Raw genomic sequence first — 72089 nt, 5'->3', positions numbered from 1 at the left:
AATAATGGCCTTGTCAATCAAGGACTGGTAGGTGGGGGTATAAGCAACAGCAAGCTGAACCGACAGTTCGTCGTTCAGTCCGTCCAAGAACTTCTCTCTGCGCTTGGCATCGGTGTTCACATCATCCGGGGCATAGCGGGACAGCTGATTGAAGACTTCAATATATTCTGACACAGAGCGGCCTCCCTGTCGCAGCCTGTGAAATTCCTTCTTCTTCAGGCTGAGCACCCCCACAGAGATGTGGGCGGTGCGGAAGGCTTCCTGGAACATGTCCCAGGTGACGTTCTCGATGGGGGTGGTGATCTGAAAGTTCTCCCACCACGACGCTGCAGGTCCTTCAAGCAAGTGAGCTGCAAACCTCACTTTCTCCTCGTCATTGTAGTTGATGGTGACCAGATTCTTGTTAACTGAAGGAAGCCAGTCATCGGCCATGATGGGTTCTGTGGAGCTGGAGAAGGTGGGTGGTCGTAACCGCAGAAATCTGGTCAGCATGTCCACTTGAGGTGGGTGGTGTTGCTGGTTGTTGTTGTTGTTCTGTTGGTTGTTATTGTTGGCCATTTGCTGAGTGATCAGCTGCAGGAATTGAGTTTGTGCTGCCAACAATTGCTGCATGGCGGCAGCATTTCCGTCCGCTTCGGCATTGTTGGCCTCAACGTTATTGGTGGGGTTCTGGTGTCTTGGAGGCATCTGTTTAGGGTAGCATAGATGAGGAAAGAAGATAAAATAGAGCTAAGGATATCTAGGCCCCCTCAAGCAAACATTAACTCAAACATGTTTCAATCACACAATCATTCATTCATAAAAAAAACTTTTGAAAAACCAAATCACAACTTGTTCACGATGGGACTCCGCCCATAAATGGAAGAGTACGGGAATAAAGCAATCGATCTACATTGCCATACACATAGTTTGTATGGTCAATGACTAACTCGTTGAATGGATAACAAAATAAACTGTAAAGTCTGGTAGGCACCCACTAAGGCTAGGGAGGTGTGGCTGAAGGTGCGGCCCCGTTCGCCTTCTTCTTGGAGCGGGTGTTGGAGGCAGGGGTCTCCATCTCATGAACTTCCTGGGGTTCCTCCTCCTCAGTCGGTACTCCCTCCTGAGGCTCCATCTCCTGATCCTATGGCGGAGGTGGGGTCTGAACAGGCGCCTGAGTAGGGGCTGGCGCGGGAGCGGGTGCGGCTGCGGCGGCGGCGGTCAAGAACGCCTGGAACTGCTCGCAGTAGTAGCGGGCCTGGTCCCTCTCATACTGCAGCTGTTCTATTGCGTCACCCATGTTGAGGACAGTATTTTGTAGCACTGTCTTGTCCTCCTGCAGTTGGGCATTCTCCCCAGTAGTTTACCGGCCTGCTCCTCGGCTATGTCGGCCCTGGTCATCTCGTGTTCGAGGCAAGACTCTAAGTCCACTATGTTTGCCTCCATGTTCTCGAAGTGGGTCGTCACCTCGGTCGCATCCTCGTCATTGGTTATTGCCACGGCCGAGCATGCATGGTTCCGCCTTCCAAAGCGGAGGAAGGGGGAGTCCTCAGGAAACTCATTCCGGTAGTCCCGGCACACCTGCGCAAAGGCGCACTGCATGGCAAACTGGAGGCCCTTCTCATAGGTGGGGTAGCGGGCGATGAAGGTGATATCCGGCGTCGTTGGGGCGATCTCACGCCCGCGGACCTTCGCTTCAATCTCCCACCGTGGCTGCCATCCTTGGGGCACGGCGGGCTCGACGCAGCCTCTGAACCTGGGAGGTGGCAGGTCGAGGAACGCACACAGTGCCGCCAAAGGGGCACTGAACAACTGCTCGTCGTCGGTGGAGGGGTAGTAGACGTGGGTGAACGGCGGCATGTTGCCAAAGGGTGGTGGTGGGCTTTCCATCTAGAGAAAACAAAGAAGGAAAGGTAAATAAGTATCAGTGACATGATCAAAAGGTCGAATGCATGTAAAAATAAAAGATAAAGATATTAGGGTGGATAAAATGGCAAAATTTTCAATTAAAGTTGGAATTGCAAAAATAGAATAGGATGCATGATAATATGAGTATAATCATGACAACATGATTATGGTGGTGGATGGCAAAATAAAACAAAATGTAAATATGTTCTGTGGTACAATGGCATAGTATGTAGTGTAAGGGTAAAATAAATTAACAATCATGACATGCATGAGTAAGATGTAAATGCAATGATTTAGACGAGTAGTGATAAGGAATAACATATATATAGATCAGATAAGGAATAAAGGTCAAAGTACTTTATTACAACGCATTTATCCAGAATTTAATAGTACTTACAACCTTGCATAACCCCTTGGGTCAGCATAACAAATAGAGTTTCAAGATAACAAAATATTGTTTCACAAACGGCAGCAGAAAGGTAGAATACAAGGGCCACAACTACTCCAAGGTGAGAGCTTGTTGGAATGTAAGCACATGACCTAAACAACAACGACAAACCTCACTCTTCGTCAAATTCACCTGCATTGTTAATTGCAGCCACTACGTGGTCAATACATTGGATGTATTGGCAAGTTCACCAGAGGATATAAAAGAACCTACCAAGTACATGCATAATTTGGCTAGGTGGGGTTTGGCTATTTGCATAAAAGCATCAATGTTTCATCCTATCATTTTTAACCAAATAGTTTTATCTCTATTGAACACGGGGTAGACACACCCATGCTCCTATTAACCTAGAGCACATTGAGTAGACACATCAATGCTCCTACCTAGTTCAAACCATTCATTTTATTAGGAAATTGGAATGAGTGAGACCTTCCTTACAGCTCCCTAGTCGCTCATAATTGTCCGTAACCGAGGACATGGCTAAGTAATTAGTTTGACACTCTCGAGAGGTGGTACACTTTACCCACAAGAAATCGACGTGTTAATCCCTTACTGTCCTCAGGGTAGAGTAGTAACGGCATCGACTATAGGAATTTTCAGAACATAATTCCCCAGACCACCTGAGGGACGCGCCCCCACCTACACTGCTACATACCGATGTCACCCGGATCCGGGTTCATATTTCTTACATCCATCCTGGCAGAGCCCATATTACCATGTGGTTGTACTGGAAGCTACTAAATAGGAAACTAGTCCAGTCTCTGGTTACCCCGGATGGCATCCCACATTTGCGACGCAGGCGCTCCCATAGACATGGCGAGACGATTCATAGAAATGGACCCATAGAAATGGACCTGACGTCGCATACATGTCAAATACTCAAAGCAGCCCACCCAGGACGGTTCATTGAATTACTTATTTTGCCATACACTAGGAAAATCATACTTTACTCCATAATGACAATAATATCACATTGTAATAATACCACCCTCGTATACTATCATTGCATAGCATTGGACTACCTACGATGGTAATTAGTGGTAAGGACATGGCAAGGGTATCCTATACTACTAGGAGAATTATAGCTAGCTTAGGTACAATAATAATCCTAACAATGCAAGTAATAAAAACTAGTGCATAATAAAATAATAGGATAATGGTCAAAGTGAACTTGCCTTGATAGCAGTTGGTATTCAAGCACTCTTCGCAATCACACAGTTCGCTCTCCGAGTAAACTAAACGAAACAAACAATGCATACATAAACATACAATACAAGCAAAAGAATATATGCCATGATGTAATGTAGAACATGTGGCATGATTTGGTTCATTTTATTTGATAAATAACCAAGTTATATTTCTGGACCAAAGTATTAGCAATTAAGATTTATTATACTAGGTTAATTGCAAGATACAAAAACAAACGATTAAAACCCTAAAACAAGGTTTTATTGGCATCAGCCAATTAATTTAAAACAAAAAAATTTGTTTCTCTGTCCCAATGAACAGATAACAATAAAACAAATTTTTGGGCACTGGTTTCACATAAAAAGGATTTTCAAACAAAAGATATGAATTATATGGCATTAAAAGCCTTTCTGTAAATTGACTGTGTTTAAGTTATCAAAATTTAAATTTAAACTATGCCAAAAGATTCCACAGGTCGAGAGCTTTCCAGAAAGGTAAAATTTATCAAATTTGGCCCAGTGGTTTAAAAGATATGAGCATTTGAAGTTTTAGGGGCTTTTCTGCAAAACTGCCATTTAATCAAATCGGGGTTTAAGTTTTAATTTAAAATCGTGACACGTGGCGTGATCTGATTCGCACGTACCGGTTCGGGATTAAAATAAAAGAGAACCGTCGGATCTAACTTAAGTTAGATCGGACGGCCAGATCTGCGTCCGGTTCGGTTTTAACAGGTTCTAATCGTGACTGTTGATTAAGATCCAACGGTTGAGATGCTTCGGGCATACCTCCGGCGGCGTCTAGGGTTCCGGCGAGCGGCGCAGCTTCGGGTGGCGGCGGCGCGGGGCGTTCCGGTGAGCTTCAGGCGTCGGGGAGAAGTGGGGGAGATGCGGCTCATCTCGGCGAAGAGAGCGGCGGCGCCGGCTTAGCTCGGGGGCGACGATGGCGTTGCCTAGGACGACGGAGACACGGCGGCGGCGGTGGAGCTTCGATCTCTGGTGAATTGCACGACGAAGAGTTCCAAAACGAAAACTCGCGCGTCAAAAGATGCGCAGACACGAGAGGAAAGAAAGGGCGCTGGGCGCGGAGTCGATGGCTCACTTGCTCGTCGGCGGTGACCAAAATTTGGCGGCGGCAGAGGCAACTCCAGGGAGCGAATTCGACGGTCTGGGGGTGCAAGCGAGAGAGAGAGCAGAGGGGAAAGAGAGAGGGGGTCCCTTTTTTAAAAATAAAATAGTTTTCAACTCCAAATTAAATACTAAAAATTATGGGGTAGCTCATTTATGCAATAAACCCCTTTTTTTATAGATAAATCCTATTGGTTTAAAATTCAAAGCTCAAATGGGTGAAAGTCTAAGGTTTAAAATGAAATACAACCTTTTCAAAGCCTTTTGAAATTCAAAATTTTGATTCAAATATGCAATTGTGGCATGATGCTCATGAATGCAATGCATATGGAAGAGTTTGAAATTTTGGGATGTTACACTAACTTTTGTACTTGTTTGTTATTAGATGCTATAAAATTTTTGATCTCTGCTAGGATGATATACTTCAAGCTCTTTATGTCTGGTACTGAACGAATTGACATGTTGATGAAGCTTAGTACATTGGTTTGAGAGGGCATGCAAACATTTGATAATCAAAGGTTGGAATTCGATCTCGATTCTCTTTTGGCTAGAACTGCTGAATCTGTGGTTGCAATCTCCTACTCTGTTTTTACCTTTTGATACCATGGTACTGAACTACTGTTGTGTGCTTTTTAAACAGAAATATTTAAGTTTGGTACTCACATTGAACAAGAATTGCTAGAAGCATTTTTGTTTTTATGTAGTAATACATATGAATCAAGTTCCCACATTTCGCTTCTCATCATTCTTAGATATTTTATTACTCCCATTTTTGTTTTCCTGACAATTTTTATGATCACAACACATGGGCAAGCATTCAGAGATGAGCTTGATGTCCTGCTATTAATACAGCTTCCAAATTCTTTTTCAATATGATGTATGTCCTGTCTGCCTGATGCACAGTCATGTTCAAGTGTTCTGAATAGTGACCATCCTCTCACTTCTTTAAAGGTTGCTCCTATGCATGTTGACAGTGATCACGATGTTCCTGGACATGAGATTGACCGACGAGCTTGACTTCACTAATGGCAAAGATTTATCTAAGGTATGCATAAACTATCAATCACATATTTACCTTAATCACTGCTCAGGATACCTCCACTCTGCTGTGCATAGTTGGTTCACTATATTGATTGTATTCTACTGAAATCTTAATATTAAATCCAACTTTCCGTACCAAAAATTACATACATTGAGTTTCTTCGTCAGATGCTATTAACAATTAAAATTTGATTTGTGTTGCCATTCAGGATACATTTCGGAAAGCAACATGGAGGGTCATTCTTGTTGTTGTTGTTAAGAAGCTGGATGATGATGTCCTTAATGACGAGAACAAAGTGTGGGTTGATTTCACCTGATAGTTACATTTGTTCTTCATCTATGATAGCTTTCTTTCACTTGGATGTTACTCTAATCCTCAAGTTGTATTTCCTTACAGTTTGGGTGGATATCTTTGCATACAGGCAAGCATTCAGACATGAGCTTGATGTCCTGCAATTAATACAGCATCCAAATGTTGTGCAATTTCTGGCTGCGTTAACACAAACCAACCCAATGATGATTGTCATGGAATGAGTTACTTACATGAGCATAAACTCCAATCTATCATCCACCTTGATCTTGAGCCTTCGATAGTACCTTATTTCAATACAATCTATGATAAATTTTACTCCGTATGTCATTTACATATCCCCATCAGTTGCTTCAAATAACTGTTTTGTTAAAAGACTTTTCTGTCTAATTGCTTCAGATGCTTTGTGTTACCATTGGCTGACCAACAAACAAAGAAAGCAAGGGTCGATCAATTTTGTCCAGTGAGGGAGAGAGTGCAGGTGAAACTTTGAGAATTTAAGGTTCAGAGAAAAAGTGTTAGAGATAGAGGTAAAGAAAGCTTATGTTTCTTCCTCCGATTCTAAATTCTTGTCATTGTTTTAGTTCAAATTTAGGATCGGAGGAAATAACCTGTAAAGTAAGGATTCTTTCTAATGGATGTAAGTAACCACTTGGATGGCTTGGTAAAGTAATTAAGACCAGCACATGCGTGCACACACGGCATTGATAAATGAGTTTCAGACCTTGTGTATAATAGCAGGTTGTGTCAAATGTGTAGCATTATGCAGTCGATGTTACAAGGGCTTTCAAGAAATTGACTTTACCGACGCTGACATGTTAATGAGTACATTGTGATAGTTAGACTTTACGAGTTACTCCCGCCGATAAGAAAAAAAAAGAATTTGAATTTGTTGAATTCATAAGCTGAATTTGGCATTGCTTTTATGATAATCTATCTTTTTTAATAGTTTTTTCCTATTGTTTTTTTTGTTCCGTAGCAAAGCACGGGCACTCTGCTAATACTTGTTATTAATTCCATGCTTGTGCTAGTTGGATTGTTGTATGTTGCATGCATTTCTCGATGCGTATGTGTTCCATCAGCATGTGGTGCATGATATATATTTGAGTTGTGTGGTTCCTATATAGCTGAGACGCATTTATTAATTAAGTGTCAGATATCATATGCTTTCTTTACTTGTATAGAATCATCTGTGGCATGCTTTACTAGCTTATAATTTATCTGCTGTGATTGTTTAATTAATTACCTCTGAAATCATGCTTTGTATTTAAACTTAACTTGAATTAGAACTAGTACTGTTTTTATATTTTTATCATGTGTAGAGATCACTATTAGCTTTACCTTCTCTGTAATGGTCTCATTCCTGCTGCAGCATGCTAGCTTGTATATTATACACATTTCTTGTTCAACTAGTATGATAGGAGTTGATTGATGATTGCAAACTAGAATGATAGGTGCATTGATTTTGTCGTAGAGTGTCTACATATATAGGTTGAGTTATTTGGTTAATAGTGGCAGCATAGATTTATACTTTAGTATTTATTATTATACTAAAGGGTATGACCAATCAAACTATATTCCTTCTTTTCGGGTATATAGTTATCTTTGTTAGAATCTGTCCCGCCACCCAATCCTATCAAAGTTATTCCTAGCCTTTCCAAACCAATTCTTGGCCCTCGTTGTCTATTCGCTGATCTCTTATTTCTATTTCCTTGGCTTTATTGCTTTTGTATTTATTTTGTTTGTTCTTGTTATCATTACAATGAATAGAGAGTGACGAAGTGCAACAAGGACAAAAGGTTGAAGAAGATTCATCAACGGAGGCCCCCCCCCCTCTCTTTGAACATATTTCACCTATGTTTTCAAATGGGCATTAGCTAGTTATTTAATTGTTTTATAAACATGCATGTTATTTTATTCCCATAGCTAGTTGTGTCGATTGACACTACTATGATGACATAATCTACTTGTCGCCTTTCTCCTGATACCTGGAATAGTTTTATTTAGTATTCTTGCACATAGTAGAATTGCTTAGCCTTGCTTAATAATTTAGTTCACATTGTTCCGAGTGTATCCATCAAGTGTGAGTTATTCTTTTAAAACTGAATTATTGTGAGCATGTTGGATGCCGAGTGTGGTCGGACTTGTGCGACAAGTGCCGATGGTGTGTTTTAAAACTATTCTGGTGAACTTACCAAGGGAATGGCGGCATAGGATTGTTGGTGGAGTGGGTTGGAGTCCCTCGAGTTTGTGGTTTGCTGTTGTACCCTATAAGGGAAAATGCCTCATTTCTGCTTACTTCACCATACAAGTGCAACCACATGCCTATATGGGTATGGCGTACCAACTAGGTCAGCGTGAATTGGTGGCCTCTCCGCCAAGTGGTGGATTGGGTCTCGTGGAGACTTGAGGGACTTGCTATCCCTGGCGGCTGCGGCCGTTGTTTGGCGCAAGAGGGGCCTTTAGCGGGTGGACGTACACACCTTCGACTGGAAAACCTTAGCGGTCTGAGACAATACCAAGGATCGTTGATTGAAAGGTCACGTAATCGACGCCATTGCTACTCCGACGGGAGGACAGCAGCAGGGTAACACGTCGATTTCATGTGGGTACAGTATACAAACTCTGCAGAGTCAAAACTATTCGAATAGCCGTGTCCGCGGTTAATGGACGAGTGAAGTGGCACTTCTGGTCATCTACCTGTCATCTCTCTATTTCTCGGTGTTGGTGTGTGAGTGTGTTGGATCGACATAGGTCGATTGTGCCGCCGGGTCATGAGGATCCCACCGCTTACCCGGTGTCGTTGTTGAACGTCATTGGATTGATACCATATAAAACTTGTTTTGGTGTAAAACCACTTTCATAAAGAATATGGTTGGATTTCAAATAAAATCGCTTTTATGCAAAAGAACCATATAGCCTTCCTTTGAAGCCATACATTTAGTTATTCAGGTTTCCTGAGGGGGCATGCTGAGTACGTATTGTACTCATGGCAATTGCATTTTGTTGATATACAGAGTTCTATGAAGATGAGGATGCCGATTACAACTACTAGGAGGATCCGGATGTGAGGTCACATGGACTACCTCGACTGCCTGTGGCTGAGATGGAGTCTCTACGCATTTTATTTCCGCTGATTTCTGATTGTATAATGTCATGAGTCATTGCACTTTGTATGTCTTTTCGCATATTAATAATAAAGTTTATTTATCTTACTTTGTTGTGCAATGGTACTCATTTTGCAGTGTTCATCAGCTTGATCCTGGACTGATAAGTGAAACACATGGAGGGTCTGGAAGTGAATTCCGGGTTCTCACAATAAATAGGGGTCTTCTTCCCCATCAGGTCTAGGGTTCCAAGAGCCGAAAATCCCCATTGTTTGAGAGTTTTCTCCACCTCCCCCAAGCCCCAAATCTTCTATCCATTTGAAGGGAGTTTGTAGATCTATTTGGAGGGATCATTTGTTGATCTCCTCCTTTGTTCCTCCTCTCCAATTTCTTCATTCCATTTGTTGTTTTGGGTGAGATTTGGGAGAGAGGGATTTGAGCATTTCTTCTGTTCTTGCTTTGCATTTGGTGCATTGGTTTGAGCTCTCCACCTTGATTAGTTCGAGTGAGAGCCCGTGAGCTTGTTACTCTTGGAGGTTCTCCTCCTAGACGGCTTAGTGGTTGTTTCCCCGGTGACCTCTTCATGGAGATTCTGAAGAGGCCCGAGGTTCTCCTTTGTGGTGCTTTCTGAAGTGGTTGTGGAGCTTGCCATCTCCGGAGTGGAGGAAGAAGCTAGTCATCTTAGTGATTGAGCTCCTACTTTGGTGTGGGAGGCTCAAGGAGATTGGGTGTGCCCTTTCACGGCTATTAGGATACCTCTCGTGGTTCCCTCACCCCTCCAACGGTGATTAGCTTCCTAGGAAGTGAACACCGGGATAAATCATCGTCTCCGCGTGCCTCGGGTATTCCTAAACTGAGTTCATCACTTGTCCTTTAATTTGTGATAGCCATCGTGCTTGAAGTCATATATTATGTTATATGTGCTTTGTGCTATCTTATATATCTTGTGCTAGCTTGTTGCTTATTAAGTGCTCATCTTGTTTAGCTGGTGCACTATAGTTGAGCCTAGCATATTTAGGATTTGTGCTTGAAAATATCCGACTAATTTAATTCTGCATTTAGGATATATAGAGCCAAATCCATTAAAGTTTTAAAACGCTTATTCACCCCCCCCCCTCTAGGCGACATCGAGGTCTTTTCAATTATCCATGTTACAAACTGATTAGAGTACTCATTATATAATCAAAGTCTATAATGGTTAATCAACTAAAATGATCTAGCGCCCATACATGCATACTATATGTATACATCACATACTACCAATACTAGTACAAATGATATATAATAGAATATGTGTCGGAGCACGGGTCTCCGGCACTCGAGATGCTGGACACCCCCTTGTTGTTCGGTGGAGGGCGAGGAGATTGCTCCAGCGATCGTCGGCGTGACAAAAGACACGTAGTGTGGACAGCTAGATTTACCAGGTTCGGGCCATCCGGAGGTGTAACACCCTACGTCCTGCTCTTGGTTGTATTCACGAATGAGTATGCTTTACAGATTGCCCGGAGGGTTCCCGGGTTGGCTATTTGTCCCTCTAAGGAGCTCTGCTATGGGTGGACACAATGTTGCTTGTTACTGACTAGGGTTGAACCCTTTGACCGATGGTATTGGTCCTCCTTTTATAGACAAAGGGATACCACAGGTGCCAATGCATGCAGCGCGACATGTTAGCTATCCACGTGTCATTGCCACAAAACTTACACTACTGTTGATCCATGCTGGGTGCCATGCAGCGCCCAGGCCACTATACACGGTAAATAAAATGGATTATAGGGTAGCCGCTCTAGCCTTGCTGAGCAAGACTAGCCTTGCCGATGTGACTCCTGTCGGTGCATTAAATGCACTGCATCCGCTGTCTCGTCCTGTCTTCACTGTTCTGCGAGCCCCATCCGCATGCTCGAGCACGGGTTGCGGGGAGCCCCTTCCCGGCAAGCGCACCCAGCCCGTTGCCGGGGCAGCGTGCCTTCTACTTCCCGGGTACCTACCAAAGCGTGTGCTTCTCCTGTTCTGGTTCATGGCTTTGTCTTTGCCAATGACCGTCTCTTTGGGGCGGGCTTCCCAGGTCTATCCTTCCCGGGAGGCCAACCTGGCGGGGCTTCATTAGTTGCGACCCACGAGTCCCGTATCAGTGGGACCCCGTGGGCCACTGGTGCGACAGCAGCCCCCGTGCGTGGGCCGGCAATCATGAGGCCCCGTGTAGCACTATCCTTGGTCGGTTGCCGGGCATGCCTTATCCGACACGTGGGTCCCAAGAGAGCATCTCGGTCCCCGGCCCCGTGGGCCAAATTCCTGGTTCCACTCTTCCGAGCGAAACGGTCGGGCGCACGATCTCTTACCTTATTCCCCATAATAACCAGTTATAAGGCCACGTCGCGCACCCCCATCTTAATCCCCGATACTTTAGGGCACTTTATTGTTGATCGTGGGGGTGTCCGTTGCAGCCCGCCAACCTCGATAAATACCCAAGGCTGGCGGCGGGCACCCCCCACTGTTCTTTGCTTCCGTCATTGCCTCCCAAGCTCTCCGCGCCCCAACTCTAACCAAACTCACTCCCCACTCCCGCCAATGTCTTCCAAGGGCCAAAGCCGACTCAAGGGGAGCACAAGCAAAGGAGAGAAGCGTGAGAAGGCCAGCAAGAAGGAGCTGTCGGAGCCAGCATGGAAGGATGAAGAGATGCGGGCCAAGTTCGCCTTCTTCTCCCCCGGGTACAACGGCGAGGGGGTGGAGAAGCTGGTCTTGGCGCTCGCCACCCAGCACAACGAGTACAAGCCGACGCGAGTTCTTCCCGTCGGCATGGAGCGTGACCAGCAGTACTTCCGGATATTCGGGAGGCTCATCCTAGCCGGGTTCGTGCCGCCGCATTCTTTCTTTCTTTCTGCCATCTTGGAGTCGTATGGGCTCATCATGGCTCAGATTCACCCCACGTCATTCTTCACATTGGCTGTCTTCCAACACCTCTGTGAAGCATTCGTGGGGGTGATGCCGTCGCTGGCTCTGTTTCGCCACTACTACTACCCGAGGGTGGAGGCGAAGGCTCCCCTGTCCTCGGGAGTGGTGTTCCGATTCCGCGACAAGCTCAAGTCGGAGTTCATCCAGCTGGGGAAGAAAAAGATTGAGAACGAATGGCGCCGTGACTGGTGCTGGATGCGCATCGACGAGCTCCAGGACTTCCACGAGGAGCCCCTCGAGCCCCCAAAGGGCTCCCGGGACTGGACGCTTCACGACCCGAAGGACGAGGAGCTGGCGATCTGTGCCAAGATCAAGGCGCTCCGTGATGTCGGGCTCACCGACACTGACGTGGCGCGCCACTTCATTGGGAGGCGCGTGGCTCCCCAGTAGTGGCGTTCACATCCGGCGTGGATGTACACCGGACCGAGCGACCGGACCCGGCTGCAGTGCAAAGAACTCGCGCCAGACGAAATTCAGTTCTGGGTGAGGGGGAGCACCGGTGAGGACGAAGCCTTCCGGCTACCGCCACTTGGAGCGAACCCGCTCCATGCCGGGGTCCTGAACCCGGGAGCCCAGGATCTCCCACTCTACGACGAGTGGGGGATCGTGGAAGACCGCTCGTCGCAGCCTTCCCCCCCCCGCAAGCCAGGTCTCGTACTGGCAAGGAGCCGGTTGCTGAGTCGGGGGAGGGGGGCCAGGACCGGGACTCCGCCAGGCCGGAGGACTCAGACTCCCACGACTCCTCTCTAGGTGTCGGAGGAGACTCCGACAAGGACAATGATGCTCCCCTGGAGGCCGGCGGGGTCATGCCAGAGGGGGACGATGACGTAGACGACGCCCCACTAGTGAGGCGGTCGGCAGCAGAGCGGGCGAGCAGGCGGGAGGCCAGCCTGCAGCCTTAGGCGCCTCACGTTGACGTGGGGACGGTGGCCTCCGCCAGCAGTGGGGCGGCTGCAGCAGCCGTCCCGCTACCCCGGCAGCTCAGCCAGTTCCCCCCGCACGAAGCGGCTCCCCGGTGAGGAGCATCTTGGCGGACAGGGTGCTCAAGCTCAACCTACCGGGGTGAGTTTGATGTTACTTTAACCATTTCAATTCTCATGAATTTTACATAAGCTGCTAGCTTACTTCTGCATTTTCCAGATCTTCGAGGAAGAGGGGGCAGCCCAGCACTTCGCTGGCGGCCCCGGCCAAGAAACCCGGCATCGGGCGGTGGTGACAAGGACGCCACTGATGCGGCTGACACATCGGCGGCGGCTGCCGTTGGGGACACATGGGTCCCCGACCCAAGCTGGCAGGGCACCGGCCCGGCTGCAGGTATGCCCGAGCTCGAGTACTGTCTATTCTAACTGATTTTCTCCACTGCCTTCTGACATAGAGTTCCCCGCAGGATCCATGACATCCAGCGGGAGCGTCCCGGTAACGGGCGGGCATGCGGTCTAGCGGGGCCGCACACCAGGCCGATGATGAGACGTGGCAAGGTACAGCTTCGTTTTCCGTAGCGTTTCTTTCACCCATCTGTGCCATGTTCTAGACTGACGCAGGTGTTCACGTGCAGTAGCTGGGGATGTCCCAGCTGCACCTGCGCCCACCGAGGTGCGGGTAATCTATCTCACCGGCGAGGCCGACGACAATGCTCCGGAGGAGGTTGCCTCCGCTGGAGCCCTTCAACAAACTGCCCTGGAGCTTGCCGGGGATGCAACGGCAACCGCAGGTGACGCCACGCAGGCGGCGTCACCTGCGGTGGATGACATGGAGCAGCCTCTGCTAGCCGAGGTAAGCAGTGGCGCCCTAGAGAAGCCCCCGAGCCCCCAGCCCGCCCCTTTAGGCGGGCAAGGAGGAGCGGGACTCGGCCAAGCCGGAGGCGCGTCACCAAACCTTGACGCGGCCTCGGGGTCGCAGACGGTCGCAGCGGGTCCCTCCTCCTCCGCCGGAGCTGCCTTTAGCCCGGGAGGAGGGGAGCTCGCCGGGAGATCATGGGGTCGGATCACCTTCGACCCCAGCGTGTTCCGGCAGGGGCTCTAGGTAATCGACAACGCGCAACAGCACCATACTCGTGTGGTGGTGGAGCTGGGCACCGCGCGCCGGGAGGCAGAGGAGCAGCGCACCGAGCTGCAGCGGCTCTTGGGGGAGCTCTGTACCAGCCCGAGAGCAACTTTTACATTTAAGCCCTTGTTTGGACCTGTTTGTAATTTATTTAAATGCTGCATGACAATTACATTTGCATCCATGCCATGCCATGTCTATTATTTGTGTCACATGAGTTTTAAATTTGCATCTCAAATTGTGGTTTGAATTCTTGTTGTGTTTTTTTTTGTTAGAAGATTCAAATATGAATCACTCTCCTTTGAGTTTGAATTATTTTCCCTCTATTTTTCAAATGAGATTCAAATGGGTTTTGTCTTAAACCTTAAACCCCATTTGAATATTTCCAAATACTAGTACCATATTTGAATTCTACTACTTCTCAGCTTTTCAAAATGGTATTTGAAATCTGAATCCAAAAGCATTTGCAAAAACAGAAAATAGAAAAGGGAAAAACAAAAACAAAAACCTTACCTGCTCACTTGGCCCGAGCCGGCCTAGCCGCCTCGGCCCGCCTTCCTCCCGCGCGCGCGAGCAAGCCGGCCAGCAGCGCAGGCCTCGCGGCCCCCTTCCCCCGCGCAGCCCCGCAGCCCAGTCGGCCCAGCCGCCCAGCATTCTTCTGCGCGCGCCCGCTTCCCGTCTCCCCGCAGCGAAAGCGTAAAATCCCGGAATGCGCTTTGTCTCACAGCTCTCTCTTCTACCTCTGCTTTTCTTCCTTCCGACCGGTGAGCCTCCCGGCCACGTCCTATTCGACAGCGACAACCACGCCTCCCCCTCGCCTACATAAGCCGCGCCGCACCTCCTCCTGCCCGCACCGCCTATAGGAAACCCTAGTCAGGGTTTTCTCCTTCCCCTTCTGCGTAGCGCCGTCGCCCCGCTCCTTCGGCCATGGACGCCGCCGCGTCGCACCACCGTCTCCGGCTGAACGGCGGCAAGCCGCCCGCGTCACCTGAACCGCGTCGTCGCCTGCTTCGTCTACGTGCGAGGACTTGGACGGAGGGCACCTACCTCCACGACTAGGTCGTCTTCCCCATCTTCGGCCGCCGCCTCTTCTCCGACAAATTCCGGCAAGGTCGTCGACTCTTTCCTCGTCCGCTTCCTCCTGAAGATCCGGGGTGAGATGCTCTTCCTCTTGCCTCTTTCCGCGCCGCTTTTCATGCACTGTAGCACCGTAGCCGCCAGCGCGCGCTCCGCCATTCGCCGGCGAGCTTCGGCTCGTCGCCGCGCCGTCGCCTCCTTGAGCATGTTGAGGTGGCCTTCGTGCCACTTAGGGTAGATCCGCGCGCCGCTCTCGTTTCCGCCGCTAGTTGGTGCACCGCCGTGCCGTGTGGTCGTCGCTGGTGACGGGGCCCGCAGTGGTCGCCGTGCGTGGCCAAGCAGCCGTCTTGGCTTTGTTCAAAAGGGCTTGCGCCCGGTACCTTCTAAGTTCCGAACCGCAGCCCGCCTGGTTACCTTGCTCGTCCGTTCGCTTCACACCGACCCGACCCGGGTTCGATCCCCCGCGCCGTGCGGAATGAAACCCCCCCCCCCCCCCCCCCGCCCCCCCCGTTTTAGCCTCTGTCCGAGACTGACAGGTGGGCCCGGTCAGTCAGCGAACGCGGGATCCCATCCATGTCAGCGCCACATCAGCTAGGTTCCGGACCCGCTTGTCAGTGACCGTGGCTAGCTCCCCTTCGGTGTAAATTGTTTTGACTGTTTGTTTTCTTTTATAAAATCCCAGAAAATGCTTTGATCTTGTTTTATTTGTAGAATATTCATTCTAGGTTCAAATAATACAAAGTCTATATGTTTTGGAATTAGAAAAATGCAAGGAATTTAACTGTGCAACTAGATTTACATTTTTAGGTTTCAAATTTCAAATCTGTCCCAGATTTGAAATTCAAATGTATGAACTTGTTTAGTCTCTAGTTTAAAATTGGTAACTGTTCTGTGGATAGTGTAAACATCAAAGTTGATCACTGTAACTTGTAGAACACAGTAGCATACCTGGTTAGGCCATTTGTGTATTTTAAAGCTGCTGTTTACCATGTTCTAGTTACCTAATGGTTAACTTTGATGCTGAATGGAATCCTTTCACTTGCTTATGGTCGCATCATGTTGTCACATGCCATCTCATGTTGTATTGTGCATTGCACCTATGAATTGTTACTTATTCGCGCATTGTGTGATTTGAATCTTTACGATAGCGACTCCGACTTACTCCGTCGATGATCCGGGTTTCCACACTTCTTCGGATCCCCTCTCTCGGTGCCCAGTGACCGAGAATCCAGGCAAGCAGCCATTCCTTGAACATGTTGATTACACCCAATGCCTCTCTCTAATTCTTTCATTGAGTTACGTTCTTGGTTCTTGTCTCGATGCCTCAAGGACTGCATAGCTTTAGTCAGCTCTACTCCAATGCCTGTTGTCTTGTTCCTTAACCTATTACCATGTCACGTGTTTGTTGTTATCCTAGTTGGTCATTAGAAGTCTGCTTAGATTGCTAGTCTAGTGTCCTTACTTGGGGTTACACAATTGCTACATCCACATGCTACTTTTCTGTATTTAATTGCAATTGTTAAACTGTGACCTGTTATTACCTGCACAAGGCAATGATGGGAGGCCGTGCTAACGCATTGGTGTTTTGTTCCATTGGAGCCGACCTAAGGACTGAGTTCCCGTTTTCGCCGACCCAAGAAACTTCGCGCTAACCGCTCGTGGGAGAATATATGGGTTCCCCCTCGGCTTAGTACTCGTTTCATAGCTCTTCCAGGGGCCACATAGTTCGGGCGTTCCATTTGGAATATCGCATATACACTGGTGTTGTGTTTGGAGACTTGTTGTCACTTTGCATTCATATAGCACTGCGGCACACATTTGGAGTGGTTATTCTGCGGACAATGAACCACTACCAGTTGTTCCCGCAACTCTTGAGTCCGTACGACGCTTCGGCCGGGCTCTCGTTTCGGATTAGACTCAGTTGGGTGGTCCCCTGGATTAGTTGTGGGGCTTGGAAACGTCGTGTCGCTCAATCCTGCCGGCACATGCTTTTGCGTGTGTTCCATGCTAGTGGCGTCAAGGGTTGGACGAACGTGTACGGGTAAATTGCACACCCTGCAGGGATAAATCTTTCGGGAAGCCGTGTCCGCGGTCATGGACGACTTGGTTGGTCATTACTTGATCATAGAGAACTCATACCAATTAATTAACTTGCTCTCCTAAATCTGAGTAGTAATTACCCTTAATCACGGATATGCCTAAAACTGCTTAAGTGTGAGTGCCTTTGGATCATTTCCTCACAAGGGGTTGAGGAGGTGATAAGAGGTTGTGTTTGTTTGGTGTTAGTTGTTAGGTCATCACCTCACTTGGTAGACGCTCCTTATCCTCTATCTAGACGATGTCATTTGCGTGTCTCTCCAGATATATCGCTGCTGCATAACCCACCTTTTATCCATCCTTTGAGACTTGTTGCATATCTAGTTTAGATCTCCCGTAAGTCTTGCGAGTACTTTGTACTCAGTTGCTTTGCAACGTTGTTTTCTCCAGAGTTTTCGGAGGAACAGGTGAGTGGTTACTTCGTGGAGTTTGACGACGACAGCTTCGACGTTTAGCTAGAAGATTCCAGAGCAGGGTTCTGAGAACTTGTGGTGGCTCTCCTTTGCAGTTTCCGCCTCTTAGGCAATAATTGTAACTTGTCCGTACTCGGGCCTATTTTGCTTCCGCTGGTGTAATGATGATTGTGGACATGTGTCCGTGAGTTGTAATAACTTGGTATTTTGCTCTATGTATGAGCTTGACTTAATTCTTGTGTCTTAGCGTGGTGTAATGATATCATTGTTGTTCCAACCTGCGGTGAAGACATTGCGTGTATGTTGTGAAGTGTTCATCGTAGGGAGGCACTGGGGCTTCATTTATGCGCGAGTTAGCATTTGGGGCTAAATTGCATAAATCCAGTCCCGGGGTCTCACAATTTGGTATCAGAGCCTCGCTGCCCTTAGGTTTCTCCCTGGTTAGAAATGGTCGAAGTTGAGTCTAGTAACTATTTTCATCTATAAACTATTTGAAAAATGGAAAAAGTAGACTCTGATTTTTCTTCTTTTCCCACCCACCCACCCTTCTTGTTTTGGAAAATTCCCTCTTTCCTAAGTTATAAACTAGGTATCTCAGGGTTGTTTCCGTAGTTCCCTTTAGTTGGTGGCAGTCAAGTTCTTTTGTTGTTTTCATTGTTAGAGAAAAGACCTTTCCTTCTTGTTTAGCTCATATCTATAGTGCATAGATAAAGCTAGTTCTTCTAAAGTTCTAATCCTGTAATCACTTTCTTTCAGATGTCGCTCTACACTCCTCGTCGACAAGTGGTCTTAATGTCCAACTGTGAGACAACCCAAGGTTTTCCTGAGGTGTTCCGTGAGATCATGAGGCAAATCGGTTTCCGATACCAGCCGGAGTACATGGTATTCGAGGATTACCGTGACTTCAACCAGGAGTACTACCGTGCCGTTGTCTGCCTCCACCAAGACGTGCCTTCAGAAAAGTTTCCGGTGCACACAACAGTGGGAACTGGGCATACCATCGAGTTGGCAATCCAACAGGTGGCGTACATGTGCGTGACCCTACTCCACAGGAAGTACGAAAGGCTGGACAAAGGACCGTTCAAGCACATCCCAAGAGGCTTCATCACGTGCGAAAACAAGTTCTTCACACTTCCAGGCTTGCCCGATGAGAAGGTTGCGAATGACAGCTATGATCTCTGCAACTTCGTGTCAAGCCAGGAGCACATGATGGCAAACATGCGCGCCGAGATCGTCCACTACCGCAAGCAGCTGTGGATAGCACTTAGTCACCTCTCCGCCGTGGTTGATGCAGGAATGTACTAGAATGAAGTTCGCTATCCTCCAAGACCTCCTGCTCCTGAGGGACTCCATGCGTTTCCAGTGGATGGGTTTACTCCAGCACGTGGTCCACCAAGAGTGATCGAGAGTACGTACCTTCCCCGTCAGTTCCTGTACGGGGAACAGAAGGCAGATGCGTACGTGTTCCCGTACTCTCCGCAGCTACTGTCGAGGTTTTGACAGCTTTGTCAGGATAGGTCTCTTGTATCCGTAGTTCCATCTATGGCCACACTTCCGGTGCGTTGTGAATGGCAAGATGAGTAGTGTAATCTTTCTTTGCTTTGGATGATTGTAATCACTAAATCTTTGGATGGCACTATGTGGTATTTCAGACTTCATGTTGTCCTTTAATCCTGTCTTTGAGGTTTTACGTCATGCATTATGTTTCAACTGTTGTGTAAACCATTGTGCAAACAGGATGGCACCTGTTCGTCGTGATCCTCCTCCTCCACCTAAGTTGGGAAACATACTGCTTCAGATGGGACAAATCCTTGAGCGTATGAACAACCAGCAAGTCAATCAGGGAAACAATGCAAACAGTGGAGCTAATGACAGGGTTTCCATCAAGGAGTTCCTTGCTCTCAATCCAAGGACTTTCTCTCTACCTTCAGAACCACTTGATGCTGATGACTGGCTTCGTGAGATGGTTCGCGCTCTTTGCACGGCTCGTGTGGCAAATGAGGACAAGGTTCCTTTTGCGACCTACCTCCTCCGAGGTGAAGTAGCCGCATGGTGGGAGAATTTCCAAGCCTCCAAGCACCCTGATGAAGTCATCACTTGGTTCGACTTCCAGGATGCTTTCCTAAGGCACCACATTCCAGCTGGTCTGATGGACAGAAAGCGTGAGGAATTCTGTAGTCTGACTCAGGGCAAGAGTTCTGTTCTGGAATACTGCAAGGATTTCAACCGTCTTGCTCGCTATGCTGGCGATGAGATCTCTACTGACTTGAAGAAACAAGAAAGGTTTCGTAAGGGTCTGAGTCCATCGGTGAAGTATGCTCTCAATCTCATCAGGTGCAATTCTTTTGAAGACTTGGTCAATACTGCTCTGCAAGCTGAACATGGCCGTGCATAGTTTGAGGATTCTCGCAAACACTCTCGTGATACTGGGTCTTCTTCCTCAGGCAACAACAATGCTGGTTCTCAAAAACGGAGGTTGTGGGTTCCTAACAACGCAACTGTCCGTCCAGCATATGGTCAGAGGAATGGTGGTCAAGGTTCCCGCCCACCCTCCCAAGCTGTCTCTCTCAAGAGCTACAATGGGCCGCAAAGACCTCAGAATCAGAACAGTGACACCAGAGTCTGTTACAAGTGCAAACAGCCAGGCCACATTGCTACACACTGACCTATGAATCAGATTCAGGCAGCACCTCGCCCTCCTCCAAGCCAGGCGATGGTTCCAGCTCAGGGTAATCAGCAAAGGCCTTATGACAACAACAAGCCCAATGCCAACCGTGCCTGTGTCAATCATGTCAATGCTGAGCAAGCTGAGGAAGCTACCGACGTTGTCATCGGTAATTTGCATGTTAATTATGTTCTTGCTAAAGTATTATTTGACACTGGAGCGTCGCATTCTTTCGTTTCGTGCTCCTTTGCACAAGCAGTTGACTTGCAACAAGACACCTTGCTTAACCCTGTTATCATCCAAACCCCTGGGTTCCAGGCTAGGTCATTTAAGATAAGTTGTGGCACCCGAATCCAAATCGGCAATCTTGTCTTGTTCGCCGACCTCATAACCCTCGGACCCTCTGACATTGATGTCATTCTAGGGATGGATTGGCTCAAACCTCATCAAGTTTTGATAGACTGTGCTGCTAAGTCTGTCATTCTAACACATCCCACTGGCCAAATAGTCACTTTCCACTCTTCTAAGGCCACAAACACCCAGCTCTACTCCCTTGAAGCAAAGCCACTTCCAACTTTGGAATCTGTTAAGGTGGTTTGCGAATTCCCGGATGTTTTTCCTGAAGACTTACCAGGCGTGCCTCCCGACAGAGCGGTTGAGTTTGTGATCGAACTCGAACCAGGAACTACTCCTGTTCATAGGCGTCCATACAAGATGTCTCCACCAAAGTTGGCGGAACTGAAAAGACAACTTGAAGACTTGGAGAAGAAAGGATACATCCGTCCAAGCTCCTCTCCTTGGGGTTCTCCCACTCTGTTTGTGCAGAAGAAGGACAAAACCGAACGTCTGTGTGTTGATTACCGTCCTCTTAATCAACATACAATCAAGAACCCACTTCCTAGAATCAACGATCTGTTTGACCAACTTGCCGGAGCCGCAGTTTTCTCAAAACTTGATCTACGTTTAGGGTATCATCAAATCAAAATCCGGAAGGAGGAAATTCCAAAGACCGCTTTCACAACTCGTTATGGTCTTTACGAGTAGACTATCATGTCTTTTGGCCTCACCAATGCTCCAGCTACCTTCTCTCGTCTGATGAATTCTATTTTCATGGAATATCTGGACAAGTTCGTTGTGGTCTACTTGGATGACATTCTTGTCTATTCTAAATCCGAGGAAGAACATGAAGGACATCTTCGTCTCATCCTTTCCAAACTTCATGAAAATCGACTCTATGCTAAGTTCTCCAAGTGCGAGTTCTGGCTTCCACAAGTCAATTATCTTGGTCACGTCATCTCAGCAAAGGGAATTGCTATCAATCCGGAGCGAATTCAGGACATTGTTGGGTGGTCTCAACCCAAAAGTGCAAAGCAAATCCGTAGTTTCCTTGGTTTGGCAAGTTATTGCCGACGTTTCATCCCCAATTTCTCCAAAATTGCCAAGCCTTTGACCGACCTTCTTAAGAAAGACAATAAGTTTGTTTGGACCTCTCAGTGCGAAGAGGGCTTTAAACTTTTGAAGGAGAAACTCACTACACCTCCTATTTTGGCTCCTCCAGATACTACACAACCTTTCCAAATCTATTGCGACGCATCTCGCCAAAGTCTAGGCACTGTCCTTTTCCAAGAGGGGAAAGTTGTGGCATATGCGTCTCGCCAACTTCGTCCAAATGAACTCAACTATCCCACGCATGATCTTGAACTCGCTGCAGTTGTTTTTTCAATCAAACAATGGCGGCATTATCTTGCGGGTGTACCTTGTGAGATCTTTACAGATCATAAGAGCCTCAAGTACATCTTCACCCAGCCTGATCTCAATCTTAGATAGCGACGATGGATGGAGTTGATCTCAGAATACAATCTGTCGATTAATTACACTCCAGGCAAAGCTAATGTGATGGCCGATGCCCTTAGTTGCAAATCTGATTGCAACTCTCTCACAGTCACGGAATTATCTCGTGATCTTTGTGAGGACTTCAAGAATCTTAACCTTGAGCTTGTTCCAAAAGGTTATCTTGCAAATCTGGTCGTTACTTCTGTTTCATCTTTGGAAGACAGAATTCAAAAAGCTCAGCTCCTTGATGATTTGCTCAAAAAGGTTTCTGATTAGATAAAAGCTAAAAATCCCAAACCTAAGAGATTCTCACTTGATGACAAAGGAACTGTGTTCTTTGATGATCGCATGGTTGTTCCTAATAATCAAGACATAAGAGAGTCTATTCTCAAAGAAGCCCATGACACACCTCTTGCTATCCATCCCGGTTCTACCAAGATGTATCAAGACATCAGAAAGAGCTATTGGTGGACTGGAATGAAAGAGCACATTGCTAGATATGTGTCTGAATGTGATGTATGTCGCCGTGTTAAGGCAGAGCACCAGAAGCCTGCTGGTCTTCTTCAACCTCTGAGTGTTCCAACATGGAAGTGGGAGAAGATAGAAATGGACTTCATCACTGGGTTTCCAAAATCTCGCAAGAGCAATGATGCAATCTTTGTGGTGATTGATCGACTGTCTAAGGTCGCTCACTTCTTGCCTGTCAAAGAAACAATCTCAGCTAGTCAATTGGCCGAATTGTACACTTCCAGAATTGTCTCTCTCCATGGTGTCCCAGTTGAAATAAGCTCTGATCATGGAAATATCTTTACATCCAGATTTTGGGAAAGCTTTCAGAAGGCAATGGGCACTAATCTCCTTTTCAGCACCGCTTATCATCCTCAGACTAGCGGTCAAGTTGAAAGGGTAAATCAGGTCCTTGAAGACATGCTTCGAGCTTGTGTCATATCTTTTGGTATGAAATGGGAGGAATCTCTGCCGTTTGCGGAGTTCTCTTACAACAACAGCTATCAAGCAAGTCTGGGCATGGCGCCATTCACTTTCCTCTATGGTCGCAAATGTCGCACTCCCTTGAACTGGACCGAGGCAGGTGAACGTCAACTCTTCGGGCCAGATTTGATTCAAGAAGCTGAGGATCAATGCCGTATCATTCGGGAAAATCTATTAGCAGCTCAATCACGTCAGAAGAGCTACTATGATAACAAACACCAAGAGATGGTGTATGCTCCCGGTGATCAGGCGTATCTTCGTGTCACTCTGATGCGAGGTACACATCGTTTCAATGTGAAAGGCAAGCTTGCGCCTCGTTACATTGGCCCCTTCAAGGTGATCGCAAAGCAAGGCAAGGTAGCTTATCGCCTCGAGCTTCCACCGAATCTCACCAAGGTCCATCCTGTGTTCCATGTTTCCCAACTCAAACGTTGTTTCAAGGATCCTGGTTGTGCAATCGACCATGAGACCATCGAGCTATGCGAAGATCTCACTTACAACGAGTGTCCAGTTCGCGTTCTCAATGTGAAGGAACGTCACACTCGCAACAAAACTCACAAATTCTACAAGATCCTTTGGTCTCATCACTCTGACAAAGAAGCAACGTGGGAACGTGAAGATCAGTTGCGCAAGGACTATCCTACCTTTCTTGCGGATCCCTGAGAATCTCGGGACGCGATTCCTTTTAGTGGGGGAGAATTGTAACAGCCCGAGAGCAACTTTTACATTTAAGCCCTTGTTTAGACCTGTTTGTAATTTATTTAAATGCTGCATGACAATTACATTTGCATCCATGCCATGCCATGTCTATTATTTGTGTCACATGAGTTTTAAATTTGCATCTCTAATTGCGGTTTGAATTCTTGTTGTGTATTTTTTTTGTTAGAAGATTCAAATATGAATCACCCTCCTTTGAGTTTGAATTCTTTTCCCTCTATTTTTCAAATGAGATTCAAATGGGTTTTGTCTTAAACCTTAAACCCCATTTGAATATTTCCAAATACTAGTACCATATTTGAATTCTACTACTTCTCAGCTTTTCAAAATGGTATTTGAAATTTGAATCCAAAAACATTTGCAAAAACAGAAAATAGAAAAGGGAAAAACAAAAACAAAAACCTTACCTGCTCACTTGGGCCGAGCCGGCCCAGCCGCCTCGGCCCGCCTTCCTCCCGCGCGGGCGAGCAAGCCAGCCAGCCGCATCGGCATCACGGCCCCCTTCCCCCGCGCAGCCCCGCAGCCCAGTCGGCCCAGCCGCCCAGCATTCTTCTGCGCGCGCCCGCTTCCCGTCTCCCCGCAACGAAAGCGTAAAATCCCGGAATGCGCTTTGTCTCACAGCTCTCTCTTCTACCTCTGCTTTTCTTCCTTCCGACCGGTGAGCCCCCCGGCCACGTCCTCTTCGACAGCGACAGCCACGCCTCCCCCTCACCTACATAAGCCACGCCGAACCTCCTCCTGCCCGCGCCGCCTCTAGGAAACCCTAGTTACGGTTTTCTCCTTCCCCTTCTGCACAGCGCCGTCGCCCCGCTCCTTCGGCCGTGGACGCCTATGATGGGATCCACATGCTACTTTTCTGTATTTAATTGCAATTGTTAAACTGTGACCTGTTATTACCTGCACAAGGCAATGATGGGAGACCGTGCTAACGCATCGGTGTTTTGTTCCATTGGAGCCGACCTAAGGACTGAGTTCCCGTTTTCGCCGACCCAAGAAACTTCGCGCTAACCGCTCGTTGGAGAATATATGGGTTCCCCCTCGGCTTAGTACTCGTTTCATAGCTCTTCCAGGGGCCACATAGTTCGGGCGTTCCATTTGGAATATCGCATATACACTGGTGTTGTGTTTGGAGACTTGTTGTCACTTTGCATTCATATAGCACTGCGGCACACATGTGGAGTGGTTATTCTGCGGACAATGAACCACTACCAGTTGTTCCCGCAACTCTTGAGTCCGTACGACGCTTCGGCCGGGCTCTCGTTTCGGATTAGACTCAGTTGGGTGGTCCCCTGGATTAGTTGTGGGGCTTGGAAACGTCGTGTCGCTCAATCCTGCCGGCACATGCTTTTGCGTGTGTTCCATGCTAGTGGCGTCAAGGGTTGGACGAACGTGTACGGGTAAATTGCACACCCTGCAGGGATAAATCTTTCGGGAAGCCGTGTCCGCGGTCATGGACGACTTGGTTGGTCATTACTTGATCATAGAGAACTCATACCAATTAATTAACTTGCTCTCCTAAATCTGAGTAGTAATTACCCTTAATCACGGATATGCCTAAAACTGCTTAAGTGTGAGTGCCTTTGGATCATTTCCTCACAAGGGGTTGAGGGGGTGATAAGAGGTTGTGTTTGTTTGGTGTTAGTTGTTAGGTCATCACCTCACTTGGTAGACGCTCCTTATCCTCTATCTAGACGATGTCATTTGCGTGTCTCTCCAGATATATCGCTGCTGCATAACCCACCTTTTATCCATCCTTTGAGACTTGTTGCATATCTAGTTTAGATCTCCCGTAAGTCTTGCGAGTACTTTGTACTCAGTTGCTTTGCAACGTTGTTTTCTCCAGAGTTTTCGGAGGAACAGGTGAGTGGTTACTTCGTGGAGTTTGACGATGACAGCTTCGACGTTTAGCCAGAAGATTCCAGAGCAGGGTTCTGAGAACTTATGGTGGCTCTCCTTTACAGTTTCCGCCTCTTAGGCAATAATTGTAGCTTGTCCGTACTCGGGCCTATTTTGCTTGCGCTGGTGTAATGATGATTGTGGACATGTGTGTTGTAATAACTTGGTATTTTGTTGTATGTATGAGCTTGACTTAATTCTTGTGTCTTAGCGTGGTGTAATGATATCATTGTTGTTCCAACCTGCGGTGAACACATTCCGTGTATGTTGTGAAGTGTTCATTGTAGGGAGGCACTGGGCTTGATTTATGCGCGAGTTAGCATTTGGGGCTAAATTGCATAAATCCAGTCCCAGGGTCTCACAAGCTCCAGCAGGCGCAACAAGCAAGGGCGGCGCCCGCCGTGCAAGGAGTTCCGGAGGCCGAACTCCTCTGGCAACTGTGGGACCTGCAGCAGGAGCACCAATGGGAGCTCGAGCTGGTGAAGGCCACGCACGCCAAGGGTGAGGAGGAGCACCAAGCGGCCCTGAATTCGTTCCAGGAGCGTCTCCGGGAGAAGATGGACTTGCTGTTCAACTACTCCCTGGAGATCCAGTTCCTCCGGCGCGAGGTCGGAGAGCTGGAGACGGCGGCCGGAACGGCAGCCGAAGCCTCGGCACACCGGGAGAAGGGGCTGCAAGACCAGGCCCCCTCTCGGGAGCGTGAGCTTGCGGGGCTGTTCAAGGCTGCCCAGGATGCGGGCTCATTCCTTCAGGGCGAGCTCGACATGGCGCGGCAACAGCTTCGGCTTATCAATGAGGACAACACCAAGAAGACGTTTGAGATCGGTAAGCTGAAGGCCGAATGCCGCGAGCACAAGCTGCAGGCCCAGGAAGCTCGTGGTGCATGCACCGAGCTGCGGGCCCGCAGGACGGAGGAGGTAGCCAGGCTGAAGAAGCGGGCAGACTCAGTGTGGGAGGCGCTGTGGGGGTTAGACATCCCGGTGACTTCCTTCGACGGGGCTAACATCGGCAGCTTCACCTCCTTCTTTGCAGATTTCGTTGGCCAGCTGCATGGCCTGGAGAACTGTGTAACGGCTTTCGGGGATCGACAGGTCGGCTTCGCAGCCGAACAAGTCTCCGGGCAAATCCTTACCCGGGTCCACTCTGCCCACCCCGACTTCCCGTTCGAGTCGGTCTTCGATGCCTGGTTGACGAAGAAGAGGCCAAGACCCATCGGGAAGCGGTACAAGGCGTGGTGGACGAGATGGTGGCACAGATGTAGAACAAGGCTGATGAAGCTGAAGCTGCTGACGAAGAAGCTGCCGGAGGAGGCCCCGGCGTCGAGGATGCACCTGACACCGACGCTGCTGCTCCAGGAGCACCTCCTGCATAGTTATCTGCTTGTTCCTTTTTATTTACTTTCCTACAAGTGGCGCAAGGCGCCTTAGAACCTACTTTTTGTTAGCCCCAGTTATTTTAAATGTTTATCACGAACTCGTTTGTTTCAATTCCGTTCCATCCAATGTCAATCTACTTGTTCTTTGCCTACAATTGGCTTGCGGGGGAGGGGCTCTGTCCTTCACGTGTTATACCTTGTGTACCTGAGGACTCGCCAACCGCGTGCTTAGCCAGACCAGGGGCCTGACAGCAGCGGCCAGTCACTCCACCTACGGGTTAACTACCCCAGCACACATGCCTCCGGGGTGGACCTGCGAGCCACGTGTGGGGGGCGTCCTACCCCCGCAAGTGTCCTTCTTACACCCTGGCTACACAGGAACTGAGCATACCTCGGCAAACCAGTGCGATCAAAGGAAGAACCAAGGACTCGAAATGAAGTACTTAGCTTTCTGTTCTCTCAGCATTCTGAGCACCCTTTTGAGAGTCGTGGCAAGGACGCGGTGACAGTGCACCCTCCAGCGGCACGAGCGGACGGATGCACCACGCTACGCCTCCCGCCTTTGGTGTTTCCATCTCTGGTATTCTCTTCTAAGTGATATGGCAGGGCCATGATGGTGGGAACACCCTCGGCGACAAGCGCAGATGGATGCACCACCATCGCCTCTCTGCTACATCACTTGCCTTCTTGCACGTGGTTGGTATCGCGCTTGCTCCGGTCTTTAAATAGCCGAAGTGTTGCCCTTGCCGCCACACATGCGGAACCACCAGTGGCCGCGTGGAGGCGCTGGCCCTATCTCAGTATCCTGCATCAAGCCTCGAAGTAATTGCCATATACGTACAACTTACTCGCAAGACGACGACACCTGTGACCACCCCACGAGCATCACAGTGTGCCTTCGTCCCGATCTTTACCCTGCATGTCAGATTTTTGCAGTGCCCAAGGTGCATAGATTTTTTTTTTGAAATGGACAAAAAACAGCACAAACTGGGTAACCTCCTGCCTCCCAGCCCCCGGACACATAAGTGTCGACCTCAGACTTGGGTGTGAGCATCTTTATTACTCCATGGTGCCTTGCTGGCACGTAGCACATTGTGAACGGGTTCAGCAACTGCTAGGCCTCGTTCCAGGACGTCCCGGGAACGAGCTTGGTTTTCAGGGTTCCAGCAGCGCCCTGGTCACAGCCAAGGATGAAGAGACAATTATATGCACCTAAATCAGAAGAAAGAAGCAAACATGAACAGTAAACATAATATTTATTGAAACAACACTTATCTTTATTCTTCTTTGTGCTAGCGGATTACAATCGGGCCTTGCCCAGCTACACTAGCTTAAAGAGGCACGCTGCCGCAGCGTCACCCGTGGGTAAGTCACCACCGATTCACGGGTAGAACTTGCGCAGGTGCTCAATATTCCATCTATTGGGCACCGGCAAGCCTTCTTCGCTTTTCGGCCGGACAGCCCCGGTCTGGTCACCTGCACTACCCGGAAAGGGCCCTTCCAGTTTGGACTCAACTTGTTCCTGGCCTTCATTCCTTGTATCCGGCGCAGGACGAGGTCTCTTCGATGAAGCTAAGGTCATCTATGCGTGTTGGCTATCGCTGCCGTACGCGCGTACCCGAGGTGACCCATGCTTGACCTCGAGGGCCGTCTGCCCCATAGACGAGGGCAAACGGAGTTTGGCCCGTCGCCCGACTTGGTGTGGTCCTAATCGACCACAGCACGGGCTGGAGTTCTTCGACCCAGTGCTTCCCGTGGCCCTTGAGCTTGTCAAAGGTTCTCGTCTTGAGTGCCCGCAGCACTTCTGCGTTGGCACGCTCCACTTGCCCATTGCTCCTCGGATGAGCGATAGAGGCGAAGTGGATCTTAGTGCCCATGTCCTCGCAGTAAGCTCAGAACACCACACTAGTGAATTGTGAGCCATTGTCGATGATGATGCTGTTAGGCACACCAAACCGGCACACAATGCTCCTGAAGAACTTGATGAACGCCTGTGCTGTGACAGCTCGCACAGGCTCCACCTCGACCCATTTCAAGAACTTTTCAATGGCTACAAGGAGATACTCGTAACCGCCGACAGCTCTCGGCATCTTGCCGACGATGTTCAGCCCGCAGACCGCGAACGGCCACGAGGACGGGATGACTTGCAGGGCTTGAGCTGGCTGGTTGCTCTTCCTTGCATGAAACTAGCATGCTTCATAGGTTTTGACTAGTTGCTCAGCATCGGCTAAGGCTGTCGGCCACTAGAGCCATGCAGGAACGCTTTCCCCGCTAGCGCCCTGGAGGCCACATGGTGCGAACATGTGCCTCGATGGATATCCTCCAGCAGTGTGCGCCCTTCCTCCTGGGCACGCAGAGGAGCATAACCCCGTTTGGACGCCTCCGGTAGAGATCCCCATCCACCAGAGCGTACATCTTTGCTTGCCGAGCTACTCGCTCCGCGGCAATGTCTTCTTCCGGGAGGGTTCCGTCCTTTAGGTAACGAATAATATCCGTGGCCCAAGGTGGCGGTACCTGAATCAAGCATGCCACAAGTTCACTAGCATGGTGCCCCGCAGCTGCGGGGTCTCCTTGGGTTGCTGGAGGGGCTTCCCCGGCAACCGTCTTGGGATCGACAGAGGGCTTTGACTACCTCTGTACGAATACCCCAGGAGGCACCTTGCTGCGTTCCGCTGACCACTTGGACAGTTCATCCGCAACAAAGTTATCCTTGCGCTTCACGTGCTCAAACTGGAGTCCCTTGAACTTGGACTCCAGCTTTCGCACTTCTCCCACGTATGCTGCCATCTGGGGGCAATCGTAGTCCTTGTTCACTTGATTGATCACGAGTTGAGAATCCCCACGAACAACCAGGCACTTGATGTCGAGGGCGATCGCCGAGTGCAGCCCGGCTAGTAGTCCCTCGTACTCTGTTGTGTTGTTGGTGGAGTTGGCGTGAAACGACCGCCCCCGTATACGGGTTCGATCTCTGTGCTTTAGTGCTAGTCCCTGGATCGACTCACTAGCACACACAGTTTCAAGATGTAATATCATAGAACAAAGGTCTCAATATTACAACGAATCATCCAAAATTTAAAAGGTACTTACAACTCGCATAACCTCACGGGTTAGCTAGAAATAAAACAACTGTTTAGCAGCGGAAAGCGAAAGATACAAGGGCACATCAACACCACGGTGAGAGCGTGTTGGAATGTAGGCCCGTAACCCAAATAAGCAGAACGTACATCTTACTCGTTGTCGGAGCTTCCTGCATCATTAAACGATGCAGCCACCAGGGTCAATACATTGAATGTATTGGCAAGATTCACTAGGAATTATATCAGAACCTACCAAGTGCCAAAATATTCTACACGTTGTGACGATTCCAGAAAGGTGTGGATCACAATTTTTGGACAAACGGTTTGAAAGATATGAGGCTTTGAAGATACAGGGGCTTTTCTGCAAACTTGCATTCTCCAATCCGGCCGAATTAAAATAAAATAAAATAAAATAAAAATGCTCTGCCACGTGGCAGCGCACGGTTGGCTGGGATCTAGGGTTCCGGCCGGCAGCGGCGCGGACGGCCGGCAACGGCGGCGGGCGGCGCAACGGCGCGGGCGAGCGGCGGGGGCGGCGGGCGGCGGGGCTGTCAGCGCGCAGGCAGGCAGCGCACGGGCGCGGGCGCGCGGCGGCACGGCGCGGGGCAGCGCCGGCGCAGGCAAGCGGGAGGAGGCGGCGCACGGCAGAGCGGGAGGCGGAGCGGCACGGGCGGCTCGGGGCGGCGGCGCGCGGAGGCGGCGCGGGCCGGCGGCGGGCGGCGCGGTCGGGCGGCCCCCAACCTTGAAACCGAGCGCATCACCGGACACGCTAGGGAGAGGGGAGAACGGGATGGTGCCCGGGGATGGGAGAAACTCACCGGAGCGGCAACAAAACGCGACGAACGGTGTCGACAGAGAGCAACTCCGGCGAGAAATTAATCTCTAACCGAAGCAAAATTGGGCGAGCGGTTTGGAGGAATTGGTAGAGGAGTTCGGGGGCTTCGATATGACGTGCGGGGTTTCGGATTTGGTGGTTCGTGCGCGAAGAAATCGGAACGGAATCGTGGGCGACTCGGACGGTGTGTGGCCGGGTTTCTCGTGAGTCAGTTGAGGAAGAAGATGACGCGCGGGTCCCAACGGTCAGTGAGAGAAACCGGGCGGTTCGGGCAGGGCTGGGCCGGTCCGGTTCAGTCCGGTTTGACCGGTTCGGTCTGGTATGACCGGTTTTTCCTTTTCTTTTATCTATTTTCTGTTTTTGAATCTCAAAATTGATTTGAAGCTCCAAATCACTCCAAATAAAATGCAACAAAATTTGTAAAATCATATTTTCATATGATCTAACCTTTGGAACAAGACTTTCCTCAAAATAAAATATTTAAAAATACATTTGCCTATAAAATGGCTTTTAGGGCCCCTTAGGCTATCAAAACAAATTATTTTTCAAAATAATTTCAAAAGCCAATTTATGGGATAGCTCTATATATGCATTAAATCCCTTTTTACCACAATACCCTCATGGGTTAAAATGCAAATACTCAAAAGCAAGATCAAGGTCCAAAATCAAATAAAGGCATCTTTGCAAAAGAGTTTTCTGGCAAATTTTATAGTTTTGAAAGTGATCAAATGCAAGGGTGACATGATGCTTATGATATGCAATGCATATGAAGAGTTTTGAAAAAAAATTGGGATGTTACAGAAATCGAGCTGAATCACGAACTTGAGTTGATCTCCAGTGGGCGACTTGATCACTACTCCGGCACTGGCACCCTGCAGACTGAAGGCGCCGTCGAAGTACATGACCCAGTACCTTTCATCTAATTTGCCGGGAAGGCTTGCTTCCGGCTCTTCTTATTCTATTCCCGTAGACGTCCACTCCATGACGAAGTCGGCGAGAGCGGCGCTCTTGATGGTCTTGGTATTCGCGAAGCGTAGCCCGAACTCTGCCAGCTCCATCCTCCAATCGGCCACCCTCCCGGTGGCTTCACGGTTGATTAGGGCCCGCTCCAAGCAGAAACCCGACACCACCGTGATGCTGTGCGCCTGAAAGTAGTGGCGCAGCTTCCGTGAAGCGAGCAGGATCCCAAACAAAAGCTTTTGGACCTGCGGGTACCGTACCCGGGCATCGCGCAACACCGTGCTGACGAAGTACACGGGGTGCTGCACTAGCTGCTTGTGGGGGACAGCCTGAGTGGGCTGCTCCTCGGCTCCTAGGGTAGAGGCGGTAGCCGGGGGTTCTTTCGGATCGCCGGGAGCCCCCTGCCCCACTGTCTCTGCCCCCGGGACTTCCTCTTCTCTCTCGGCAACGAGCACAGAGCTCCCTACCTGGTCTGTCGCTGCTAAGTAAAGCAGCAACGGCTCGCCCGGCTTAGGGGCGATGAGGATCGACGGCGACTTCAGGTACTGCTTCAAGTCCTGGAACGCCGCTTCTGCCTCCGGGGTCTAGTTGACTGGGCCCTTCTTCTTCATCACCTTGAAGAAAGGCAAGGCTCGCTCGCCCAACCTTGAGATGAAACGCCCGAGTGCCGCAACGTAACCACTGAGGCGCTGGACATCTCTGACCTTGCGGAGTGCCTCCATCTTTTTGATCACCTCGATCTTCTGTGGGTTGGCCTCGATTCCCCGGTGAGATACCAAGAAGCCCAGCAAGTGCCCCGAGTCCACGCCGAACGTACATTTCTTGGGGTTAAGCTTGAGCTTGATCCTGCGGAGATTATCGAATGTCTCCTGCAGATCGCCGACGAGCGAGTCCCCGCGCCGCAACTTGACGACGATATCGTCCATGTAGGCCTCGATATTACGACCTGAAATGTCGAGCCCGTGTTCTTCAGCCTGAAAGGCATGCATGTATAACAGTAGCAGCCAACCGGGGTGATAAACGCTATTTCCTCCTCATCTTTGACTGCCATCTTGATCTGATGGTAGCCGGAGAAGGCATCTAGAAAGCACAACGACTCGCAACCCGCTGTGGAATCTACTATTTGATCAATACAGGGTACAGGGAAGGGGTCCTTAGGGCATGCACGATTGAGATCAGTGAAATCTACACACATGCGTAATTTATTTCCAGCCTTAGGGACTATAACAGGATTCGCTAACCAAGTAGGGTACAACACTTCCCTGATTGGCCCGGCGTTCTTGAGCTTCTCCACTTCTTGCTGGATGAAGTCCTTGCATTCTTGTGCTTGCCGGCGAACCTTCTGCTTGACGGGGTGCGCGTCTGGTCGCACCGCCAACCGACGATCACTTCCCTGGGGACTCCGGGAAGGTCCAACGGCTCCCAAGCGAACACGTCAGAATTTCCCCGGAGGATGGCGATGAGGGCGCTTTCCTATTTGTCACCGAGGCTCGCACCGATGGAGACGGTGCGCGCCTCGTTGCCGGCTTGCAGGGGTACCTTCTTGACCTTGGCACCCTCCTCCTTCAGCTTCATGCCCTTGCTCACCCGCAAGTGGATCCTCGTTCCCGGCAACGTCGTAGTCACCGGAATCTGCCACTGCGGAGGTATTCACAACCTCGCCCACGTACCAAGCAGCATCCGTCAGGTCGCCCTTGATGGAGAATACACCATATTTTGATGGTATCTTCATCACGCCATAAGCGCAATGAGTCGCCGCCATGAACTTGATCAGCGCCGGCCGACCAATGATCCCATTGTACGGCAATGGGGTATGAGCCACGTCGAAGACAACGTGCTCAGTCCAGAACGCTTCCTGGGACCCATAAGTCACCGGGAGCGTTATTCGCCTCATGGGCTGCACCACCCCGGGGTTGATCCCCCGGAACGGGTCGGTGGGCTTCATTTGCTCCAGGGGCAGCTAAAGCTTTTCCACCAACTTGGCGGACAGGAGGTTAAGGCTTGCTCCGTTTTCCACCAGAACCTTGGTCACCGTCACGTTGTTAATGATTGGTGATACCACGAGGGGTAGAAACCCTGATCCCAAGGGACGGATCGGGTGATTGTCCAAGTTGAAGGTGATTAGCACGTGCGACCACCTCACCGGCTGTTGTGCCTCCACACTGGGGTGGAGGGCGCACACCTCATGGGTGAGCCGCTTCACGGCAGCGTGAGACGTGAGAGCGGATGCTCTCCCGTGGATGCAGGCGACGTCGCGGGGCTCCTGAAAGCCGGGCTCGTCGACATCGTCGCTGCAGTCATCCTCGCGCTACTCAGCACGAGGCTTGTCGCGTCCCCGGGAATGCCGGTCCTTGCCGCCACGGCCTTGACCGCGACCCCCCGTGGGTTCTCCCTTGTCACCTCTGCTGGCCGCGCCACGGCCCGCTCCGTTGCGTGGGTTGTTCAGGCAGTCGTGGGAGAGGTGCCCGATGTCCCTGCAGTTGAAGCAGGCTCCGGTAGCGAGGCGCTCCTCATGGCGCTACACTCGCTTCTCCTTGATGGTCTGGAGAGTGTGGCAGTCCTGTGTGTCGTGGGTGGCGTTGGTGTCGATGGGGCAGCATGCGGCTGCTACAGGCCTGCTACCCGATGCTCCTGCCGACACCGCCTTCTTGGTGGGCCTCTGGGGAGCCCCTGTTTTCGCAGCAAGCACTTGCTTCCCGCCGCGTTTCCAGGTGCCCTTCTTCCCGGAGCCCTCGGGTGGGTTCGCCGCCGCTTTGGCGGCAAGTTCAGGCGCTAGGCGCCCTTCTCGGCCGTCGCGCACTTGTGCGCGAGGGCGTATAGATCCCTGGTAGTTTGGATTCGGTGCGTGTTCAGCTTCTCACGCATCTTCCGGTCGCGGACGTGGATGGCGTACGAGTTGATGATGGCGGCCGCTTCCGCCTCTGGGATGGAGTAGGAGATGTTGGAGAACCTGTTGGTGAAGTCCCGCAACGTCTCCCCCGGCTTCTGCACCACCGTGTGCAGCTCCGCCATGGTTCCCGGGTGCTTGTAGCTGCCCTGGAACGCATTCACAAAATGCTCGCGCAGGTCGGCCCAGGAGGCAATAGACCCGGCGGGCAGGTTGAGGAATCAAGTTCTCGCTGATCCTTTCAGGACCATCGGGAACCGGTTAGCGCTGACCTTGTCGTCGGCACCGATAGCATGCATGCCCAACGTGTAGGTTAGGAGGAAATCCTTGGGACTCACGGTCCCGTCGTACATCCCGAGCATTGGCGCTCGGAACTTGCGGGGCCATGTCACCCGGCGCAGCTCGCGGGTGAACGCGGCGCGGCCGTCATCGGCGCCCATGGGAGCATCTTCCTGCTCCTCTGGATGGTAAGGCTCTCTCTCATGCTGGCGCCGGCGCTGCAAGCGCGGGTGGAGATCTTCTTGCTGGCGGGCGTTCAGGACGCCTTGCGCGTCATCTGGCATGACGGCCGGTGACGAGTCCGAGTCATCCTCGGGATCCTCGCCGTCTTGTCCTCCTGAGGTTGGAGGATGCTCTCCTTGTGCCGAGGCGCGGGGAGCGTCCCCGCGTCCCGGGTTATGTCCTCGGCCCGAACCGGCCGGGCCACCCTCACTTTTGCGGTTGTTGGGCGGCGAGCGCGAGGAGCGCGTCCAGCTCCGCGCTCCACACGTCGTGCGCCGGCGTGGCCTGTGGTGGCTCGTCGCGCACCATGACATGCGTGGCGATGATAGATTCTGCCAGGGTCTGCACGGGAGGCTAGCGGTTCTCAGACCTGCTGTCGTCCACCCAGTGCCCTCGGTCGAGGCTGTGGTCATGACACGGCTGTTGCTGCGCATCCTCAGCCCGCGAGTGAACTTGCTGACTAGCACGTGCGACGTTGAGGTCGCCCGTGCGACTGGCTCAGGCACTAGGCGCCGCAGGTCCCCTCAGACGGTTGTCCGCCGACGCCCGAGGAGGTGGCGGTGGCAGCTCCGGTTGCTGAGGTTGCTAACGTTGGGGGGACCCCTGGTCCTCGTGACCTTGCAACGCACCTGCGGCGTAGTGGGATCAAGTGCGCATGGAAAGCGTGTCGCGCAAGTCGACCCGGGGCTCGTCTACCTTCTTGGGTGACATGGCGAACTGATGTAGACGATGTCGTTGGTGACGAAGCCGATGAAGTCGGGGGTCACCCGAAGTTCTCTACACGCCCCCCTACCTGGTGCGCCAGATGTCGGAGCACGGGTCTCCGGCACTGCGGATGCTGGACACCCCCTTGTTGTTCGGTGGAGGGCGAGGAGATCGTTCCGGCGAGCATCGGCATGACGAAAGACACGTAGTGTGGACAGCTAGATTTACCCAGATTTGGGCCACCCGGAGGTGTAACACCCTACGTCCTGCTCTTGGTTGTATTCACGAATGAGTATGCTTTACAGATTGCCCGAGGGGTTCCCGGGTTGGATATTTGTCCCTCTAAGGAGCTCTGCTATGGATGGACACAATGTTGCTTGTTACTGATTAGGGTTGGAACCCTTTGACCGGTGGCATTGGTCCTCCTTTTATAGACAAGGGGATACTATAGGTGCCAATGCATGCAGCACGACACGTTAGCTATCCGCGTGTCATTGCCACAAAACTTACACTACTGTTGATCCACGATGGGTGCCATACAGAGCCCAGGCCACTGTACACGGTAAATAAAATGGATTATAGGGTAGCCGCTCTAGCTTTACTGAGCAAGACTAGCCCTATTGATGTGACTCTTGTCGGTGCATTAAATACACTGTGTCCACTGTCTCGTCCTGTCTTCACTGTTCTGCGGGCCCCATCTGCATGCCCGAGCGTGGGTTGCTGGGAGCCCCTTCCCGGCAAGCGCACCCAGCCCGTTGCCGGGGCAGCGTGCCTTCTACTTCCCGGGACCAGAGTTCTTGGGTACCTACCGAAGCGGGTGCTTCTCCTGTTCCGGTTCTTGGCTTTGTCTTCGCCAATGACCGTCTCTTTGGAGCGGGCTTCCCGGGTCTATCCTTCCTGGGTGGCCAACCTGTCGGGGCATCATTAGTCGCGACCCACGGGTCCCGTATCAGTGGGACCCCGTGGGCCACTCGTGCGACAATATGAAAAGCTGAACATGGCATCCATATGAACAAATCATAGTTACTATGCTACTCACATATTAGCATAGATAAATCTGGAGCATGATTATCGTGCTACTCATAGATAAATTTGAAGCTTCTTTGAGCACGCCGACGACAGGGACGAGGAGTTTTATTTTCACAGTTTTAGAATAGTCATGTGTTGCAATGTCATGTAATAGATAAGTTGGAATTTTTTAATCAGGGGTTTTCTCTTGGGAGATGTAATTAACAGAATTTTCTATGTAAATGTAAGAGTTCTGGAAATAAAAAGCCTGCAATGTTTGATCCCTTATTTATTTTGCGCATTTACGCATTTAATTTATATACTATCTGTCTCTATGACGTGGACGCGTATTTCTCGCCCCATTTTCCCGTCATCAGATTCTGGCACGCCCGGTGGGACATATTTCTCCCCTCATCTTTCAAATTCCAACATAGCATGTAACATATGAACTTTGAAAATATATTCACCTTGAAAGGAAAATATTAAGGCTGCAAGAAAGCTCGTATATAGTTTGCTTTCAATTTCCAAGGAATTAGGCAGGCGAACATCAGCAACACTTCACCAAATTTCTCTTTGGTTAAATTTGGTTCGACGCATGAGTACTATCCATCTACAGTACGTGGCATCATCAACTACCACAAAACTTGATGACAAACCAAGTTCAAGTCTTGAAGCTGGGTCTCCATGACCACCTCAAGAGTTTAGAGGCAGCGTGCATGTGTGTTGTCCTCAAAGGCACTCCACTGTATGCTAAAACATACCCTGCAACTGCAGAAGGTGCAGGTCCACTGAAAAAAAAATGCAAGTTCATGTTTGGATACTCAAAAGGGGCAAGGGACAAGTGCATCCCAAGAGTCTCCAAAAAATAAATACGAAACTATTCTTCCAAGATGCTGGGATCATACTCCGCCATACCAGCCATGCCCAAATAGGCATGATATATGTTTAAAATAATCAAACCATTTGGACAAGAAATTTTTGCCATAGTGCATTACAACATGCAGGGGAATCTCATCCGCAATGCACTGTATTGATCTCTATGCAAGCTCATGCAAATTCTATCCCCTGGTACTGAGGGCAAGTCAATCTTATCTCAACCTAAAGGGATGCGAAATTCATCCAACTATAGCCAAGGTATATCTTGAATGGACTGCACTGGTACTAATAGTAACATGCACAATAATAGATATGTGAGGCTGTGTATGAACGGTGAGATAGTGGCGTACTTTAAGTCCTTGTTTGGTCCAACAGTCAATCATCAAAAAAAAAATCCAGGGCCATGCTCAGGTGGAATAAGTCGTAATGGTCAACACTACAACCTCTATTTAGGAGCAGTGGTCTCGATTTCATCTTGCCTTCGAACAACAGGAGGGATATATTCTAAGCCTTCAAAACAAGTTGGCTAATACCAAACATTAAAAAAATATCACTCCAATAACTTACGAGTCTAAACTGTGAAATTTTAAAAAATATTACTCCAAGAACTTACGAGTCTAAACTGTGACATTTAAAAAAAATTACTCCAATAACTTACGAGTCTAAACTGTGTCATTTTAAAAATATATTACTCCAATAACTTACGAGTCTAAACTGTGACATTTTAAAAATATATTACTGCAATAACTTATGAGTATAAACTATCAAGAAAACATATTTCCATAATGTATACATGCCAATGAATAATTGTAGCAATGGTTGACAGAAGCCAAAGTTGTGAGGATATGCATGATTAGTCCTCTCACAGACATGAATAATCTAGAAGATGTGTAACCAAAGAAAAACTGTGGTCCAAAATTCATGTCGTAAGTGGTTCATGAGACAAGAAAGCAAATAGTCTTGGATGTGTCCACTGGCAGATGCTTATATAATGTCCAGGGGCAGCTAGCACAATTTGATAAGATGTTATGCCAAAACCAATATGAAGCTCTATATAAGCATGTCTTTGGCTGGATATATGGATAGACTGAAACATCTGCACAAATGGAAGATGCCAATCAGAATAACCTCGATGCCTTGAAAGAAATCATAATTGGTAAGAGTGATGTTTCTCATCCAATTTTTATATTTATCCAAGACAAGTAAAGAGAAGTGCCATAAATTCCTTCTCGAATAGAGATGTCTTTGTTTGGACTTAAAAAAAAATGCTGGTGTTGAATCCAAAAGTAGCCATCCATTGATCGCCATACATAATGACTTCATGCCGAGAAGTTACAAAGTTTGGAATTCAGATCAACCCAACCAAAGTATATGAAATTATTGAAACACTGCTACCTGGTAACCTTTCTTTAAAAAAAAATACCCGAGTATCATTTGGCATACGTCAGAAGGTTATCTCAAATCTATCTAGAGATGGAAACCTGTACGCCTGGGCATCCCATTTAAAGTGGGATCAAGCATGCCAAAATGCATGTTGAGACATTAATAAACACATCATAAATCCTTCCTTGCTTGTTGCTGGTTAAGGATGAACAATTGATTTTTTTTCGTGTGCTTGTGCCGGCTTCTCTAAGGTGCATTAATTCTTAGCACACCATAATGTGCAAGATAAGAACTACCCTTATATCATGTTAATAAGATCATGTGTGTAACATCCCAAAATTTTCCCATTTTGGCATGTTAAATAAAAAAATTATTTTAAATAAAATATTAGATTTGGAAATATTTTGGTTGTGAATTTCTGAAGGATTTGAAATTTTTAGGACTTATTTAAATTTTTCCACACCATGTTTGAATATTCAACAAAAGAGTGGATTATTATGACTATCCAAATTATACAACATGGTTGGGACATTTATGTAAGTTCAAAGTATTCTATTTGGACCCATATGCATCTTATGATTTTAATAAGATTAATCTTTGCATCTTAATAAGTCATATTTTATTTTTGAAGGATTTATCAACACTCAAGTTTCCAATTTGGATGCCATGACCATTTGAGAGCGTCGTTGGAATATTTGAATCGATTAGAAATGTTTTCCAATATTTACTTAAATGTTGAAGAGAGGGAATAATATGACTTTCCTGATTATAAGATTGGAAACATATTTGACGATTCACCTATGTTTTTCTCGATTTTTATTTTGTCAGGTTCATTTTGTTTTCGAGAACAAGTTATCAAATATTCGAGAAGAGGATAACGTGACATCCTCATGTGCAAATGTTATTCCAACATTTAATCCATCGTTGAAAGTGGGATAACGTGACTTCCCAATATATATAGTTGGAACATTTGCAATGGTTTACAAAGTGTGTGATTTGGTGTTAAAATCATTTTTGAGAATTTATTGGAGTCTAAAATATTTATATGGTTTTATTTGGATTTTATTTGAGGCTTATTTGAATTCCAAAATTATTTATGAACGTTATTTCGGTGGAAACTATTTTGACGAAGCCCATATGGGATATTTTGATTTACTGAAATTATCTTGAATTGTCTTGAGTTCATATGGTTTTTTCTAAAGCCATATTTAATATCTACTATTTTTGTAATTAGAAAAGGATCAGAAATCCTAATTTTCCACTCCCGGGCCGAAGCCCATCTTCGCAGGCCGCAGCCCATTCCCCACCTTCCCCTTTGTTTTTTTTTCTTTTTGTTTTTCTCCATGGGCCTCTATCCCCTTCTGGCCCATCTCCCTGGCCGATCCAGCCCAACCCCACGGGGTCGTCTTCTTCCTCGCGCAAGTAAGGAAAGAGAAAGCACGCATGCCATCTCCGCCGCAATCTCCGCCTCTGACCACGCCCGCTCGCCCCGCGGCCCGTCTAGATGCACTGAACCGAACCCCTTGACTGCCCTCTCCCTAATCCCCTCTCCAATTTCTCCAATCACTTCCCTAATCACGCCCGGACTGCCTCCAATCACCATTAATGGCCGAAGCCATTGATTCCGGCCAGAGAGAACCGCCTCTCCCTTGTCCTCCCCAGCCTATAAAAAGGACCCCGAGCCCCCTCTGCTCCCTACTCCTCTTAGTCTCTCCTAGCCCAAGCTCTGCCTCCATCCCAAGGCAAACGCCGCTGCCTCCTTCTCCAACTCCGGCAAGAAATTGCCGGAGATTAGCCACGTAATCACCGTCTCCACTACCACCCCTGACTACTAATATCCACCGCCAACACCCGCATCCATCCCCTGGAAGCCGAAGCCACCCGGAGCATCGTTGCCACCAACGACCGCTGCCTCCGTCGCTCCGTCCGCTTGCTGCCGCCATTGGAAGCCGTCCCGAGGACGACCGACGACGCCGTTGACTTCACCGTGACGTTCACAACCCCGTCCATGACCACATCGACTCTGCCGGCGACTCTTTCGCCATTCCCTCAACTCCTTATTTTAAATACTCTAGTGTTGTGTAGTTTGCATCGATTGAAATATTATTCGTATCTATGCTTGCTATATGCTGTCCTAGTAGAGTAAGATACCTGTGTCATTACCCTTCGATCAATTGCCATCGTAAGTAGATGATTTCTATACTATGTTATTATACGTGAGAGAGAATCGCAATTACCATGAAACTGATAATGTGGAGTATTTTGGAAACCTGGCAAAAACAACTTTAATGAATCATCCTGGGTGGGCTGCTTTGAGCTTTTGAGATATTATGCGGCGTTAGGTCCATTTCTATGGGTTCCTCTGAGTCGTCTCTCCGTGGATTCGGAGAGCTTCCATGGACGTCTCCCCGTGGATTCGGGGAGCGCTTGCGCCGCAAATGTGGAATGCCACCCGGGGTAACCAGAGACTGGACTAGTTTCCTGTTTAGTAGCTGCCAGTAGAACCACATGGTAATATGGGATCTGCCAAGGTTGAGTAAGTTGTATGAACCCAGATCCGAGAGATTGTAATGATGTAGAATGTGTAAGTGGGAGCGCGGGTCTCTCGGGTGGTCTGGGGGATTATGTTCTAAAAGTCTTGTAATCGATGCCGTTGCTACTCTACCCTGAGGACAGCAAGGGATTAACACGTCGATTTCTTGTGGGAATGTGTACAACCTCTCGAGAGTGTCAAACTAAGTACTTAGCCGTGTCTCCGGTTACGAACAATTATGAGCAACTAGATTTGAGAGCTGTAAGGAAGGTCTCACTCATTCCAATTTCTTAATAAAATGAATGGTTCAAACTTGGGTTAGGAGCATTGATGTGTCTACTCAATGTCTATAGTTTAATAGGAGCATCCGTGTGTCTACCCGGTGTCCAATAGTTTAACATTATTCTAACATTCAATTGTACTAGGGTAAATTATGTTCTGCTTTCACGCAAAAAGTCTGAACTCTACTTTGCCAAATACTGCATATACTTGTTAAGTCTGTTATAACTCTTTTGTGAACTTGCCAATACATTCAATGTATTGACCCCCTAGTGGCTGCAATGTCTAATGTTGCAGGTGAACCAGGTGAAGAGTGAGGTACGAATTGTTAGGGTTGCGAGTTTACATTCCAACATGTTTTGTCTGTGGAATTGTTATGGGACTCCTCTATCTTCTGCATTCCGCTGCCAGGCTTTGTTTTATTTGAGCTAACCCATGCGGTTATGCAATATGTAAGATACTATTAAATTCTGAATCAATGCGATGTAATACACTTTTGACCTTTGTATCCTGATATTACATCTTGAAACTGTGTGTGGTACTAAGTCGATACAGGGACTAGCACTGTAAGCACAGAGATCGAACCCTACCCGGGACGGTCGCTTCAATGTGGGAGCTCAAGTACAACTATCGAAATCTGGAAAATAAAGCCTCGCACTAGTGTTGGCGGCAAAAAAATAAAGGGGGTCGCAGCGTTATATTCAAGAACGCAGTGTGTATTTTGTTTGAGAGTGGACCCTCTCAGACATATCTTGATACAATGGTGCTTTAAGGAGATTGGCTAAATATGCAATGTTCTGGTCAAAATTTGACATCATATATGTGCTAGACAAGGCCATGATGGGTCAAGCTTTGGCTAATTTCTTGCTGATGATTTCCCTATAGACGATGACTTAGCATATCGGAATATATTTGCCACTCGACTATCAGCTGAGCATGAGAAAATATATGAGGCTTCTTGTTGGCAACACGGGTAAATGCAGAGTCTTTTCCAGTACGCCTGACAAAGGAATTGTCCATATTTTGTCTCCTTGTGATCAGTATACATAAAGAGATTAAAAAAAAGCTCCAATAAGCTTTACGAGCTAAAACTGTAAGCCAAATCTTCCTATTAAAAAGGAATTGTTATCAAAGTGCTCCAATACGCTTCATAAGCTAAAACTGTTGGCCAGATGTTCCTATAAAAAGGAATAAAATATTAAATTTCTCCAACATGCTTTACGAGGTAAAACTGTATGCCAAATGTTCCAAAAAAAAGGATGAATATTATAATGCTCCAACACGCTTCACGAGCTAAAAATGTATGCCAAATGTTCCTATAAAAAAACATTAGTATGCTCCAGTAAGCTTCACGAGCTAAAACTCTATGCCAAGTGTTCCTAAAAAAAGGAATAAAATATTTAAATGCTCCAGTATGCTTTACGAGCTAAAACTGTATGCAAAACCTTTCTAAACAATTTAAAGGTTAAATCTGCTCCAATAGACTTTACGAGCTAAAACTGTAGGCCAAATGTTCTCATAAAAGAGATACAAATATAAGCTTCAAGTGCGAAAAAAAATTTACCCCAAAATCTTATGAGTATAAACTGTGACATATATACACAAACCAAAAGAAAATCTACTCCATACCCTCATGAGTATAAACTGGGGCACAAAAAAAAATCTAGTCGATACCTTCGTGAGTATAAACCGGGGGTTACAAAAATCCTACTCCAATAACTCACGAGTCTAAACTATATGGTACTACTACATACATAAAAAGATGAATGAACGGGCTCCAAAACCTTCCGAGCTAAAATTTTATGGCACATGGAAATATATCTACCTCGATGACCCTAAAGCGTACTGCATTGAAATGGCGCACTGTTTCAGAAACTGAAAGCATAAATATCATGTTTATTGCTGTGAATAAATGGGTTATAATAGCCACATCAAACATAGAGAACGGCATTGCCCATCGCCTAATGAAAACATATAATTTGAGTAAAATAAATAATGTTCCACGCATCACTATTCTCAAGAAGGGGTGACTAGTGAACTGCAGCATCAATTCTTCGATATGTGCTTCAAATCAGTTTGGTTTGTCATACCGGCCTGGTTTTGCATACCACTAGCTAGAGCTGTATAAGGCTGCTGGTCAGGTAAGTTCTTTTAAAAACATGATGGCGTCACCAACCAAAGTGAACTATGGTGACCCGACTACATCAACATCTAGAGTAAACGTGTGGGTTATTGTGGAGACAAAGAAACCACTAGACCATACATCCATCTCAATGCGCAAGGTGGCGACATAATGAATTCAGCCTCTCTGTGCTGTTGTGAGATATATGGTCATTAGAACATTATACTTTCCTAGATAAAACTGCAATCAATAAAAATAAGCCCTCTTATTGAAAGTAGAACCTAGTGAGCATGGATGTGTCCTCCACTCAGGAGGTGGCAGGGGCAAAATCATCCACTGTCCAGCATATGATATATTTATGTTCTATGTACTGTCTGAAGGGACATGATGTATTGAAAGTAAAACCGCCTGAGCATGGACGTGTCCTCCGCTCTCGCAGAGTGCAGGGGCAAAATCATCCAAGTCTATCCAGCATAGGGTATATTTATGTTCTATGTATCCAAAGAGACAGTGGCAAACCCTTCCCCAGTGTCGTCCACACAACATATGGAAGCGAGGCCATAAATTTGCTTCTATATGCAAGACGCTGCCGGCATATTTGACCTGAAAAAATCCCAGATGGCTGGGGTATGTCATAGGTTCCATGTTGTAAGATTCTCGGTGAAAATTCATTACATTGTGTCAAACATAAAAACACTTATGCCAATGCTGGTGCATCACCTTTTCTCGAAGATACGTGGTAGATTACACTGCAACAATGACTTATCCACGGCATAGACATGCAGGAGTGCATAAGAATACACTCACAAAAAAAACCTTCCAAGAGCATAGTAATATCAATGCTCACATGGAGTAAGTTCTAATATTCAATGGACCATGTTTCCATTGAGCAGGAGCTGGGGCGACTCAATGCTGCAGTTCAACAAAAAGGAGAAATTTGCAAGCTTTTAAAAGTCAGTTGGCTCATAACACAAATAAAGAAAATTAATGAGGAAAATGCATCCTTGAACCGAGAAAGCAATTTACCTCCTCCAATCTCTCTTAGTATAATATAAAAATTATTATCATAGGGGCTGAAGCTCAAAATATGAAAAGATATCATATCATGACACAAGGGTACGTCAAACCATACCCACCAGGTGTTGAACTTGTATTCATTCGAGGCTACCAACAACCCCAGTCCACAATTTTAATGGAAAAGGTTCTCGTCAGGAGCACATAGCTAATCTTGTTGCTGCTTGCAAAGATACATCATCACACAACATAGCTCTGTCGCTTCAATAATTAATAATTTTAAAAACACTCATTGGTCCCACATTTACTTGGTATAGAAAATTACCACAAACTTCGGTCGACCTGGTAGCAAATGCAAGACCCTTTCGGTTATATAGCACCGGAATGTAGCGTTGACCCAAACTGAACAAATGCCAACAAAAAAGAAATACGGGTTTTGTTCTAAGACTCTGAGACTTTAAGTCTTCACTCTTGTCAACCACTCACCGAGGATGTGCGTAAATAATCCGCTCTCCGATATGGTTGTACACCTAAAAAGTGTGGTGCGACCAACCACGGTGGTGAATTGGCCTCTACAGCCCACAATTTGGAAAACTACGTGCAACAATTTGCACAACAAAACTGATCGCACGATGTGCCCATAAAGCCAAGTAGCTAAAGTGATTGATCAAGTGAAAATAAAGATAATACAATACTCCCATGCTCGCATAGCAGCAACATTTAGAAAAACAAATTACTCAAGGCCACACAGGGGCGTAATCTGGTAGCCTGGTGTGAAATAAACCAATATAAAAACACTCCAATATTCTTGGAGAATAAATTCTCATGCAAAAAAAAAACATGATTATAATTACTCTAGGACTGCAAGACCACAATCTGGTGGCCTATTGAAGCAAACCAACAAAAACTCCAACAACTTATGAGTACAAACACTGATATGATGTGTGTCCAAAGCACTCCAAGCCCTGACGAGTATAAACTATGGTGTCATGTTAAAAAAATACACTAAGGCCACATGAGCCTTACTGTGCACGTACCTCGTGTCAAAATACTTGAAACCAAATCACTTCAAAGCTACATGAGTATAAACTGCCAGCTTCACATTGAAAAAAGAAACAACTTATGTCTAAATGACTCCAAGCTGTATGAGTATAAACTATAGCCTAAAGGAATCTGAACTCCAGGTTAAATTAATATAAACTATATGTTATCCTTAACTTGTAAAGAAAAAGATAATGTGAGACTACTCCACTCCTTAGAATATATACTAGGGGATCGTGTGGAAAAGAAATCTCTCATAATGTCCTTGGATCCCTTAGGAGTATAAACTAAGGTATCTGGTACTAGTACTAGCAGAGAAGGGCTTCCAGGCTATACGAGTATATGTTGTTAGCCTCTAAAAGAAAAAGTTATAAAAAACTCTGGCTTCATGAATATAAAGTGTAAGCTAAAGTGTAAAATGTGCTCTAAACCCACACGAGCTTAAACAATTTAGTTCTTCAAAAAATTGCTTCAGGTTTCAGAATATCACAAGCCTGAATGGTTGTTTGTTCAACTGAAATTCCATAATGATGGATAGGCCTAAACTACTCTCCACTAAATAAGGAGAAATGGTACATATAGTTTCGAGCTCTGGATCCGAAGTATAATAGCATCTGTTGACACCGATTTCGGCGTCACATTTTAAATAATATGGTAATTACATGAAAAGATATATTTTTTTAGACGGCAAACTCCATCTAATGCAAAATAAAATATCGGCAAATAATTATGTGTATCGGCCAAGGAAGGCACAAATATTTCCGAAGTATTAGACTATTGAACAATGTTTGACATCATCCCGGCGATCTCACAAAGTAATATAATCACGTCATAATCGACATAACATGAGAATTCCATATTTGCCATTGAGAATTTCCCCGTATGCCCAAATGCCACTGAGAATTTCCCTGTTCCAAATATGTCACTCAAATTTTGCACGGGGTACAAATATGCCACTACCGTTAGTTGACCGCTAGTTGACCATTAAGTAGAAGATGAAAAGACAATTTTGCCCCTATGTAGTATGTTGATGTTCAGTTTACAACAAATTACTCATTTTAGAAAACTTAGCTTTTCAAGGTTTTTAAGATGCCCGTAATACCATTTCGGAGTAAGTTTCAGCAATAATGATTTTAGCATGAAAAATTAGAAAATTTCAGCAGCACTTCTCTTGATTTTAATTAACATCACAAAAGTCATAATATATTCAGCAAATTAATAAACTAAAACTCATCATAATTTGTGGAGAGAGAGGGGGAGAGAGAGACCGAGAGGGTATTTTAGTTTTCTTGGTTTTTTTTGACGTGTGGACCAGGGGTATTTCGGTCAATATGAAATTGACTTAACGGTCAACTAGCGGTTAACTAACGGCAGTGGCATATTTGTACCCCACGTAAAATTTGAGTGGCATATTTGGAACAGGTAAATTCTCAGTGACATTTGGACATATGAGCAAATTCTCAGTGGCAAGTATGGAATTCTCTCGTGATCATATGAAATACAATATTTTGGGTTACACGCAAATAGATGTTAATTAAGCCATGATTAATTAAATATAAAAAAATCGATGGCACATAAAGGAGCCGCAAATACCCTGGACGTGCATGCTACATATGTTAATTAGCATAATAAACTTGATTAACAATTAGGCCCATGCATGCACACGCAAGGCCCACATATACACGTGTTACAAAGAAAAGCTCGTGCATCAGCTGCTAACAATAGAATCGAAAGTCAAAGCAGCAATAAGATAAAAGGAAAGGAAATTATTAACATAAGTAATTAAAAGGAGATCGTGGCCCAAATGCTAGCGCATATGACTTGGTCCATTGCTACGAAACTTGGAGCCTGCTTCAAGTTTGCAAGGGCCAACACCCACGTCCACGCACGAACTCACGACTACCTGAAATAGTCAAGCCATCGCGAGCTGAGCCAACGGAAAGAAATCAAACGGATATAGAGAGAAGTCAGTTGCTGCAACAACCTCTCGATCCTATACGTGAAGAGCACCACTATCCTAGTTTCCTCTATAAATAGGACACCAGCGGTCGGGCTCAAGGGGGAGGAGAAATCGATAAAACTCTGCTGCTCTCCAACGCCGGCAGAAATCCATGGAGAGCGAAAACGTTGCTGCCGCAGCTCCTTCATCTACCACCATCATATCGCCCATCCACACATACGCAGGCGCTGCTGCTCCAGAGAGCGCCAGAGCGCTGCCGTGAAAGCTTCTCCACACGGAAGCTACTCCACGCCGCAGGAACCGCTCGATCGTCGTCGGCCACATACGCCGCCGCCGGCCGCTCATCTCCAGGGTCGTACGCTCATCCTCGACCACGCACGTGTACGTCACCGGCCGTCCGTCGTCAACATAGTACACCGCAGGCCGCTCGTCAACCACGACATCGTCTAAGCCGCAGCCTGCCGTTCAACATCTACACCACCATAAGTACGTAGCTGCTGCTCTTCTCCTAGGCGTCGGCAGCTGATCATCTTCACGTACAGGTGAGAACATATTTGGAGGCAAAGGTAGATTCATGGTGGTCTGCTCCCTCCCTTCGTATCTTTCATAATGATTGCATATTTGGCTCTTGGCATGGGCATACCGTCACATGCCAAGAAGCCTCTCATGATAGGATCAAGAATTATGCTCTTGATTTGGCCATATTGTCACAAATCAGGTTGCTTATTCTTAGGGTTTTTTTCATATGTTGTTACATATTTGGCTCTTGACTTGGGCACATTGTCACAAGTCAAGAAGCACCTCTCATAGGACCCGGAATTATGTTCAGTTTAGTCTCATATCTCTAAATTGAATAGATAATTTTCACATGTTGCATCATTCCTATAAATTGCTATAAACTTCCTACATGCTCTTGATCATGCTGCGCACGTGGGCATATTGTCACCCGATGCTAGCATTAATACGATGAAACATGCTACACGTGGGCATATTGTCACATGATGTTAGCATCAATACAAATGAATTGTACTACATTAATACAAGCGAAATGAGACTTTGACGAGGACATCCCTAATCCTTTGTCATCTTTGCCTAATGATGATCTTGCTGTTCAAGATAAACCCAATGATCTACGCATTGGACCAATTACACGAGCATGTGCCAAGTTATTAGCTCACAAGTTTCCCACCCACAACCTCCAGGACTGCAGCAAGGTAAAGTCTATGGCAAATGATAAGCGCTCTGGTCGCAGGGAATGGAAGAACCCAGCTGACGGCAAGTGCTTTAACTGTGGCGAGCCCGGCCACATCTCCCGGGAATGCCCCGCGAAGGAGAATGCCGGGGTTGGGGCTAGCTGTGGTGGGCGCAGAGGAGGCCGCGGAGCCCACGCCACCCTGCCTGTGCTCCTCCACCTGAAGACAACGATGACGACTACGCTGCTGACGAAGAGGGCGAGGGTGCTGGGTACCAATCGGCAAATGAGGTGGTGTGTATCCACGGGGGAGCCTCAGCGTTTGCATCCCATGGCGAATTCAAGAAGCTCTCCCAGAAGCCGCTGAGCTGGTCCTACACGCCACTTAATTTCGACGTGAGCGACCACCCCGAGCACACCACGGGTGTAGGCATCTTGCCCCTGGTGGTCTCCCCGACCATCAACAACACTCGGGTGACCAAGATGCTCGTGGACGGGGGCTCAAGCCTGAATCTCCTAGCCGTGCAGGTCATGAAGAAGCTGCAGATATCCCAGTCCCGCCTGCGTCCCACCAAGACCTTCCAGGGGATCAATCCTGGGGAGACGCAGTTGCTAGGACAGATCACTCTGCCAGCCACCTTTGGGTCGGCGAGCGTCATCTTCGACGTGGAGGACATCCTTGGGCGCCCGTCACTGGCCAAGTTCATGGTAGTGTCGCACTTTGCGTACATTGTCATGAAGGTGCCCGGGCCACCGGGGTGATCACCATCAAGACTGACATAAAAGATGATGTCTTCTATGTAGAGTAGGTCTTCAGGGATGCCGGAGGAGAGAAAGTGGCTAGGGCTGGCCTGGCCATCACTGGCACCAAGGTCACCTCGCCCAACAAGAAGCCGAAGGTTGAGCCCGGCAAGAAACCAGCCTTAGAAGTGAAGAAGCCACCCAAGGAAAACAGCAAGTCGTCCCGGAAGGTACAGTGAGGTGACACTCGCCTCAAGCGCAGCAGCCGACAAAGCCTATCCAGGTCATCTCGGGGATGACGAGCAGTATCCAGCCTCATCCAGACGCAGTTTCCGAGAGTGGCATGAAAAGTCCGTGTCCGGGCCTGCCCCGCGAACTGCATGAAAGTCTCATGTCCGGACCCTGTCTGCGACTGAGCAGTGTGTCTGAGTCACCGTAAGAACAGTGGACTGTAAAACTTTATTTGGTCTGTAATGAACCTAATTAGTTTTAGTTTGCTCTGGATGAATCCCTGGCCGTGGAGACGGCGCATGGAAGAGATCCTTCAGGGAGGCGGGCAGGCAAGTCAGGGTCAAGTGAAAAAGGGTGTGACGGTCACCATGCCAGGCACTGCTTCAGTTCCACACCCGGGGCTGCCTTTCGAGCAGAACTGGGTTCGCCCGAGGAGCCCAGGTCGTCGGATGGAATCAGCGACCGCCTGCCCACCCCGTGAATGTCTTCTTTTCATGAGTTGGTGTTTCACGGCCCCGGAGGTTCCTATCTCTATGTGTTGCATGTGCATATTGTTATGTTGCTAACCCAGGGAACGGAATGGATCACACCCTCAGCGGGAAGAAAGCAGATGCGAGGACAGAAGGGCCTGCCATCCTTAACAAGGGCTGAGCCTGAAAAAAGTTAAGTGAAAATCCTCACTGCTCCCTCTTTTCGTTTTGAATTCTCCAAAGGGCGGTGAACCAATCGTTCCCGGGGAAGGGAAGATATCGCTTTTTATACATGGCTTGGCCGTTGAAGGGCACCCGCCAGGAAACTTGCTCTCGTGTGAGTACCGAAGCATGCGTTGGCAGAGGGTGAAGTGACTCTCGAGGGGTGATGCGGACCCTGTGGATGCGCTCAGGACCACGTCCGAGGCGGCACAGCTTGGTTTGCGGGCGCTCGAGCCGTCCCTCGGAAACGAGGAGCTACATGATGTATAAAAACTATCAACCCTTCCCGGGAAATATCGAGGGCACACGCGAAGTAACCAAAACTGGAGAATAAAAGTGCCAAAACTTGAACAACTACTGATGTCTAGAACATAAATTAACCTGGCCAACACACGTCGGGAGTGGATAAACTGCAGGAAAAGAGAAGGTAGCCGCCTAGGGGCGCCACAGCCTTGCCTCCACCAGTTGGTCGACGGCAGGATGAATCGCGCTCTCTTCGGCGGCCCGAAGATCCGCGCGAACGCGCCCAGCTGCTCCGACAAGTTGGATATGAAGCTGGCGATGCTCGTGATCTGGTCGGCGGACTACAGCAGATCCATGCTGATGCGCTCCAACTCTAGCGCCCTCATCGCCGCGGAGGCCTCCACAACTGCGCGAACCAGGTCTGCCAGCTTACCTTCTAGCTCTAGGTGGACGACCTTGTGGCTTTGTTGCAGGTTGGCAGATTCGCGAGAGAACCAGTCTGTCCTTTGTTGGGATTTTTCTTGGGCGAGGGAGATCCTGGCGACGTCGCCCCGAAGCTCCTCCGCCTCCTTCTGGATAGGTACTGAGTGCGCCTCCTCCCGCTCGCAGTCGGCGCAGAGGGCGACCTACAGTTCCCGGATGCGAGCGCGGGCAGCCGCCAAAGCGTCCCGATCAGCGGTGGCCGCTTGGCGGGCATGGTGCCCTGCAGCTAGTGCCCCCACGATGAACTGGCGCAGCAGCGTGACGGCGGCAGAGGCCTCGTGGGCCCCGGCATCACAGTCGTTCCGGAGGGCAACGAGCTAGGCGTCGCTGGCCGCCAACTCCTCCAAGCATGTAACATCCCAGAATTTTCCAATTCTGGAATGTTAAATAAAATAATTATTTTAATGAAAATATTGGATTTGGAAATATTTTGGTTGTGAATTTCTGAAGGATTTGAAATTTTTAGGACTTATTTAAATTTTTCCACACCATGTTTGAATATCCAACAAAAGAGTGGATTAATATGACTATCCAAATTATACAATATGGTTGGGAACATTTATGTAAGTTCAAAGTTATTCTATTTTGGACCCATATGCATCTTATGATTTCCACCGAATTATTCTTTGCATCTAAATAAATCGTACGTTCTTTTTGAAAGATTTACTAGCATACTAAGTTTCCAATTTGGATGCCATGACCATTTGAGAGGATCGTTGGAATACTTAAATCGATTAGAAATGTTCTCCAACATTTATTGAAATGTTAAAGAAAGGGAATAATATGACTTTACTAAGTATATGGTTGGAAAACATATATAATGATTCACCTATGTTTCTCTTGATATTTGCTTTGTTGTGCTCATTTTGTTTTCAAGGGGAAACTATCAAATATTCGAGAAGAGGAAAACGTGACATCCTTATGTGCAAATGTTATTCCAACATTTATTCTGTCGTTAAGAGTGAGATAACGTGACTTCCCCCAAAAAAAAAAAATATATATATATAGATATAGTTGGAAACATCTGCGATGGTTTACATGGTTTGTGGTTTGATGTTATAAAGCTATTTGGGAATTTAATGAACCATGTAATTAATATGAGATCTTATTTGGAGTTCAACCCAATGGGGTATTTATCTAAGAAAGGGTTTTAGTGCAAACTATGCCAACCCAATATTTTGTTGGAGTTTAAACTAATTTATGAAACAAAGGTTTCATAATAGATTTCAAAACCTATTTTATTTATTACCTATAAAGCTCTAATGACATTTATATAAGTAAAAGTATTTTCACTTATTTTATTTTGAAAAAATTCAAGTACCAAAAGTTCACATTTTGGAGGATTTGAATTTACAAATTTACTGGAGTTTATTTGGACTTATTTGGAGTTAGGAATCAAAAGTTATTAATAAAAAAAGAAAAGGAAAAAAAAGAGAATGGACCGACCCAACTGGGCCGGCCCAACTCACCGGGCCGAACCAGCCCAGCCCACCTCTTTATTTTTTTTCCTTTCTTTTTCCTCTCTGGGCCTTCTCTCTTCTGTCCCATCTCCACCGAGCGCCCCAGACAAGCGAGCACCAGCTCTTGCTCGTCTTCCTCGTCTGCACGTAACGAATCCATTCTTTTCATATTTTCTTTCTTCGATTACTTTCCTTCCCGCGCGTCTCTCTCCGAAAGGAAACCATCCTATCAATCCTCACCATTCCGGGAACCCATTCAGTAAATCAATTTGAAGTTTCCTCTCAAAATCGCAGTTTCCAAAAGAGGTGCCCCGAATGTCGGCCGTCGACATCCGCGTTCGATCTCTCTCCTCGGCCCCTATAAAAGAATTCCACGCACGTCACTTTGAGCCTTTGCCTCTCCTCTCCCATTCCCATGTAGAAAGTTTGGCCTCAAAACCTCTGTACAGCCGGCTACGTTGACGTCTTCCTCCGCCAGTCACCGCCACCATTGTTGCCGGTGAGATCACCCCGAACCTCCGTTCTTCGATTCCTTTCACCGGTAGACTCATGTGACCCTTACCTATCTTTGTGACAAGGTTTCGTGATCTCTTGATGCCGTTGGCCGCGCCGTCCCCGAACCCATGCCGAAGCCACGTCCGGAGCTCCGCCCGTCGCCATCCGGAGATGCTACGACCGCGCAAGCCGCGTCACGGTGTCCGCCTCGACGTCTTCCATGGCCCCATCGATCCCTAGGTCGACATCGTCGCCGTCCTCCTTCAACTCCGGCGAACATTGTAGTTAGAGCACGTCCACCTCTCTAGACCAGACCACATTGTATACCCCGTCTCCATGATCTTCAGTACGGCATCTTCGTTGGAAATTGCTGTTCACAGTATGCTGTTTCTGGATTAGCCACATTTCGAAATTAATATAAATTGTTCCATTGATCCGTTTGGTTCCAAACCTTCTTTAGTTCATCAATTAGATCATGTTCTACACATTAGTGTACACCTTGCACAACTTAGGATTCATCTACAGAGGTGCATCTTCAATCAAAAGTCGTATCTGTTAACACTGTCACATCAGTTAGCTATTTTCCGGAGCCTATATCTTTTGATCCATTACTTCAAATTAGATGATTCTTTCTGTCATGTCAAGATCAAATCCAAATATAAATCGTAGACCTCTTCTAACACCTTTCAAAGTTCATCCACACTAGTGAATCGTTGTTGAAAAACAGTACCTTCAGCAGTTTCCCACACACTGCCATTTCTAAGCCTTTAGTTACAGAAACTTTGTTATAGATTAGCCTGTTTTGTAAGCCCATATATGTTAACTCACAACTCCTATTTAGGTTAAACTAGTGGCTGTTGAAGGCTTGTTAGATATAGTTTAATTCATCCCATTGGCCCACTGTCTTTTGAAGCCATTAGTACCAGTACATTTTCAGTAGAAGTTAGTATCTTTAATCTGTCAGAATCAGACTAGCCAGCTTTGCAAGCCAGTAGCTAATTCTCTGTAGATCCTTTTGGGATGAGACTTGTTGTGTTAGCAATTACAATCTTAATACTATACATTAGTATACTTTTCATCCCATGTTCTGCCATTTAGCACCATTTGCCAAACAGCCAAAGTATCTAAGTTATAACAATTCCTACAGACTTAAATTCCATACTTAGCCACACTAGTCCATGCCCAACCAAACTTTAAATCTATTAACACTCTCTTATTGATTAGCAATGTTCCAAAGCCCATACATCTTGATCCATATTTTCAAACCAGTTCATTTTTTCTGTTGTGACAAGAGTACACCAAACTCTAATTTCTGGACCACTTTGTACACCTTCCAAAGTTATTCTATAGTAACCCATGACCCTTAGAAAATTGTATGTGTTAACAGCCAATGACTTCACCGTTTCAACTCCGATAGAACCCAAGCCTTGTTCCTATCTCTTAGATCTATGCCTAAGATAGCCTAACAGTAGTTAGGTACTATTTAATTTAAACTTTGTATATTGCTTTGGTTCTTTATTTGGAGTTATGATTTGGAGTTGTCGAATGGTTATTTATTATTGCTTTCATTCTTTGTGATAGATTATACGGAGTGCGGTAACTATGACTATCGAAAAGAAGAAGAATACAAAGACACTAATCAGGCAAGTTCACTTTGATCATTTACCCATTATTTTATTATGCACTAGAATTTATTAGTTGCATTGTTAGGATTATTACTGTATCTATGCTAGCTATGATCTGTCCTAATAGTATAGGATACCCTCTGTCATGACCTTACCACCAATTGCCATCGTAGTAGTAAAATGCTATGCTATGAGAATATATGAGGGTGGTATTATTACATTGTGGTACTGTTGAATTACAAATATAGTTTTCCTAGTGTATGGCAAAACAAGTAATTCAATGAACCGTCCTGTGTGGGCTGCTTTGAGGAAGTGGAGATGTATGCGGCGTCAGGTCCATTTCTATGGGTCCATTTCTATGAGTCGTCTCGCCATTTCTATGGGAGCGCCTGCGTTGCAACTGAGGAATGCCACCCGGGGTAACCAGAGACTGGACTAGTTTCCTGTTTAGTAGCTTCCAGTACAACCACATGGTATTATGGGCTCTGCCAGGATGGACGTAAGAAATATGAACCCGGATCTGAGGTGACATCGGTATGTAGCAGTGTAGGTGGGGGCACGTCCCTCAGGTGGTCTGGGGGATTATGTTTTGAAAATTCCTGTAGTCGATGCCGTTGCTACTCTACCCTGAGGACAGCAAGGGATTAACACGTCGATTTCTTGTGGGTAAAGTGTACCACCTCTCGAGAGTGTCAAACTAAGTACTTAGCCGTTATTGGGGCTATAAGGAAAATCTCACTCATTCCAATTTCTAAATAAAACGAATGGATTGAACTGGGTAGGAGCATTGATGTTTCTACTCAATGTGCCTAGGTTAATAGGAACATGGGTGTTTCTACCCCGTGTCCAATAGAATTCAAAACTATTTTGGTTAAAAATGATAGGATTAAACATTGACGCTTTTATGCAAATAGCCAAAACTCCACCTTGCCAAATACTGCATGTACTTGATAGGATCTGTTATAACTCTTTGGTGAACTTGCCAATACATTCAATGTATTGACTCCCTAGTGGCTGCAACGTTTAAATGTTGCAGGTGAACCAGGTGAAGAGTGAGGTACGAATTGTTAGGGTTGCGAGTTTACATTCCAACATGTTTCGACTGTGAAATTGTTATGTGATTCCTGTATCTTCTGCCTTCCGTTGCAAGATTTTATTTTCTGTTGAGATAACCCATGAGGTTATGCAATATGTAAGGTACTATTTAATTCTGGATCAATACGAGGTAATATACTTTTGACCTTTGTATCTGGATATTGCATCTTGAAACTGTGTGTGCTAGCGAGTCGATCCAGGGACTAGCACTGTAAGCACAGAGATCGAACCCTTGGTGAAGGGGGGTCGCTTCAAAGCACCTATCCGCCCGGCGGTGGGACTTCTGGCGGGCTTCCTCCACCTGGCGGGCCTAATCAATTAGCTCTTGGCGGCGTTTGGCGAAGCAGACCTTGGATGTTGCCACCCGGTTTCGCTCCTCGATGACGATCCGGCGGAGATCCTCCCGTGCGCGTGCTATCTCTGACTCCCCCTGGGACAACTCCTCGGCTCTACGGTGGTTTTCCCGATCGAGCCTTTCCATCTCTAGGAGATAGTATGGGCTTGATAGAGGGCCTCACTGGTGCCAGATTTTGGAGCAAGAGCAACTTGGCCAGAGGTAGCGCCGAAGACCACCTCCATAGGTTGGGCGTCCGTTTGTACCCGGGTGGCCCTTCGGACTCCTCTTCCGAGCCGTGCTCAGGACCACCGTGTCGGCGGCCCTTCTCACCGGGGAAGGCACGCGGGCATGAACCCGGGGAGGAGAGCCCCGAGGGGTACCCTTTTCGGCCTGGGATTACGCTCTGAATTGTGGCGCTAGGGGCATGCTTCTTGGAGGAGTGGGGCCTGTAGTTGAAAGGGGTAAGGTAGCTTCTTTTGTATGTTTTGAGCTTTCCGTGTGCAGGGTGGTAACCTAGGGATAAAAGTTACCTGGCTCGGGTGAAGTCCGGGCCTGGGATTCGACGGAAGAAGCCTCACCCCTTCCTGGGTTCGCGGATGACGGTGAAGCACCTTCCCTCGGCTTCTTTGAGCCGGCCGCGGAGCAGCAGAACGGTTAGGTGGATCCTCCGAAAGTACCGAAAGGAAAAGAAGGGGGATCCGCTTGCCTATCCTCTGCATCTTCATCGACCACACAAAATCCCCTCCGCTTCCGCGGTACGGAGGGAATAGAAGAAGGGCCCGGCACCGGTGGCGGGACTGTACTCTGCCCCCTCCGCCGACGGCGGAAGATCAGAGGAGTCTCATCACTGTCCTGGTGGTTGCTGGTACCCGCGCCAGCAGCAGCCCGAGATGACGAGGACCCTACAGCCTGGCTGGACGGGTTCCCGGGGACTGCACGACTAGTGGGCCCCCACGAAATGCCCAGCCAGGCCAGGACGCCCTCCTTCATCGCCTCATGCTCCTCCAGGGTGGGGAGCCGCCAGAGCGTGTCCATGCCCCAGCCATCGCAGTCGGTTAGCGCGGGCAGAAGATCGTCGCACCCGGGGTCGGCGCATAGCGGGATGATCTCCTCGGGCAACACCTCAGCTTTGTCGATGCCAAAGAAGAAGCCCAGAAAGTCGGAGAAGGTCTCGTTGTCCAGCTCAGGCCCCTCCTCTGGGAGCGTGCGCATGCGGTCGTCGGGTCCCTCGTACGCCCACGCTGGGTGAGATCTCCATTCCAGCAGCGCCAAGCGGCGAAGGAGGAAGTCCTCCGCCACCATCTGGGTCGTGAGGCCCTGGTAAGCAAGGTGCCTCACACGGCACAGGGCGTCACAAAAGCTGGCGTCTTTGCCATCCAACTCCCAAGTGCCGACCGGTGGCAATGCCGGTCAGGAAGGTGCGTCGAAGACACCTTTGTCCTCACCGTCGACCCCAACGTAGCACCAGCGCGTCAGCCAAGAGTCTCCCTGGTCCACTGAGGGGATTCCTGGATGTACTCACCCTCCAGCCCGTCCCGGAGTCTCCAGTTAACCCCTCCGCTCAGGGGGGGCTTTGTTGGAGACGACGAGGATGAAGAACTGGCGGAAGAACGGCACACTGGGCATCATCCCGACAAAGTTTTTACACAGGTCTGCGAAAATCGCCAGCGTGATGACGGTGTCAGCATGGAGGTGTGCAACCTGGAGAGAGTAGGTCAGCAGCACTGCCTCTAGGAATCACGACGCAGGTGGGATCAGCCTCGAGGCTAGGTGGTCCATGAACACCGTTCGGAAGCTCCCTTTCGTTTGGTTCGCCGCCTTGAGCTTGATGGCGTTGTGCTCGTTGGTGAGTCCTGCCACCAAGGTCCCTAGGTCGCCCATCTTGTCCTCGCCGTTGATTCCCTCTCCGAGGAACTCCGGCGGGTGGCCGCGTCAAACTCGATGGCGCCCGCGGTCTTCTTCCCCTTCCCCTTGGGCTGGTGAGCTTTGGGGGCCATGGGAACAAGCAGCGGAACAAGCAGCGAACTATAAAAGGAGGCCCAAGGCTTCCACCCAAAAGAGGTTGGCATCAAGGTTGGACCAGGCATAAGAGGTTCAAGGTAGGAGAAGGGTTGGTGTCCCGACCGCCGGAGAAGAGCAGCGTCTGCTTCTCCCTCTTCCCCGGGCCACCGTAGTTTAGGCTAGAGCTTGGCGCTTCGGCCGCTCGTTGCACTCTTTCCTTGTGCTATCCACCACCATCTATAAACACAAAGCAGGACGTAGGGTATTACACTTTTGGGTGGCCCGAACCTAGGTAAACCGTCGGACTCGAAGTTCTTACACTTTTGAGGCTCGAGGCACTCTCGCCGCGCCACACTACCTAAGCAAAAAGGGAGTGCTCGCACTTCTGGTGTCCGCGTTCGCAGACGCGGCATTAGCAAAGCCTATTCATAAGCAAAAATATATTTTTTTATGTTAGAGATATTATACCAACTTACAACCTCATCATCAGTAGCAGGGTAATCCAAAGTTGGGTTGGCATAATAGGACCCTTTGAATGTATCTGCAGGAAATACTCAGAAGCCACTTTAGGAGCAAAAATGCATGCCCAAATATATAACTATTGTTTTCGATATACTACTGTTGCAACCAGCTTAATTATCTTAAATGCATTACAATACAAAACTAAGATTAGAAAGTGCAGAGGTGCACAATGAACACCGGGAGGAAACTAATTAGCCAACCAATGTTAGTATTGTTGGAGATATGCCCTAGAGGCAATCATGTGACGATGTTATTTCCTATGTATTCATGAGTTATTGTTATTGTCCTTGAACATCATCACTGATATGTATCAATAAATACGTGATTTGTTTGTGAGACTATGTATTCTATGATGTTGTTCTAATGGTCTCTGGTCATTGAGGTTATGCGGACACATAACTTAGACTAGCACTATGAATCAGTATGATGACTATGTTTCACAAGTCATAGGGCAAGGTGTGACCGACTGATAGCATGGACTCGACAATGAGATTGTTGAGTCGGACAGACCCGCACTAAGACACAACGAGATGATTGTCATTTGTTAGTCTCAAGTACGATTTATATGCCAGTCCTAGACCTGAGGTCATCACATGAGCTTGGGATGTGAATCGGCTTACTTAGGGGTTGCCAAATGCTACTCCGTAACTGGGTGGTTATAAAGGTAGTTTTCGGGTTTGCCGAGAAGCATGCTGCGAGTCATGGTTGATCAAGATGGGATTTGCCCCTCCTGTTCGGAGAGATATCTCTGGGCCCTCTCGAGTGATCAGATTCGGAAAGCATGGCCATGCGATTTGGGTTAAGTGTTAACCCGTTCGGGAATCTGTATCACAGGAACGAGAAAAGAGTCGAGCTATCCACAAGGATGACAAGCACTCGCCTTGAGCTCGACACACATATCGTGAGGCAAAAGGAATGTTGCATATGACACATTGTATGGTTCGTCAACATACCTTGTGGTTACTCGGGAGTTGGCACGTGCTGTTAGGCGCCGCTACCAACTATCGACTTGAGTCGATGCCAGTGGACGAGTAAGGTGTTACTCGGACCCGCAGTCCGAGCTCGTAGTCGTGTCCGTCTGACCGTGAACTTGTAGGGTCGCAGGCTTAAGGGGATGGGACCGAATTGGATCGGATCCAACTCGTATCGGGCTTAGATTCCTAACAGGGCTCAAGTGTTGAAGCCCACCAGGGAGGTCTATATAAGTGGAGGAGGCGTACCCGATTAGGGTTACACCAGTCCAGAAGCGAGTTAGACTCGGCCGTCACACCTCCACGCCCAAAGCCTTGCGATCGGATCTAGTAGTCTGCCGCACGGAGTTCCTCCCTGTACGTGTGGATACCTCGGAGGCGCTGCACCCGCGGCGCTTGGACGAACTGTTCGTGGGATCGGCGAGGAGGAGCAGCCTGTTTGACTACTCGGCATCGACACGCTACATCGACTCTACTTCCGCTACGGGTCTGCGCGTCTAGTGGTAATCTCGTGATCCATTATCTACAGCATTGATCCGGACGGAAGTGGTAGAAATTTTTATTTTATGCTAGCGTAGCATACCGCGTTCCGAACAAGTATCTCTTGCAGTACACATATAACATGAAGAAGTGTTTACCGAGTTTCTCGGACTCTAGTTTATCCTTCCCATGGCCCCACCCAAAGTTATACCTGAGAACCAAGGAAAAATGCAGATGAATCATGTAACCATCAATTTCTCTTCCTTGGCTTGGCGGCCAGGGAAGGGACAGGCGCAGGGGCGACTGCTGTGATCTGGAGGTGGTGCGCACGGCGACCGTGGTGAATACATACATGACTCCCCCGGACAATAACCTGAAGTTTTAATTAAAACACAGAAAATTAGCAGAATGCATGATAATTAAAAACTGAAGCAAATTCTCCTGCCTGCTTGATAAAATTTCTCTTTTCCCCGTTCTTTTCACCTACCTTCTCCACCCAAGAATATTTGTACTCCACGATAAATGCTGTCACGACAAGCTGCATTGCATAAAGAAATATTTTCCACAAAACTTAGTATAATCTGTACCAAGAATGTCACAAATAAGCTGGTCGTCACGAGAAGAAGCCATTCTCCTTGAAACCAAAGCTAGGTATTACCAAATAATGAAACAAAAATGTAGTAGCTTGGTGAAGACGAAGAGGAGGCTTTCATTTACCTCCTGGTGGGCAGACCTGCGAGTGCTATCTTCTTCAGCGCATACCTGCAAGCAAAGCACAGAGAGAGCTCCACCCATGATCAGAAGGAACGACTAAAACAAAACTTGAGCCCCCCAGAAGGTAAAAGTGAAGGGATAGTGCTTACCTAGGTAAAGGCAGGCTCGCTTTTTCTTCTCCACGCCTGACCAATAGCGCAGAGCCAAATGCTCCTTTCCCAATTCGCTCCAATACCTCGTCTGGCTGGCCCTATCCAATCCCTCTTATTTTTCTGGCGAGTGGCAAATCTTGTTGTTCTTCACCAGAAATATCACAATACATCTATTCAACAGCTAGCAAAATGAAGCCTGCGAACGACCCAAAAATGTAAAAGACAGAGAGATGGAAGCTCACCAGAGAAAAAAAAAAGCAGGAGGAACCGAACCACAAGCTGCGTCGAAAAACTGCAACAACACACCTGTAGGAACAAAACAGTTAAAGGGTAAATACATTAGAGGAGGCAACAACCACAGCAAACACTGAGAACGCAGACTAATCGGTAGAACGCAGCAACATTAACCGGCTAGAGGTAAAATTAAATGGGTCAAACTTGGTGATAAAAACTCAAAAAATTTCCATTCACTGGCTACCATACAACACAGAAGAAACAAAGTGGCCTGCCTTAAAAGAGAAGATGGTTCATTGGTATATGATCATGACACAAAAGCTAACATGTTCTGGCATGCAGTTAGAGACAGATTGGGCAGATCAGAGGCTCAAAATCTCACATTTCCCTTTCAAGAACTCTTCCAGCATGCCCAGGATCTCTCTATATTAGAGATTCCTTTCGCTAAGGAGGAGATTGACCTGGTGATTAAAAGCCTTGCTTCCAACAAATCTCTTGGCCCAGATGGGTTCAACACAAATTTCATCAAAAACTGATGGCCCATCATCAAAGAAGACTTCTATGATCTCTGCCAGCAATTCTATGAAGGAAAACTCACTCTTTCCTGCATAAACACATGCTTTATTACACTCATTCCGAAAACTGATTCGGCAGACAAGGTGAATGATTTCAGACACATCTCACTACTCAATTGCACACTCAAGATTCTCACCAAGCTTTTGGCCAACAGATTACAGTCCATCATCCTCTCATTGACTCATCATAATAAGTATGGATTCATTAAGACCAGAACCATTCAGGACTGCCCTGCTTGGGCTTTTGAATATATTCATGCATGTCACAAATCTAAAATTGAGACCATCCTCTTAAAACTGGACTTTGAAAAGGCTTTTGACAAGGTGGAACACAAAGCTATACTTCAAATCATGCAAGCAATGGGATTTGGGGACAAATGGTGTCAATGGATTGCTCAGATACTTCATACTGCCACATCACAGATTATACTTAATGGTGTCCCTGGGAAATTAATTCATTGTAAGAGAAGAGTTAGACAGGGAGACCCACTCAATCTCTCCACTTCTATTTGTGATTGTCGCAGATCTCCTACAATCTGCCCTCAATGCTGCCATGCATCAAGGACTTCTCCAGAGGCCAATTGAATCCACTGCATGTCCAGATTTCCCCATTATCAAATACGCAGACGACACACTGATTATATTAAAAGCTAAGGAGACTCAATTACATGTGCTACAGGAAATTCTTCAGCAATTCCATGCCTCCACTGGACTTAAGGTCAATTTTCAGAAATCCAATCTGATCCCACTCAACATGACTACTGAGAGAGGACACCACTTTGCTGACCTTCTCACATGTAAAATTGGAACTCTGCCATTCACATATCTTGGACTTCCACTGGGAACTGCAAAACCAAAAATTGAGGAATTTATGCCTATGATCAAAAGGATTGAGAGTAGACTTACTTGTTTCTCTAGCATGCTTTCATATGGTGGAAAACTTCAATTGGTTAACTCGGTTTTCTCAACACTGCCCACTTTCCAAATGAGCACATTCATGCTCCCAAAAGGGGTCATTGCACAGATCGACAAATACAAAAGACACTGCTTATGGAGAGGACATGATCTTACTAAGAAAAACCCACCACTTTGCTGCTTGGGAAATGGTTTGTAGGCCAAAAAATGAGGGTGGACTTGGTGTCATCAACCTGGAGATACAGAATAAGTCCCTAAGTATGAAAAAACCTGCACAAGTTCTATAACAAGATCAACATCCCCTAGGTCCATTATGTTTGGGAACAGCACTACACCAATGGATTTCCACCCATGAACAATATTGATGCCTCATTTTGGTGGAAGGACACTCTTAAACTTGTTGATCAATACAAAGAGATCACCAAATGCACTGCACATCAAGGCAATACTATCCTATTCTAGCATGATAATTGGCAAGACAATCAGTTGATGAACACATGGCCTCAACTATATTCATATGCTATCAGCAAGAACTCTACCTTGTGGGATATGACCCATTCCATAGATGTCACTGAACACTTTCACTTGCCACTCTAAGAACTGGCATTTGAACAATTACAAGAGCTCAACCACCTCCTGGATTCCATAGTGCATTCAGATAACTCAGACACTTGGACATATATTTGGCCCACACTAGGATACACCACATCAAAGATGTACAAGCATCTAGTCATGCACATTGAGATCCCACAAACTATTAAGTGGATCTGGTCCTCATGCAATCAACTCAAACACAAAGTCTTTATGTGGCTCCTCATTATTGACAGGCTTAACACCAGAGCCATGCTACTAAAGAAAAACTTCCATCTTCAATCTTACACATGTGTTCTCTGCAATCAACAGCACCTCAAAACAAGAGATCATTGGTTCTTTCAATGCAAATTTGCACTCACATGCTGGAGATACATCTAACCACTATCCATTCCTCAGAATATTGTCCATGAGAACATTGAAGCCATCAAGCAGGAACATAAGCCCCCATTCCACATGGAGATCTCCACACTTGTGACATGGAGCATTTGGAGACACGCAAGGAATATATTTTTAATGGGATTACTCCTTCACTCTACTGGCGTAAAAGAATTTTCAAGGAAGAACTGAATCTGGTCTTACATAGGGCTAAAAGAAAAAAATACCATGGTTTCAAAGCCTGGATAGATAATTTTAGATGATTTGTTCTTTTTCTTTTGATGTACATATTTTACATTTTAATAAAATGGCAATAGGTCTAATGACCTAAAGCTTTCCGTAAAAAAAAAACACTATCCGGCTTCAACAACCAGCACGCACGGGATGCAACCACAGACGCCGACACCAAATGACACACATGAACAAAGACAAACAAAACAGTTAGGCACGGATGAGGAATCCGCATCAGTGGAGAATCGGAACGGATGACACACACCTCATCCCACACCGGCCATTGGCAGCAAACAATCTAGAAGTCCAGAGATTGACACACGGCTGAATCTAAACCAACCCGAAGTATAACAGGAAGCAACAGGGCAAACTAAAAAAAGGCAACAAGTGAGCGCACAGCGCAGAGAGGATCAAAGGAGCAGGGAGCAGTTTCAACAATAGAAATAGAAATCTAGAGAAAGGGAGGCCGAGGCAAGGGAGATCACCTAAGGGGAAGAATAGAGGAAGATCTCGAGGACAAGGTGGGGTTTAGGGGTGAGGTCGAGCCGACGAAATTGGAACCCAAGATCTCGGCAGCCGCGACGGTGTGAGAACCCGAAATTAACTTCCAGACCCTCCCTGTGTTTCACTTCATATCTCCAGGATCAAGCTGATGAAACACAGACAAAATGAGTACCATTGCACAACAAAGTAAATATAAAATAAACTTTATTATTGATATGCCAAAATACATACAAAGTGCAATGACTCATGACATTATACAATCAGAAAATCAGCGGAAATAAAATGCGTAGAGACTCCATCTTAGCCACAAGTAGTCGAGGTAGTCCATGTGACCTCACGTCGGGATCCTCCTAGTAGTTGTAGTCGGCATCCTCATCTTCATAGAACTCTGAATATCAACAAAAATGCAATGCGATGAGTACATTACGTACTCAGCGTGCCCCCTTGGGAAACCTGAATAACTACATGTATGGCTTCAAAGAAAGGCTATATGGTTCTTTTGCATAAAAGTGATTGTCGAGGGGATGACCCCGGGTAGGGTCATAGCGACATAACTCTAGCCGAGATGACGGAGGCAAAGCCAGCATAGCTACGTATGCCGGTATCAAGAAGTACGGCTAACGCTAAGCCGGCACGCCGAGCGTATGCTGGCAGGGCTATCTTGTTTTATGAGTTTGCAGGATAAGGACGAGCATGTTGGTCTTGGCAGTAGCCGAGATCTCTCAACGGCCTTATCCTGACCACGCGGTGCAAAGTAAAGCAGCGCCATCATCATTCCAGGGAAGGCGGTCAGTGCCTGCGTACCGGTGTCAGGTGACCACGCTAAAGAAGCACCGAAAGCGAATCTATGATGGAAGCTTCCTCGTCACCGGAGAGTGTGTGGTATCCGGTTTGGTCCAGAGATTCAGCTCTCTGGGCTTCATCGACAACAACGCGGGCTGCTTCAATGGCACACCGTTTCCTTATGCAGGCCGCTTCATCAACTTCGGCATTCACGAGGTTTATGTTGCTATTGATAGCCCTTGTAGGTATCCAGAGCAGGTGGTGACGGCCGAAGATCCCCCGCCATCTACACGGTTCGCGGCCGGCACGTCGACTGCCCTGCTGACCGTGTGGAGGTCATGGTGACAGCTCATGGCGCTGCTGCGGGAAGGGACGCTGCAGGAAGTGGCACGGTCCCAACCAAGTCCGGCAGAACGGCGAAGCTCCCCTTGGAGAAGCCGGAGAACATCGCCGCTCAAGCCGGCACATCGGCTCTGCCGCCAAAGCCAACTCCGATCCAGGCCTCCATCGAGCGACTAACTGCACCAGTAGCATCAAACGCTAACCCGGCCCAGCTGCAGACGGAGTTGGAGTTGGAGAGACAAAAGCTGCTAAAGGAAGTAGTCGACGTCGCGAACGCCCGACAACAGCTCGAGATCTCGCTCCATGAGTATAACAAAGCTCATGGTCTTAGTTCTACTGCGTTTACTAAACCCTAGTATAGACGGAGTTGGAGTTGGAGAGACAAAAGCTGCTAAAGGAAGTAGTCGACGTCGCGAACGCCCGACAACAGCTCGAGATCTCGCTCCATGAGTATAACAAAGCTCATGGTCTTAGTTCTACTGCGTTTACTAAACCCTAGTATAGTTGGGGAGGTGCGTAACCGTGGCAAGAACTTGAATGCCGAGATGACAAGAGATGGCAGGGGTGTGCCAGCTGCGTCGGCAATTTTTGCCTCGGCACTAAAGCCGAAATACAATACCCCAGCCAAAAATCTCAGGGCTGCCGAGGCTGCGGCTGAGGAGTTGCCGAATCTTACGGGCGAGGCACTTCGGCAGTAGTAGCTATGCGTAAAAGAACTACTACAAACAGCTAATGAGCAGAATGAGACATACATGAGAGTGCACGGTAAACCCGATGCATCGCAGGTCATTCACTCGGCGGCAGATGCTGGTGGCCGGGTTGACAAGCAAGCGTCTTCGCCTGGTGGCAAACGGGACAAAAGCGTTAACTCTGGTCGCGATAAGCAGTTAGAACGCTATGACCCAGCCCTGGCCGAGAAACAAATATTCAGGAGGGTTGATGACAGCCAGAGTGGTCTGCATCCCGGCAACAATCGTCGAGACCAGCAAGAACGTTACTCGTTTGATCATGGGCACCGACCTCGGGGTCCGGCACCCAATACCACTGCGGGATAGTAGGGTGTCGGGCGCAACCCCCTGTATCGAGGTGAAGATCGCTGTTACGACCGTTATGATGACGGATACTCGGCCATGGCTAACGAGGGTTATATCAGGCGGGAGCGCAACAATCTCGGCCCGCTTGGAGCCAGAGTTGGGAACAGACAAGTATCACCTCTGGATGCCCGACATCGGCTTGACAGAATTTATCTGTCCGAACTTCTGGAGGAGCAAGGCCCTCCGGGACCGCGTTGCTTTGCGCATCGGATCATGAGGGAGAAACCAGCCCCGGGTTTCCAGCTGCCCAAGGGTACAAGAACATATGACGGCAGCACTAAATCGGAAGATTGGCTGGAAGACTATGTCACGGCGGTGAGCGTGACAGGCGGCAACCGCAGATGGGCGGTACGCTATGTGCCACAGATGCTGGTAGGGCCGGCAAGGATATGGCTGAACAACCTGCCGGAGGGCAGCATCAATTGTTGGATAGACTTTGAGGAAGATTTTGTCAGTAATTTCACTAGCACTTACAAAAGACCAAACCGTCCTCAGCAGTTGTCCATGTGCAGGCAAAGAGACAACGAAACTGACCGAGATTACCTGACAAGGTGGAACAATCTCCGCAATTCTTGTGAGGGGATAGTGCAATCTCAGGCCATAGCATGGTTTGCTCAAGGATGTCCGCATGGCAGCATGCTGTGGCAGAAGCTGTGTCGCACCAGTGGCACCCGGGATACCACCGTTGCGCGACGCGTGGGTCGCATCGCTGAGTTCCCGGGAGGGTCTCACCCTGGGCGGCAGCGAACAGGCTGCCCGGCAAGCCACCAGCCCGGAAGGGCTAGCGGGGCTTCGGGGAATATTCCCACCTGGGCACCTTGCCGGGAGGAGAGGTTCCCGGGCGCAGGCTCCCGTCGTGAGGGCGGGGCCGAGCGAGCAGAGCAGCGGCGCCACGTGGACGCGTGCCAGGCGCACCAGTGTGCAGACTTGCCAGAGCAAGGAGTGAAGCGCACGGCGCATTTAATGAGCCGACAGGAGGGGAGTTACCCGTCTTGTCAGGCAAACAATGGCTGTCCAATCCTACTTGTTAGGCTCAAGACCCCTAGTAGCGGAGTTGGCGCTCATGCATGCATACCAGCGCACCCAGGGGGAATTGCCCTAGCTTCCTGCTCGCCACTTGTAAACCATGCACCGTGGCACCTGTGGTATCTCCTTGTCTATAAAAGGAGGACCCCCACCAACGGTCAAAGGGTTGAGTTTGTTCGGTTCCGACCAGCCTAATACAAGCTCAGACAAGCAGGACGCAGGGTTTTGCACCGCAAGGTGGCCCGAACCTGGGTAAAAAGTGTGTGCATGTGCCCCTGAGTAGTGTTCTTGGTGTATTTTGCGCTTTGCATTGGTCCCGCCGGCAATCGCCGGAGCGATCCCCGTAGCCCACTGCCGAACCTGAAAAGGGGGTGCCCGCGCACCCCCGGGGTCGGAGCCCCGTGCGACGACATCTGGCGCGCCAGGTAGTGGGCGCGAGAAGAAGCTCGCCGGTGACTATCGGCGGCAGTGTCTACATCGACATCGGCCTCGTCTTCTTCGACAACAGAGCCAGCCACCATGCCCCCGAAGCGGGCTGGTGACCCCCGATTGACCCGCGTGAAGCTCCAGCGGCACACACGCGGTCGCATGATGCGCAACCCGCGTCGCGGGTTCAGGAAAACCCTGAACCCTCGTGAGTGCAGCAATCGCAGCTGCCTCCTCCACCTCCTCGGCCGTCAGCCGACAACCGGCTGAGGGGGCCGGCAGCCCCCAACGCCGGGGCCTGCCGCGCGAGCGGGCATGGTGCCGCCCCCACCGGCCAGCGAGTCGAGTCACGGGCCGAGGATGCGCAGCGTCAGCTGCGCCACGAGCATACCGCGTCGCGAGCGACGCCCCGGGGGTCGCACCCTGTGCACCCGGGTGCATCCGGGGGAAGAGCGGAGAGCAGCCGCTCGGGAAACCGGCTGCCTCCCGCACGAACCTCGGCGGAAGCCATCATCGCCGCGCGGGTCATGGTGCGCTACGAACCGCAACAGGGCACATCGGCGCACGAGACGTGGGGCGAGGAGTTGGACGCGCTCCTCGCGCTCGCCGCCCAACAGCCGCAGGGCGAGGGCGTCCCGGCAGGCTCCGGCTGCGGGCAGAACCCGGCACGCGGAGACGCGCCCCACGCCTCGCGACAGGGGGAGAACCCTGCCCCGCAAGGGGGCCAAGGAGACGGGGACCCGGAGGGGTCCTCAGACTCGTCACCCACCGCCATGCGGGATGACACGCGCGGCATCTTAAATGCCCGCCAGCAAGAGGATCTGCGCCAGCGCCTGGAGCGCCGGCGTCGGTGCGAGGTAGAGCGCCCCCACTCGCAGGAGCAGGAAGATGCTCCTATGGGCCTCGAGGACGGCTGCACCGTGTTCACGCGCGAGCTGCGGCGGGTGACATGGCCCCGCAAGTTCCGAGCGCCAGCGCTCGGCACGTACGACGGGACCGTGAATCGCAAGGATTTCCTCCTGACCTACACGTTGGGGATGCATGCCATCGGCGCCGACGACAAGGTCAGGGCCAACTGGTTCCCGATGGTCCTGAAAGGATCAGCGAGAACCTGGCTGCTCCACCTGCCTGCCGGATCCATCGCCACTTGGGCGGACCTGCGCGAGCAGTTTTGAGCGCGTTCCAGGGCGGCTACAAGTGCTCGGGAAACATGGCGGAGCTGCACACTGTCATGCAGAAGCTGGGAGAGACATTGCGGAGCTTCGTCAACCGCTTCTCTAGTCTCTCCTACTCCATCCCGGAGGCTGAGGCCGCCGCCATCGTCAACACCTTCACCATCAACGTCCGCAACCCCAAGATGCGCGAGAAGCTGAGCACGCATCGGATCCGGACGACACAGGATCTGTACGCCCTGGCGCACAAGTGTGCCATGGCCGAGGGAGGGCGCCTAGCGCCTGAACTAGCAACTAAGGCTGCCGCGAGCCCAGGAGAGGGTTCGCAGAAGAAGGGTTCCCGCAAGCGCAGCGGGAAGCAAGTTCTCGTTGCGGAGTCGGGGGCTGCCGCCACGAGGCCTGCAAAGAAGGCCTCGCCGGGTGGCGGGTCTGGTGGCAAGCCGGGCGACGCGCCCCGCTGCCCCATCCACAATAACTCCACCCAAGACACGCAGGACTGCCACATCCTGCAGGGAATCAAGCAGCGGCGCGAACAGCACCACGAGGAGCGCCGCGCCGCCGGTGGTTGCTTCAACTGTGGGGACATCAGGCATCTCTCCCGAGATTGCCCGAACGACCCCAGAGCAGGGCCGAGGCCTGCCGGCGGCGGCACCGGCAGGGAAGAAGCCCAGGGAGGACGCGGCCAGGCCCGCGTTGGCAGGGAGCGCCCTCCCCGAGGACGGGACAGAGCTCGTGCTGAGGAGGAACGTGAGTCCGACTGCACTGGCGGCGATGAGCCGGGCTTCCAGGAGCCTCGCGGAGTCGCCTGCATCCATGGGGGAGTCTATGCTCTCCCATCTCATGCCGCGGTGAAGCGCCTCACCCGCAACGTGAGCGCGCTATTGCCGGACGCAGAGCCGCAACAGCCGCTGAGGTGGTCGCACGTGCCGATCACCTTCAGCACCGATGATCACCCAGCGCGGCAGCTAGGTTCAGGGGTAATACCCTTCATTGTCTCACCGATCATCAGCAACATGACGGTGACCAAGGTGCTGGTGAACAACGGAGCGGGGCTCAACCTCCTGTCCGCATGGCTGGTAGAATAGCTGAAGCCCACAGACCCATTCCGGCGGGTGAACCCTGGGATCGTGCGCCCCCTGGGGCGCATTACGCTGCCGGTGTCCTTCGGGTCCCGGGAAGCATTCAAGACCGAACACATAGTGTTCGACGTGGCACACACCCTGTTGCCCTACAACAAAGAAAGCCCGTGCTGCCCCGCAAGAGGTTGCCGGGGGAAGTGCAGGCCCGAGCTTGTGCCCTAGCAAGGGCCAGAAGCTCCGGGAGGAGGCACCAAGGTGAAGAAGCTGCCCCTCCAAGCCGGCAACAAGGAGCGCACCGTCACCGTCGGTGCAAACCTTACTGCCGAATAGGAAAGCGCCCTCATCACTTTCCTCTGGGAAAATGCCGACGTGTTCGCGTGGGAGCCGTCGGACCTTCCCGGAGTCCCTAGGGAGGTGATTGAGCATCGACTCGCGGTGCGTCCGGATGCCCGCCCCATCAAGCAGAAGATTCGGCGGCATGCACAGAAGCGCAAAGATTTCATCAAGTAAGAGGTGGACAAGCTCAAGGCTGCCGGGGCTATCAGGGAAGTTTTGGACCCCACTTGGTTAGCTAACCCTGTAGTAGTGCCTAAAGACGGGAATAGGCTTCGCATGTGTGTAGATTTTACTGATCTAAACCGTGCATGTCCCAAGGATCCCTTCCTTGTACCCCGTATCGATCAAATAGTTGATTTCACCGTTGGTTGTGACTTGCTGAGCTTTCTAGATGCTTTTTTTGGCTACCATCAAATTAAGATGGCGGTCGAATACGAGGAGAAAACAGCGTTCATCACCCCGGTTGGCTGCTACTGTTATATGTGCATGCCTTTCGGGTTGAAGAACGCAAGCTCAACATTCCAGCGCGTGTTGCACGAATGTTTGGGACCCCAGCTAGGCCGGAAGGTGGAGGCCTACATGGACGACATCGTCATGAAATCGAAGCGTGGGGACTCGCTGATTGATG

The 72089-nt window shown here is 48.6% G+C and overlaps 1 protein-coding gene and 1 long non-coding RNA gene across 2 annotated transcripts; one reads left to right on the top strand and one right to left on the bottom strand.

Annotated features, from left to right (window-relative positions):
- The first annotated feature begins 49695 nt into the window (after window positions 1–49695).
- LOC112271888 lies at window positions 49696–51031 on the top strand. The gene is made up of 2 exons (XM_024462102.1): window positions 49696–50241; window positions 50338–51031. The coding sequence occupies exons 1-2, from the start codon at window positions 50017–50019 to the stop codon at window positions 50458–50460; spliced, it is 348 nt and encodes a 115-aa protein (XP_024317870.1). The 5' UTR covers window positions 49696–50016; the 3' UTR covers window positions 50461–51031.
- A 10049-nt stretch (window positions 51032–61080) lies between these two features.
- Window positions 61081–61872, bottom strand: LOC112271969. The gene is made up of 4 exons (XR_002965565.1): window positions 61773–61872; window positions 61627–61671; window positions 61397–61447; window positions 61081–61282 (listed from the first exon to the last, which is right to left on the bottom strand). It is a non-coding gene; the product is annotated as an uncharacterized LOC112271969 (long non-coding RNA).
- Window positions 61873–72089: the final 10217 nt, after the last annotated feature.

The sequence above is a fragment of the Brachypodium distachyon genome, chromosome 3 (genome assembly GCF_000005505.3).
Source record: "Brachypodium distachyon strain Bd21 chromosome 3, Brachypodium_distachyon_v3.0, whole genome shotgun sequence".
Lineage (NCBI taxonomy): Eukaryota > Viridiplantae > Streptophyta > Magnoliopsida > Poales > Poaceae > Brachypodium > Brachypodium distachyon.
This window is presented reverse-complemented; position numbering and strand designations above follow the sequence as displayed.

What these genes read in the sequence shown, in the direction of transcription:
- LOC112271888 (XM_024462102.1), top strand. Translation starts at nt 50,017, where the DNA reads ATGCTCGTGGACGGGGGCTCAAGCCTGAATCTCCTAGCCGTGCAGGTC. An exon ending in CGTCACTGGCCAAGTTCATG is followed by an intron (nt 50,242 to 50,337) that starts GTAGTGTCGCAC and finishes TCTTCTATGTAG; the next exon opens with AGTAGGTCTTCAGGGATGCC.